The 72,089-nt window shown below is 49.1% G+C and overlaps 2 protein-coding genes across 3 annotated transcripts in view; one reads left to right on the top strand and one right to left on the bottom strand.

Moving 5' to 3' along the window:
* The window catches only part of LOC119977179, a 20,019-nt gene extending 3,374 nt beyond the window's left edge, over positions 1–16,645 (bottom strand). Inside the window, exons 1-2 of one of the 2 annotated variants that reach the window (XM_038817861.1) lie at positions 16,535–16,645; positions 9,164–9,550 (exon numbers count right to left, since the gene is read on the bottom strand). In XM_038817861.1, coding sequence (XP_038673789.1) covers positions 9,164–9,550; positions 16,535–16,589 — 442 coding nt within the window. In that variant the 5' untranslated portion in view covers positions 16,590–16,645. The other variant, XM_038817867.1, reaches the window with a different exon arrangement.
* Positions 16,646–34,337: 17,692 nt separating this feature from the next.
* On the top strand, positions 34,338–59,551 carry pus1 (pseudouridine synthase 1). Its single transcript, XM_038803863.1, has 7 exons — positions 34,338–34,527; positions 34,610–34,659; positions 34,744–34,944; positions 40,005–40,142; positions 43,127–43,229; positions 47,874–48,571; positions 58,702–59,551. Exons 1-7 carry the CDS (start codon positions 34,440–34,442, stop codon positions 58,759–58,761), a joined length of 1,338 nt encoding a protein of 445 aa, XP_038659791.1. The 5' UTR covers positions 34,338–34,439; the 3' UTR covers positions 58,762–59,551.
* The last annotated feature ends 12,538 nt before the right edge of the window (positions 59,552–72,089 follow it).

Raw genomic sequence — 72,089 nt, 5'->3', positions numbered from 1 at the left:
CACCTCTCATCGCCCAACATCTCCATGCCCGCACTCACTTCCAGCTACATCCGCTGAATTCCCGGGGAATGGGAGGTTTTCCAGGGAAGAAGTTTGGATTCGGACAAGGGGCAGGAGAAGTGTGGAGTTCTCTCCCACAAAAAGCTGTAGATGCTGGGGGGCATGGTGGCACAGTGGTTAGCACCGCTGCCTCACAGCTCCAGGGACCCGGGTTCAATTCTGGCCTTGGGTCACTGTCTGTGCAGAGTCTGCACGGTCTCCCCATGTCTGCGTGGGTTTCCTCCGGGTGCTCCGGCTCCCTCCCACAGTCCAAAGACGTGCAGGTTAGGTGGATTGGCCACGATAAATTGCCCCTTTGTGTCCAAAAAGGTTAGGTGGGGTTGCTGGGTTACGGGGATAGGGTAGAGGCGTGGGCGTAAGTAAGGTGCTCTTTACAAGGGCCGGTGCAGACACGAAGGGCCAAATGGCCTCTTTTAGCACTGTAAATTCTATGATTCTGTGATGATTATGTACTGATCCTTGCGGTACCCTGCTACCCACAGCTGTCAATGCGGGTATGACCCGTTTATTCCCGCTCTGTTTTCTGCCTGTTGTCAATCCTCAATCCACATCGTACATATATATTTTTAAATTTAGAGTACCCAATTCATTTTTTTTTTCAATTGAGGGGCAATTTAGTGTGGCCAAATCACCTTCCCTGCACATCTTTTGTGTTGTGGGGGCGAAATCCACGCAGACACGGGGAGAATGTGCAAACTCCACACGGACAGTGACCCAGAGCCGGGATCGAACCTGGGACCTCGGCGCCGTGAGGCAACAGGGCTAACCCACTGCACCACCGTGCTGCCTTCCACATCGTATATAGCCACATATCACATGTGCTTTCCTTTTGCAAATCAATCTTCTGTGGGGGACTTTATCAAAAGCCTTTTGAATATGCAAGTATACTACGTCCACTGACTCCCCTTTATCAATTCAGTTAATAACATATTCAAAAAGCTCCAACAGGTCCGTCAAACATGATTTCCCAATAAATCCATGTTGGCTGTGCCCAATCAGATCATTATTATCCAAGTGTCCATTTATCACATCCTTTATAATAAATTCTCATAATTTCCCTCCTACTGATGTAAAGCCATCAGGTCCGTAGTTCACGATTTTCTCTCTCCCTCCCTTCGTAAATAGTGGGGGACATTGTGAGCAGTTTTGGGCCCTGTATATAAGGATGTGCTGGCCTTGGAAAGGGTCCAGAGGATGATTACAAGAATGATCCCTGGAATGAAAAGCTTGCCGTATGAGGAATGGTTGAGAACTCTGGGTCTGAACTTTTTGGAGTTTAGAAGGATGAGGGGGGATCTTTGTGAAACTTACACAATACTGTGAGGCCTAGATAGAGTGACTGTGGAGAAAATGTTTCCACTTGCAGGAAAAACTAGAACCAGAGGACACAATCTCAGGCTAAAGGGACGATCCTTTAAAACAGAGATGAGGAGGAATTTCTTCAGCCAGAGGGTGGTGAATCTGTGGAACTCTTCGCCGCAGAAGGCTGTGGAGGCCAAATCACTTTAAGACAGAGATAGATAGGTTTTCAATCAATAAGGGGATCAGGGGTTATGGGGAGAAGGCAGGAGAATGGGGATGAGAAAAATATCAGCCATGATTGAATGGCGGAGCAGACTCGATGGGCCGAGTGGCCTAATTTTGCTCCTATGTCTTATGGTCTTATGGACATTTGCTACCTTCCAATTTGTAGGAACCATTCCAAGATCTGTAGAATTTTGGAAGATGGTCACCAATGCATCCACTATCTCCATAGAAACCGCTTTCGTTACACTCTGAGATGTCCACTATCAGATCCCGGGGACTTAGCAACCTTCAGTCCCATTAATTTCTCCAATACAACTTTCTTACTAATACAAATTTCCTTCAATTTCTCAATCTCTCTAGTCCCTTGGATCGCCTAATTCTGGGAGATTTCTTACCTTCCTCAATGAAATTCGCCATTATAAATTCCCCTAACTGGGTGTCTTTCATGCATCCGTGCAGACTCGATGGGCCGAAGGGCCTCTTCTGCACTGTATATTCTGTGATTCTGTAATGGACCCACCTTTGTCTCAGCCAAATGTTTCCTTTTTACAGACCTATAGAAGCTTTTACAGTCTGGTTTTATGTTTTCCGCTAGATTACATTTATATTCTGTTCTCCCTTTCTCAGTTTCTTGGCTTTCCTTTGCTGTATTCTAGAAACCTCCCGGCCGCCATTCTCCCAAAGGGAGACAAAGTGCCGACGCTGGAGTGAAACCCGGAGTGTTTCACTCCGGCGTCGGAGGCCTCTCCTCGCTCCCTATTCTCCCACCCCTCGGGGGCTAGGAGTGGCGGCGCGTCAATCCCGCGCGCCGGGCCTTGACGCTTGCGTCAAAGTGGCGCCGCCTGAATGACGCGGCCGGCGGCGCCTAAATGACGTCACCTGCGCATGCGCGGTTGCCGTCTTCCCCTCCGCTGCCCCGCAAGACATGGAGGATTGATCTTGCGGGGCAGCGGAGGGAAAAGAGTGCGTCTTCAGAGATGCCGGCCCGACGATCGGTGGACACCGTTCGCAGGCCAGACCCCTCCTGAGGGCCCCCCTGGTGCTCGATCCTCCCTCCGCCCCCCCCCTCCTCAGGCCCCACACGCAGCGGTCGCCGATGTTCACGCCGGCAGCGACCAGGTGTGGTTGGCGCCAGCGTGAACCGGTCGTATTAGGCAGGCCGCTCGGCCCATCCGGGTCGGAGAATCGCCGCTCGACTGGAGCGGCGATTCTCCAAGCGGCCTGTTGCAAAACGCGACACGCCGTTTTGGGGGTGGGTGGGAGAATCGCGTGCGAGTGCCAGGGCGGCGTGGCGTGAATCGCACGGCCCTCCAGCGATTCTCCCACCCGGTGTGGGGGTCGGAGAATCGCGCCCCCCAATTTTCACGTTTGCAAAGGTTTTTGCCAATTTAATAGGCCTTTGCCTTTAATCTTATGCAATCCTTAACTCCCTTTGTTGGGCACAGTTGACTAACTTTCCTTTTTTGGTTACTGTGCCTTAAAGGACTGTGTAACAATTCTTCAAAGGCGATGTGTTTGATTTTCCCTGAAATTGGAAAAGGCTGATGTCGGACGGGAAATGCAGCATTGAGCCAACTGGCGGCAATGGCGGCCTTTCACACCATATCGCGGGCTGGTTTAGCACAGTGGGCTAAACAGCTGGCCTGTAATGCAGAACAAGACCAGTAGCGCGGGTTCAATTCCCGTTCCAGCCTCCCCGAACAGGCAGCGGAATATGACGACTCGGGGCTTTTCACAGGATCTTCATTGAAGCCTACTTGTGACAATAAGTGATTATTATTATTATAGTGCGGCACTTTTTGCCAATCAGCCATGGGTTCCACGCCGTATCGCTGGCGGGGTGGCCTCTGATTTGCCCACCCCGCCATCACATCAGCACTGCAATCATCAGGGCGCCAGATTTAAAGGCCCCCCCCCCCCCCCCCCCCCCCCCCGTGCACAACCCGTCCTGTGACCTATACCCGCGCTCAGGAAGACAGCCAGCCAGTGTGGTCCCCACCCCAGCCGGGGAGGCCGTGGCAGCGGTCATGAGTATTAAAGTCTTGCAGAAGAAGAAAGCCATCCAGTGTCGCAAGAGGATGAATGAACGTCTCTATTCTGTATAATATAATCTTTATTTGTGTCACAAGTAGGCTTACATTAACACTGCAATGAAGTTACTGTGAAAATCCCCTAGTCGCCACACTCTGGCTCCTGTTCGGGTACACAGAGGGAGAATTCAGAATGTCCAATTCACCTAACAGCACGTCTTTCGGGACTTGTGGGATGAAACCGGAGCACCCGGAGGAAACCCACGCAGACACTGGGAGAACGGGCACACTCCGCACAGACAGTGACCCAAGCCGGGAATCGAACCTGGGACCCTGGGGCTGTGAAGCCGTAGTGCTAACCACTGTGCTACTGTGCCGCCCTGCCAGGTTAAGTCTCTCTTCTCATCACTCTCTTTTTTTGAAAAATAATTTTTATTGAAATTTTTGCAAAATGTAAACATCACAACTATATTAACAACACAACCGCGGTAACAACCCAAGAACAACACCCCCTCAACTTCAACAGCAACTGCAAACAAAAGAAAAAACAAAAGAACACCCAAACAACAAAAGGGAAAGAAATAACACCCGCCACATCCCACAAACCCATGTACACAGTTCTCCCTCCCACCGAACCAAACCCCCCCCCCCCCGGGTTGCTGCTGCTGCCGGCCTATTTCCCTACCGTTCCGCCAGGAAGTCCAGGAAAGGCTGCCACCGCCTAAAGAACCCTTGTACTGATCCCCTCAGGGCAAATTTCACCCTCTCCAATTTAATGAACCCCGCCATATCATTGATCCAGGCCTCCACGCTTGGGGGCCTCGCATCTTTCCACTGGAGCAAGATCCTCCGCCGGGCTACCAGGGACGCAAAGGCCAGAACACCGGCCTCTTTCGCCTCCTGCACTCCCGGCTCCACTGCAACCCCAAAAATTGCGAGTCCCCAGCCCGGCTTGATCCTGGATCCCACCACCCTCGACACCGTCCTTGCTACCCCCCTCCAAAACTCCCCCAGCGCTGGGCACGCCCAAAACATATGGCCGTGGTTCGCTGGGCTCCCCGAGCACCTAGCACACCTGTCTTCGCGCCCGAAAAACCTACTCATCCTCGTCCCAGTCATGTGGGCCCTATGCAGCAACTTGAACTGTATGAGGCTAAGCATCGCACAGGAAGAGGAGGAATTCACTCTCTCCAGGGCATCCGCCCACGTCCCCTCCTCAATCTCCTCACCAAGCTCCTCTTCCCATTTACCCTTCAGTTCCTCCACCAAGGCCTCGTCTACCTCCTGTATCACCCGGTATATGTCCGAAATCCTCCCTCCTCCAACCCACACCCCCGAGAGCACCCTGTCCCGTACCCCACGTGGAGGCAGCAAGGGGAACCCTTCCAACTGCCGCCTGGCAAACGCCCTAACCTGCATGTACCTAAACATGTTCCCCGGGGGGAGCTCAAACTTCCCCTCTAACTCCCCCAAGCTCGCGAACCTCCCCTGCACAAACAGGTCCCTCAACCTCCTAACCCCTACCCTGTGCCAGCCCAGAGATCCACCATCAATGCTCCCTGGGACAAACCGATGGTTCCCCCGTAACGGGGCCTCCATCGAGCCCCCCACTTCTCCCCTATGCCGTCTCCATTGCCCCCAAATTTGAGGGTAGCCGCCACCACCGGGCTCGTGGTATACCTCGTTGGAGGGAGCGGCAACGGCGCCGTTACCAGCGCCTCCAGGCTCGTGCCCACACAGGACGCCACCTCCATCCTCTTCCATGCTGCCCCTTCCCCGTCCATTACCCACTTACGCACCATCGCTGCGATGGCAGCCCAATAGTACCCACAGAGGTTGGGCAACGCCAGCCCCCCCCTATCCCTGCCCCGTTCCAGGAACACTCTTCGAAACTCGGAGTCCCATGCGCCCACACAAATCCCGTAATACACCTGTTGACCCTCCTAAAAAAGGCCTTCAGGATAAGGATGGGGAAGCACTGGAACAGGAACAAAAACCTCGGGAGCACCGTCATCTTAACGGACTGCACCTTCCCCGCCAGTGACAGCGGTAACATATCCCACCTCTTAAACTCCTCCTCCATCTGCTCCACCAACCTTGTGAGGTTGAGCTTGTGCAGGGCCCCCCCCAGCTCCCAGCCACCTGGACCCCTAGGTACCTGAAGCTCTTCCCTGCCTGCTTCAGTGGGAGCCTACCAATCCCCTCCTCCTGATCCCCCGGATGCACCACAAACAACTCACTCTTGCCCAGGTTCAACTTATACCCCGAGAAACCCCCGAATTCACTAAGAATCCTCATCACCTCTGGCATCCCCCCCCACCGGGTCCGCCACAGACAGCAACAGGTCGTCCGCTCTTCTCATCACTCTCAACACACGCTCATTACGCATCCACAGGGATCTTACTGTCAGCTCAAGGGACACCTCCACTCGCTCTCTGAAAGGGTTACCGTCATACAAGCTTAAAAATCACACAGGCTGCTGCCTGCTCAATTCTCAAAGACAGAAAAGCAGTGATGAGAAACCAGTGGCTTCAGCTGGGACTGTCTACACGTAGCATTGAAGGACCCTGTGAACCCACAGCTCACACACACAGATTCAACTGATCATTATGCAGCTGCAGCCCATGTGTGTCGCCTCGGACAAGGAACAGTTCGGGAATATGTTACACCACTGGTCGTCATACCTTTATCGTACTCATGTGTGGCAGTCATTAGATAAGTAGAGACAAATGCTTGCTTGCCGATATTATAATTAAACATGCATGCCCAGATTATGGTTGGTTAATTATACTCGTATGTTATACATTATGTAATCCTAATTATTAGTTGTGAATGGATAGAGGTAATTCCGACACCAACGTACTCTTTTGATTGGTACATGTTAATTATTTAGAAAATAAGCAAAGGTATAATTGCCCTGTATTTTCTATGATTGTGGAGCTGGTAAGCCACCATTCTTAGCTCCCCTGCCTTGGCTGGAATAAAGTTCTTGAACTGAAATTCTGCTGTAGTCTGGTCAGTTGGCGAGTGAGGAACACTCTAGTCGAATAGGTGTGAAACTCCTGCGACGCACTCCAGCACACAACAAGAGGGCGATATTCCAGACGGGCAGAGAGACGTCAGATCTGAAGGTCTTCATGGACTTTGAGGACAGAGCCACTCAGCTGGCCAGGGAGGACGTTGGCTGCTCCTGCACCGATGATGAGATCGGAGCGAGGATACAGCATTGCACCATCCATCAGACAAGAATGCTAGGAGTCGGGTCTCCTGTTGCCCAGCCGTGCACTGATGACCCCTCCTTTCTTTCACAACCACATCTGGGAAGCAGCCCAGAGAATCCACCAGCCGGATCCTTGTCTCCAGACACGGCGGCACCAGCACAGAGGAGGGATCCACGGACTCCGGTATCGACAGCGTTCACCCACACCCTACACCAGCGCAGAGGCCCACACCTCGGTGGGACCTAGATCCAGAGCAGCTTCAGGGTCACAATCCGGTGAGCACCTCACTCTCTCAGAGCCACCGCGGAGGCAGAGATGTCCCAGATGTGCTGGCTCTCGGAGGATTGTTAGAGGCCAGGGGCGAGATTCTCCGCAAATGCGGAGAATCGTAGAGGCTGCCGTGGGACAGTCCGTGGCCCACGGCAGCCTTCACGCCCACGCATCTGGCGCCCGTTTCACGACGGCAGCGAGCAGGTGTGTTTGCTGCCGTGTTGAAATGGGCGTGAAGGCCCGGCTGCTCGGTCCATCGGCCTCGGAGAATCGCCGCTCGCCGTAAAAAACGGTGAGCGGCGATTCGTGGTGTGGGTCAGGCATGGGGGTGGGGGGGGGGGGGGGGGGGGAATAGCGGGAGGGCATGAAAAATGTTGGGAGGCCCTCCCGCTATTCTCCCACCCGGCGTGGGGGGCGGAGAATCGCGCCCCAGGAGTCCCAGACAAATGCTGGAGCTCCAAAGGTAAATCCAGGAAAATCAGAAAGGGATGTCTGGTACACTCCTCAGATTGAGAGGCTGATGGAAGAGTCTGTCTGAGGTGATTGTGCAGACACTCCAATGCAACAAGGTCAATGCAGCTAGGGTGGCGTTGCTGTGGATACCTTGGTGCACGACGTTTGTCCTGCATTGCTGCAGTACTTGCACTCTATGGTGCAGACACTTGCTGGTATCCATCAGTGTCAATGCCAGAGGGTGGCGCGTTCCTTGACCTCACTCCAGCTGCTCCACTATCTCTAGGGCAAAGCCATGGGGCCCCCTAGGCACCCATAGATTACATAGAATTTTTACATAGAATTTACAGTGCAGAAGGAGGCCATTCAGCCCATCGAGTCTGCACCAGCTCTTGGAAAGAGCACCCTACCCAAGGTCAACACCTCCACCCTATCCCCATAACCCAGTAACCCCACCCAACACTAAGGGCAATTTTGGACACTAAGGGCAATTTATCATGGCCAATTCACCTAACTTGCACATCTTTTGACTGTGGGAGGAAACCGGAGCACCCGGAGGAAACCCACGCACACACGGGGAGGATGTGCAGACTCCGCACAGACAGTGAGCCAAGCCGGAATCGAACCTGGGACCCTGGAGCTGTGTAGCCATTGTGCCATCAACAATGCTACCGTGCGTAGCTACAGGAGTAGCTAGTGCACACCCTGGGGTCAGCACTCAAGTGACTCCGGGAGTGTCACCCATCTGAATCTGCTCTTTCTGTGACTGGGTTATGGGGATAGGGTGGAGGTGTTGACCTTGGGTAGGGTGCTCTTTCCAAGAGCCGGTGCAGACTCGATGGGCCGAATGGCCTCCTTCTGCACTGTAAATTCTATGATAAAGACTGTAAGAAACTTCAGAGAGTCGTGAATACAGCCCAGTCCATCACACGAACCCGCCTCCCATCTATTGACTCCATCTACACCTCCCGCTGCCTGGGGAAAGCGGGCAGCATCATCAAGGATCTCTCCCACCCGGCTTACTCACTCTTCCAACTCCTTCCATCGGGCAGGAGATACAAAAGTCTGAGAACACGCACAAACAGACTCAAAAACAGCTTCTTCCCCACTGTCACCAGACTCCTAAATGACCCTTTTATGGACTGACCTCATTAATACTACACCCTGTCTGCGCTTCATCCGATGCCGGTGTCTGTGTAGTTACATTGCATACCTTGTGTTGCCCTATTATGTATTTTCTTTTATTTTCTTTTATTTCACGTACTGAATGATCTGTTGAGCTGCTTGCAGAAAAATACTTTTCACTGTACCTCGGTACACGTGACAATAAATCAAATCAAAATCCAAATCAGTGTCCCACAGGTTGATTGACATCACAGCCCACCTATTCTGCCCACCTCTGGCAGACATTCCCGCTATGTGCCCCTGCCCTTACCAAACACGTGTCAGTGCCACTGGCTCCAAAGGAGCGTGTGTGTGTGCTGGGGGCTCCGTGCTGGTGACAAAACGGCACTCATCACACCACAAAACGAAGCAAAGGGGTCAAACTTTGTCGTCATTCTCCCTCCCGTGGGTTTACGTGCGGCGGCTCTTGGTTCTTACCTGTACCGTTGGTGACTACGACACTGATCTTTTGTCCATTCATCGTTACCTCACCGTCGGAGTACAACTTCAGCTCGTACTGTCCATCATCCGTGGCGACAATTGATTGGAGCACCAGGGAGCAGTTCCCTTTGGGAATAAGCGATATGAACATTTGTGCACGGCCTTCGTAGGGGTTAGGCTCAGTGATGGGCTCAAGTACAGTCCCCACCACCCGGTAGATGGGTTTGTAGAGATTGTTAGGTCCCGTGATGACTCCCCATTCCAATCGCAGGTTGTTAAATTCAACAGCTTCATCCGTTTTGAACGAACATGGTATGAGAAGCCGGTCTCCTTCTTTAACCTCAAAATTGGTTTGGGGCATCTGGATATCTTCAACCTCTAAAGCTAACGTGAAACAAACTTGTTAGAGATCATTTTTTAATAAGTGTAATTAACAACCTATCATTACTTCATCTAGTTATGATAAACTGGAGATTACTGTGGGTGGTATTAATGGACAGTCATTCACCCAGCGTGAAAGCAAAATAATAATAATATTTATTATTCTCACAAGTAGGCTTACATTAACACTGCAATGAAGTGACTGTGAAAATCCCCTAGTCCCCACAGTCCGGCGCCTGTTCGGGTACACAGAGGGAAAATTCAGAATGTCTAATTCACCTAACAAACACGTCTTTCGGGACTTGTGGGAGGAAACCGGAGCGCCCGGAGGAAACCCACGCAGACACGGAGAGAGCGTGCAGACTCCGCACAGACAGTGACCCAAGCCGGGAATCGAACCCGGGTCCCTGAGGCTGTGAAGCAACAGTGCTAACCACTGTGTTGCCGCGCCGCCCATTAGGGGCTGGTTTAGCTCAGTGGGCTAAACAGCTGGATTGTAATGCAGAACAAGGCCAGCAGCGCGGGTTCGATTCCCGTAGCGGCCTCCCCGAACAGGCGCCAGAAAGTGGCGACTAGGGGCTTTTCACAGTAATTTCATTGAAGCCTACTTGTGACAATAAGCGATTATTATAATTATTATTATTATGGCAGATGCTGGAATCTGAAACAAAAACACGGAAAATGCTGGAAAACCCCAGCAGGTCTGATAGCATCGGTACAGAGAGAAAGAGAGTCGCCGCCTCGAGTCCGTATGCCCCTTCTTCAGAACTAAAGAGAGAGAGAGCGAGAGAAATGATTATAAACTGGGGGTGGATCAGTTTAAGCAGAGTAGAAGGTCAGTGATTGGTGGCAGCTGGGAGAGATTGCAACAAAGATGTGTCGGTCAGGAGACAGAGGAATTGCTAATGGCAGAAAAGGTAAGACCCACCAGCTGAAATCTATTGGCTATATTCCAACTGACACCAATTCCCCAGAATCGTCATTGCCTTACACTGTGTCCTGAAATGTTTGAATTATAAAATTCTCACTCTTGTGTTCAAATCCCTTACTATATGCCACCCCCCCCCCCCCCCCCCCCCCCCCCCTCCCTCTCTGCGTAACCTCCTCCAGGGCCAAAACACTGAGATATCTGCGTTACACCAATTCTAGCCACTTGCACATTGCTCGATTTCATCAGTCCGCCATTGGACGCCATGCCTCCCTCGGCTGAAAATAGCGCCCCCTGCCTGCCTGTGTGCCGGCTCCATCCTGTTCCCGCCTTATTTCTGCGGAGGTAAGATGAGGAGGCACCCGCCCACGTGCAGTAGGGCAGGGATCATTGGTTACTTGCCAATTAAAGGAAGCCAACTGGGATTTTCCTGGCCCAGCAGGGAGCGAGGGCCAGTTTACTGCCTGAAGGTTACCACCCCCATTGGCAGACTGGGGGTCAGCACTCCAGGGAAGCCCAGATGCTCCACCCTTCCTACTGGCTGCTGAATTAGTCGCAAGACCCACCCCCCCTCTCTCCCTGTCGCGAAGTTCAGCTCCCTGAGAGTGGGAGCTGCAAAGGCCATTTTTTAGTTTAAATTGAAATAGATTGCAGGGAGTGCACATCCATTTGGAAGCAGCCTCGCCCTTAGTTACCTGCCATTGCCACTGTTTCTTTTTTAAACTTTCGAGTACCCAATTAATTTTTCCAATTAAAATGCAATTTAGCGTGGCCAATCGACCTAGCCTGCACATCTCTGGGTTGTGGGGGCGAAACCCACACAGACACGGGGAGAATGTGCAAACTCCACACGGACAGCGACCCAGAGCCGGGATCGAACCTGGGACCTCGGTGCCATGAGGCAGCAGTGCTAATCACTGTTCCACCGTGCCGCCCAATTGCCACTGTTATAACCCAGACGAGACTTACGGGGTTGGACAAAAACGTCCCCCATGAGTTTCGGCGGGTACAAGTTCGCCCGCTAAGGAGACACGGTGCCCGAGGACATTCATGATTGAGTTCTATATAAATTTGCCCAGGTATGGAATCGATGTAGCAGACCCGGCTGGGATCTGATGGGGATTGTAAATATGATTGCTTTCCAATAAACACAGTTTTATTTTACCAACTCAATTCGGACTCGTGTGTTGCCTACACAATCCACCTTCTGCTATTTCCAAGTGGGAAGGCCTCTGATTGGCCCTCCAGCATTGAGGGTCCACTTCCTATCAAAGAACAAAGAACAAAGAAAAGTACAGCACAGGAACAGGCCCTTCGGCCCTCCAAGCCTGTGCCGACCATGCTGCCCGTCCAAACTAAAGTTTTCTACACTTCCTGGGTCTGTATCCCTCTATTCCCATCCTATTCATGTTTTTGACTGGATGCCTCTTAAATGTCACTATCGTCCCTGCTTCCACCACCTCCTCCGGCAGCGGGTTCCAGGCACCCACTACCCTCTGTGTAAAAAACTTGCCTCGTACATCTCCTCTAACCTTGCCCCGTGCACCTTAAACCTATGCCCCCCAGTAATTGACCCCTCTACCCTGGGGAAAAACCTCTGACTATCCACTCTGTCTATGCCTCTCATAATTTTGTAGACCTCTATCAGGTCGCCCTTCAACCTCTGTCATTCCAGTGAGAACGAACCGAGTTTATTCAACCGCTCCTCATAGCTAATGCCTTCCATACCAGGCAACATCCTGGTAAATCTCTTCTGCACCCTCTCTAAAGCCTCCACATCCTTCTGGTAGTGTGGTGAACAGAATTGAACACTATACTCCAAGTGTGGCCTAACTAAGGTTCTATACAGCTGCAACATGACCTGCCAATTCTTATATTCAATGACCCGGCCAATGAAGGCAACCATGCCGTATGCCTTCTTGACTACCTTCTCCACCTGTGTTGCCCCTTTCAGTGACCTGTGGACCTGTACACCGAGATCTCTCTGACTGACAATACTCTTGAGGATTCTACCATTCACTGTATATTCCCTACCTGCATTAGACCTTCCAAAATATTTCCCACTTTCTCTGTCTGTTAGCTTTGACAAAGAGTCATCGGACTCTAAACGTTCACTCATTTCTCTCCCTCCAGATGCTGCCAGACCTGCTGAGATTTGGACAGCGTGGATATAAGAAGGATGTACCTGATGGTGGGGGGGGGGGGGTCCAGAACCAGGGGTCACAGGCTGAGGACACGGGGTAGACAATTTGGGACAGAGAGGAGGAGGCATTTCTTCACCCAGAGAGTGGTCGGCCTGTGGAATTCATTACCACAGGAAGTAGTTGAGGCCAGTACATTGTATGTTTTCAAGATATAGCACTTAGGACGAAGGGGATCAAAGGAAATGGGGGAAAGCAGGATTAGGCTATTGAGTTAGATGATCAGCCATGATCGTGATGAATGGCGGAGCAGGCTCGAAGGGCCAAATGGCCTCCTCCTGCTCCTATTTTCTATGTTACTATCAGTCTAGACTCGATCATCAGTAAAGTGATGGAAGGGGTCAACAGTGCAATCAAGTGGCACTTTCTTAGCAATAACCTGTTCACTGACGCCAGGGCCGCTCAGCTCCTGACCTCATTACAACTTTGGTTCAAACATGAAAAAAAGAACTAGATGCCAGAGATGAGGTAAAAGTGACTGGCCGTGACATCGAGGCAGCATTTGACCGAGTAAGGCATCAATGAGCCTGATAAACTGGAATCAATAGGAATCAGGAGGTATCGCTCTGCTGGTTGGCGTAATACCTGGCACAAAGGAAGATGGTTCGGTTATTAGCGGTCAATCATCTCAATTCCATTGCAGAAGTTCCTCAGGGTAACATGCGTGCCACACGTGTGCCAGGCAATGATTATCTCTGACAAGAGATAATCTAACCATCGCCCCTTGACATTCAATGGCTTACCATCGCTGAATCCTCCACAATCACCATCTTGCGGGGGGGGGTTACCATTGAGCAGAAACTGAAATGGACCGAGGTTGCAAGAGCAAATCGGAGGCTAGGAATCCAGAACACCTGAATCCCCAAAGCCTGTCCACCATCTACAAGGCACAAGTCAAGATTGTGAGGAATATTCTCCACTTGCCTGGATGAGTGCAGCTCCAACAACACTCCAGAAACTTGACACCAATCAGGCCAAAGCAGCCCCACTTGATTGGCACCCCACCCACAAACATTCTTCCCCCTCCTCCAGCACAGTAGCAGCCGTGTGTACCATTTTCAAGATGCACTGCAGGAACTCACTAAGGTTACTTAAACAACACCTTCCAAACACACAATTGCTCCCATTTGGAAAGACAAGGCCAGCATACACATGGGAGCCCCATCATCTCGAAAATGATCTCCAAGTCACTCACCATCCTGACTTGGAAACGTATCGGCCGTTCCTTCACTGCCGCTGGGTCAAAGTCCCGGAACTCCCTCCCTGAGAGCACAGTGGGTGTACCTACACCACACGGACTGCTGGGGTTCAAGGAGGTAGCTCACCACACATTCTCAACGGCAATTGGGGGTGGCCGATATACCCTGGCCTGGCCAGAAGCACGCACGTCATTTATGTCTACCTGAGCTGGGGCCTTAGTTTGACAAGACTGCACCTCCAACAATGCTGCACTCCCGCAGTGCTGAAGCAGCAGTATCAGCCTGGACTATATCAACATGACAATGCTGAGGGTGATGTGTCGCAGTTCACTCTGAGGGTCCAGTTTGCTAGGGCAACATTCCCGTTTCACATGCGTGTTGTAGTCTGGACCTACCTAAGCGATGGTCGAGGCTCCAACTTCCTGTCCATCACACGGCTGACCAGCAATCTCTCCCAATCTTACCATAGAACATAGAACATTACAGCGCAGTACAGGCCCTTCGGCCCTCGATGTTCCGCCGAGCTGTGAGGGGTTAGCCCCACTGGCAGGGGTTGGAAGGTTTTGTAGATTATACCCAACATGTTTCGCCGCGGTATGAGCTCTTTGGCATGAAGTCCTGAGGTAGCGGGGGGGGGGGGGGGGGGGGGGGGGTCAAAACTGGAGCTTCTATCTCAGAGAGGCACGGGATGCTACCCACTACCCACTGCACCACAAGACCTCCATGGGTAATGAGGGGGTAGGAATTTATAATAAAAATATGAGCAAAAAGCGTAGCTGAATTAGGTCCTGCCCAATCCAAATTATTCCTCAGTGTCCCTTCAACAAGAACAACTTGCATTCAGATAGCCCTCCGAACATAAATTGCTCCACAGGAGCGTAATCCGACAACATTTAACAATGAGTCAGTAGAACAGCAGAGCAAGAGCTTGGAGAAAGAGGACGGTCTGAAGAAGCGACTTAATCAACCCACGAGGGAGGCTGAGAGGTTTGGGGAGATAGAACATAGAACATAGAACAGTACAGCACAGAACAGGCCCTTCAGCCCTCGATGTTGTGCCGAGCCATGATCACCCTACTCAAACCCACGTATCCACCCTATACCCGTAACCCAACAACCCCCCCCCCCCCTAACCTTACTTTTATTAGGACACTACGGGCAATTAGCATGGCCAATCCTCCTAACCCGCACATCTTTGGACTGTGGGAGGAAACCGGAGCACCCGGAGGAAACCCACGCACACAGGGGGAGGACGTGCAGACTCCACACAGACAGTGACCCAAGCCGGGAATCGAACCTGGGACCCTGGAGCTGTGAAGCATTTATGCTAACCACCATGCTACCGTGCTAACCACCATGCTACCCTGCTGATCATTTCACAGTTTGGTCCAAGGCAGCTAAAGGCACAGCTGCCATTCATTAGATCATAAAAACTAGGAGCAGGGCGGCACGTGGTGCAGTGGTTAGCACTGGGACTACGGCGCCGAGGTCCCAGGTTTGATCCCGGCTCTGGGTCACCGTCCGTGTGCAGTTTGCACATTCTCCCCCTGTTTGCCTGGGTTTCGCCCCCACAACCCAAAGATGTGCAGGGTAGGTGGATTGGCCGCGCTAAATTGGCCCTTAATTGGAAAAAAAAATAATTGGGTTCTCTAAATTTATTTTAAAAACTAGGAGCTGGAGTAGGCCATTCGGCCCCTGGAACCGGTTCCACCATTCAGTAAGATCATGGCTGATCTGATTGTTTACATTGTTTAACCCTACCTTCCTGCCTGATCCCCACAACCCTCGAGTCCCTCGTCGATCGAGAATCGGTCTAACCCGACCTTGAATATATTCAATGACCCAACCACAACTGCTCTCTGGGGAGGGGGATTCCAAACACCCAAAGATCCTCCCAGATAAAGGTCTGAGAGATGAAAATGAGGAATGCACAGGAAGGCCAGAACTGAAGGAAGACAGAGTCAAGGGTTGTAAGGTTGCAGGAGGTTACAGAGATAAGGAGGGAGTGGGGGGGCCCGGGGTGGGGGTGGGGGGGGGGGGGGAGTCAAGGCCACACAGAGATTTGAACAGAATGAGAACTTTCTATTCGAGACATTGTTGAGCTGGGAGCTGATGTGGGTCAACAGCTACAGGGGAGGGATGGATGAATGGGACTTGGTGCGAGTCCAGATTGAGGCAGTAGCATTTTTGAGGAGCTGAAGTTTGCAGAGGGTGGGGGAGGGGGGGTTATAGGCTGACCCGAGAACCAGTGGAAGTGACAAAAGCCTGGACGATGGTTTCAGCTGCAGGTGGGCTGAGGCAGGGGCACAGATGGGCAATAGTAGCCTGTCTTGACGATGCAGAAGTGGACCTGAAGACTCTATTGACTCGCTTCCACCGTACAAAACACTGGGGAAGAGCTGTAATCATTGCTGGCCAATGAGAAGCAGGGGAAATGTCAAACATGCTGCACAAGTTCTATTTTTTCTCGGAGGAGGGGGAAGGGTGAAATGGGAGGTCTCTTACACGCAACAACAAAACAATACACAGCCTCTGAGGGTTGCTTTAATAATTGTGATCCCGTGAGTATCACCTCATCAATGTTGTTGTGTTCTGTTGTCTCAGGATGCTAATAATCATGAACCTCCTCCAAACAGGTTAATCTAGTGGGCTATTGTACCTGAAGCAGCTTGCAGGCAGAGTGTAAAGATCCAGAGTTGAGCATAGAAGTGCATTTTATATTCTGTCTCAGCCGTAAGCCATGTTGGACACTGCTCTGCTGAGCTAGAAGGAGCCGGCCAGCAAGTCGATTTGGACAATGGCCCATTGTGACGGGCCAGCATTTAGAATTTGGAACCCAATGTAACAAAAACAAGGTGACACATCAATGAAATAATTATTAGCAGCGCTGGATCCATTTATTAACCATTCGAGGGGGCATTAGAAGACTACTTGAATATAAACAATGTGCACGGGTACAGGGAAAAAGCAGGGCGAATGGTTCTAAGTCATGATGGAGTGCCGGTGCAGACACAGTGGGCCAAATGGCCTCCTTCTGCACTGTAACGATTCTGTGATTCTGCAATGGGCAGCACGGTAGCGCAGTGATTAGCACTGTTGCTTCACGGCGTCAGGGACCCGGGTTCGATTCCCGGCTCGGTTACTCTCTGTGTGGAGTCTGCATGTTCTCCACGTGTCTGCGTGGGTTTCCTCCGGGTGCTACAGTTTCTTCCCACAAGTTCTGAACGACGTACTTGTCAGGTGAATTGGATATTCCGAATTCTCCCTCAGTGTACCTGAACAGGCGCCGGAATGTGGCGACTAGGGGCTTTTCACAGTAACTTCATTGCAGTGTTAATGTGAGCCTACTTGTGACACTAATAAATATTATTATGATTACTATGCTAATAAAAGCTCACTGCAACAAATAGCCCAGGTATACCTGGACACATGCATATTGTCATGAGAATGTCACTTTAAGAAATGTTTGGCTGCTCATGTTACTGCAGTGATGTCAGAGTGTGGGTGGACCTGAGCTCTGGCTGCGGTGATGTCAGAGTGTGGGTGGAGCTGGGCTCTGGCTCTGCTTTTTAGTTTCACTTTGAGAAAAGCTTGGGTATGTCTATGTTTTGTTTTGTTTTGTTTCAGTGTTGGAGCTGAAGCCAGACAAAGCAGGTGTACTGCTGTTCTCTCTGCCATGAAAAGACTGTGGGCGAGATTCTCCGCAAATGCGGAGAATCGTAAAGGCTGCCGTGGGACAGGCCGTGACCCACGGCAGCCTTCACGCCCACTTCCGGGGCCGATTCTCCCCCCCCGGGCGGGGCTGGGAGCGCAGCCCAGTGCGTCACGGCGGCACGGCCTTGACGACGGTCGTCAAGGCCACACGTCAAGCGTCACGCCGGCTGACGCGGCCGATGACATCAGCCGCGCATGTGCAGGTTGGACAACGCCAACCCGCACATGTGCAGTTGGCGTCTTTTCCCTCAGCTGCCCCGCAAGATGTGGCGGCTTGATCTTGCGGGGCAGCGGAGGGAAAAGAGTGCGTACGTTACGGACGCACGGCCCGTGATCGGTGCCCACCGATCGCGGGCCTATGCCCCCTTGGCACTGCCATGGTACTGCCGTGCCAATCGGCTCCCCAGATGCCCCAAACGGGCATCTGGCACCCGTTTCACAATGGCAGCGAGCAGGCGTGTTTGCTGCCGCGTTGAAACGGGCGTGAAGGCCCGGCCGCTCAGCCCATCGGCCTCGGAGAATCGCCGCTCGCCGTAAAAAACGGCGAGCGGCGATTCGTGGGGGGGGGGGAGAATAGCGGGAGGGCGTGAAAAATGTCGGGAGGCCCTCCCGCTATTCTCCCACCCGACGTGGGGGACGGAGAATCACGCCCTATCTCTTGATCATTTGGTGAATTCAGAATTATTCTCAGTAGTGAATGTAAACCTGATGTGCTTCTGTTAAAAGTTGTTTCTTTTGTCTTCTGGATGTTGTTTTGGAAGTTATTAAGGATTACTTAGTGTTGGATTCTTTGGGGGTTGTATTTGAATTGATGGTTGCTGAGATATTCACTGTATGTTTTAAAAAGGATAACTTGAGTTTGTAGAATAAACATTGTTTTGCTTTAAAAAATACTTTTCCATTTCTGCTGTACCACGCCTGTAGAGTGGGCCGTGTGCTCCCCATAACCACAATCTATTAAAAGTTGTGGATCAGGTGAACTCCATGATACACTTTGGGGTTCTCTAAACCCTGGCCCATAACAATATTTAGCATGCATTCTTGCAATTCATTCAAAAATACTGCCTTAAATTGCAAACTAACAAGCCGGTCCCAGGGATGTAAATTCCGTGTTTTGATACTGCATCGGGTAAGAGTAAAAACCTAATTGGGACAGGTTGAGAAAGTGACGAAAAAGGTCTAAATGATCCTGGACTTTATCAGTAAATGCAGAGAGTACAGAAGCAGGGAAGTTATTACAAAACACTTGCTCAGCCTCAGCAGGATACTGTGCCCAGTACTGGGAACCATAATTTAGGAAGGAAGTGACGGCATTAGAGAGGTTCCAGCAAAGATTTGGAAGAATGGTTCCAGGGACGAGAGACTTTGGTTACCTGGAATATTGGAGAAGCTGGGAGGGGGGGTTCTCCTGGGTGAAGAGAAGATTGACAGAAAATCAAGAGGAGTCTGAATAGAGCGGATAGAAGAAACCGTCTCATTGGATGCAAGGCTGAGAACCAGAGGTCTCGGATTTAAGGTGAATGACAAAGGGACCAGAGATTAATGTTGAGGATTACACAGGATGTACAGCACAGAAACCTGTTCAGGTGTTTATGCTCCTATTTCGCCATCTAAATCTATTGTTGTATCCATCCATTAGATTCTCTCTCTAATGTTTGTCTAGCTTCCTCTCGAATGAATCCAGACCACTCGCTTCAACCAAAACTGCGACAGTGCGATCCAGCACTCGACCTAACAAAGTTTCTTCTGAACTTCCGATTGGGTTTCTTGGAGACTATCTTATACCGATGACCTCGAGTTCTGCTCTTTCCCACATTCTCGCTGTGTCCCGTCTATCACCCTCCACACCTCAGACCATTTCCTTGCAATCACAGAAGGTGCAACTGCTGCCCCTTTACCTCCTCCCTCCTTATTGTTCAAGGCCCCAAATACTTCTTCCAGGTGAAGCAGCATTTCACTTGCACCTCCTTCAATTTGATCCACTATATGAAATGAAAATTGTTTATTGTCACAAGTAGGCTTCAAATGAAGTTAGTGTGAAAAGTCGTAACATTCCGGCGCCTGTTTGGGGAGGCTGGTACGGGAATTGAACCTGCGCTGCTGGCCTGCCTTGGTCTGCTTTCAAAGCCAGCAATTTAGCCCTGTGCTCCCAATACGCCCTCCTCTACATTGAGGAAGCTAAACGCAGACTGGGTGACCGCTTCACAGAACACCTTTGCTCAGTCCACAAACAGGACCCAACCCTCCGCTCACTTGCTACTTGAACTCAGCACCTGGCTCTCATGTCCCTCCTCGGCCTGCTGCAATGTTCCAGTGAATCCCGGCATAAACTGGGGGAGCAGCTTCCCATCTGCCGATTGGGCAGGTTGCAGCCCCCGGGTCTCAACATTGAGTCCAACAACTTCAGACTGTGACCTTTCTCCCCCAACTTGACCTTTTTATTTTATATCCAAACCATTTTTGCCGCAACGCAAACATCTCCTCCCCCACCCGGCCATCTGTCACTTGTTCTTTAGTTTTGTTTTCACTGACCACTGACTTCTATTTTCCCATTAATACATTCAGATATCTGACCTTTATGCCACTGCTATCACCTCCTCCTGTCAGTAAAGCTTCCTCTGCCTCGTGATCTAGAATCATAGAATCCCTACAGTACAGAAAGATTGACTCCCTACTGAAGGCCAGGTCTAAGGTGTTCAAGTCAGGCAGCCTTGACCTATACAAGAAACCCAGATATGACATCCGCAAAGCCACCAGGGTTGCCAAGAGACAATATCAGACTAAGCTAGAGTCACATGCTAACGATACGGACTCTTGTCAGTTGTGGCAAGGCTTAAACAACATAACGGGTTACAAAGCAAAGCTGAGTAGAATCTCCGGCAGCAGCCCACCCCTCCCCGACGAACTCAATGCATTCTATGCTCGGTTCGAGCAGGGAACCATTGTCAGCCTCAGACACACCCATGCCCACCGTCACAGCTTCCGAAGTCAGATTGGCCTTCTTAAAAGTGAACCCTCAGAAAGCGATGGGTCCTAACTGAGTCCCTGGTCGTGCAGTCAGATCCTGCACGGACCAGCTGGAGGATGTGTTCATGGAAAATTTTCATCCTCTCCCTACTCCATTCCGAGGTTCCGAACTTCTTCAAGAAGACCACCAGCATACCAGTGCCAAAGAAAACCAGACAACGTGCCTCAGCGACTACCATAGGTGGCCTTGACATTGATCATTATGAAGTGCTTCAAGAGGTTGGTCATGAAGCATATCAAGGGCAGCACGGTAGCATAGTGGTTAGCACAAATGCTTCACAGCTCCAGGGTCCCAGGTTCGATTCCTGGCTTGGGTCACTGTCTGTGTGGAGTCTGCACATCCTCCCCGTGTGTGCGTGTGTTTCCTCCGGGTGCTCCGGTTTCCTCCCACAGTCCAAAGATGTGCAGGTTAGTTGAATTGGCCATGATAAATTGCCCTTAGGATCCAAATTGCCCTTAGTGTTGGGTGGGGTTACTGGATTATGGGATAGGGTGGAGGTGTTGACCTTGGGTAGGGTGCTCTTTCCAAAAGCCGGTGCAGACTCGATGGGCCGAATGGCCTCCTTCTGCACTGTAAATTCTATGTGAATTCTATGTGAACTCCATACTCCCAGAACGCCTTGATCCACTGTAATTTGCATACCGCTGCAACCGGTCCACAACAGATGCCATTTCCTTAGCTTACACTCATCCCGAGAGCATCTTGACAACAAGGACTCCTATGTCAGACTCCTATTCATTGACTACAGCTCCGCCTTCGACACCATAATCCCAGCAAACTCATATCAAAACTCTAAAACCGAGGACTTGGCTCCTCCCTCTGCACCTGGATCCTCGACTTCCTGACCCATAGATCACAATCAGTAAGGATAAACAACAACGCCTCCTCCACGATAGTCCTCAATACTGGGCCCTGCAAGGATGCGTACTTTGCACTCTACTCTACTCCAGATACATACACGTCTGTGTGGCAAAATTTGGCTCCAACTCCATCTGCAAATTTGCTGATGACACGACCACAATAGGTCAGATCTTGAACAACGATGAGTCAGAATACAGGACGGAGATAGAGAACCTAGTGACATGGAGTAACAGCAACAATCTCTCCCTCAATGTCAGCAAAACTAAAGAGCTGGTCATTAACTTCAGGAGCAAAGTACTGTACACACCCCTGTCAGCATCAACGGGGCCGAGGTGGAGATGGTTAGCAGTTTCATATTCCTAGGGGTGCACACCTCCAACAATCTGTCCTGGTCCATCCACGTCAACGCTACCATCAAGGAAGCACAACAGCGCCTATACTTCCTCAGGAAACTAACGAAATTCGGCATGTTCACATTAACTCTCACCTTTACAGATGCACCATAGAAAGCATCCTATCTGGCTGCATCACAGCCTGGTATGGCAACTGCTCGGCCCAAGAAACTACAGAGAGTCGTGAATGCAGCCCAGTCTATCACGCGAACCCCCTCCTATGCATTGACTCTGTCTACATCTCCCTCTGCATTGGGAAAGCGGGCAGCATAATCAAAGACCCCTCCCACCCGGCTTACTCACTCTTCCAACTTCTTCCATTGGGCAGGAGATACAAAAGTCTGAGAACACGCATAACAGGTTCAAAAACTTCTTCTTCCCCACTGTTACCAGACTCCTAAACGACCCTCTTATGGACTGAACTGATCTCTCCACACATCTTCTCTACTGAGTAGTACTACACTCCGTATGCTTCACCCGCTGCCTGTGCCTATGTATTTACATTGTGTATTTATGTATGTCCTACGCTTTTTTTCATGCATGTAATGATCTGTCTGGACTGCAGAACAATACTTTTCACTGTACCTCGGTACATGTGACAACATACTAATCCAAAACCAAAGAGGCTATTCGGCCCATCGAGTCTGCACCGGTCCTCTGAAAGACCACCCTACCTAGGCCCAATCCCCTGCCCTGTACACATCTTTGTTGCAATCTCTCCAGGTCCCGCCAATCACTGACCTTCTACTCTGCTCCACCCCCTCCTATACAGTTTATAATCAGCACATTTCTCCCTCTCTTTAACTCTGAAGAAGAGTTATAAAGACTCGAAAGGTGAACTCCGTTTCTCCACAGATGCTGCCAGACCTGCTGAGATTTTATTTTTTTGTTTCAGATTTCCAGCATTCAAAGTATTTGCTTTCGTTCCATCCATCAAAATCTGTTATGATTTTTATAACAGAACTCCGCCCAAGATATGATACAGGTTTAGCGTAAATTCCCTGCTTTTCAATGCCATCCCTCTAAAAATAAAGCCCAGTCTTGATTTGCCTTTTTCTGGCCCTGCTTGCCTGTAGGACAACTTTTAGCGATTGATGTATTTGTATTTCAAGATCCCTTTTGAACCTTGCGAATAATAAGTAACTTCCCTGTTCGTCCGATCAAAATGTACTACCTCGTGTTTATCTGTATTGAATTTCATTTGCAAATTAAATTGCCCATTTTGCACGTTTCTCAATGTCCTCCTGTAAGTCAGAATTGACTAACCACAACTCCCCCACCCGATGTCATCGGGTGTCATCATGTCATCGACTAACCACAACTCACCCCCCCCCCTTGTTGGGTTACGGGTTTAGGGTAGATACGTGGGTTTGAGTAGGGTGATCATTGCTCGGCACAACATCGAGGGCCGAAGGGCCTGTTCTGTGCTGTGCTGTTCTATGTTCTATCCCAAATTTAGGAATTGTGTTTTTGATTCTGAAGTCCATATTGTTGATATTCCTGTGAATGTTAATGGTCCTGGCACTAATCCTGTGGAACAACGCTTCCCACCTCCGGCCACTCTGAATAACTACCCTCTACTTCCTGGGCTCTGTCTTGAAAATAGCTAGCGACTCACTCTGCTACTTGTCTCCTGGTTCCATGTTTTCTAACCTTATTTATGAGTCTAATTTGGGCCAATTTATCAAAGGACTTTTGAAAATCCAGATAAATTACATCTACTGTATTACCAGTGTCTACATTCTCTGTTTCCTTCTCCAAGAAATCAATAAGCTTGTTCAAGAAAGTTTTCACCTCTTGAAATCCATGCACGGTTCGATTCCCGTACCAGCCTCCCCGGACAGGTGCCGGAATGTGGCGACTGGGGATTTTCACAGTAACTTAATTGAAGCCTACTCGTGACAATAAGCGATTTTCATTTCATTTCATTTCATTTTCATTATTATTCTCATTTCTAGATATTCTTTTGTTCTCAACTTTAACAAAGGATTCCATTATTTTTCCTCCCAACGCTTATAATTCCCTGGTCTATATTCCCTGCAAACATTCTGTCCCTCTCCCGCAATTTAGGAATTATTTAGCCATCCACTAGTCCTCTGGCACTTTATGTTTTTGTAAGAAATTCTGAAATGTGAGTTGCAATGCCTCACCCATCTCTCCCCTGGATTATTTTAAAATATGCGGATACAGTCCAGCTGGACCAAGGGCAAATCTTCTTCAGGTTTGTTCAGTTTATTCAACACATCCCATTTTTCACATTTTAAATGCAGTTGTCGTATTGTTCTTTTCATCGTTCGATGTCACGTCTGCCCACCTGTTCTAACTCCCCAGTAAATACCAAAGTGAAATAATGATCTCGGATTTTTACCACCTTGTGATGTTCTTTGCTTTCTGAATGAGGATGGCTTTGAAGTGTAGTGTCTCACGAAGAACATCAAACTATGTTTTGAACAAAGCTAATTTATTTACATTAGAAACTAATAGATTCGACTTGCTTGCTAAGATAGAAAATATTTCAGATTGACGAAAACTATGGTTCTAATTACAGAGCTCCCGACAACATGACTATTCTCTACCTCGCCGAACAACCTTCTCCCCGAATCAAGAGTATCACGTGATCTACGGGTATGCGCTTGATCGCCATCTAGTGGTTGGATGTTGTTACAGTAAATTGTTAACCCTTTATTATTCTTACAATATAATAATAATCACTTATTGTCACAAGTAGGCTTCAATGAAGTTACTGTGAAAAGCCCCTAGTCACCACATTCCGGCGCCTGTTCGGGGAGGCCGGTATGGGAATTGAACCCGCGCTGCTGGCCTTGTTCTGCATTACAAGCCAGCTGTTTAGCCCACTGCGCTAAATCAGCCCCATACATATTGTCAGACATCTGTCTGTTGTTATCAGTGCTATTATGCCTTAATGGTCTTATTCTCATCACCGCTTTCCTTTTTATTATTACGCCTGTAAAATATTTTACTCTTTTCTTTCATATTCTGAGTTAATTTAACTTCATAGTTCTTCTTTGCATTCCTAATCATTTTCTTTCTTTCCCTCCTAATCCCATCATATTTTCTCTTATCATGCACTCCCCTGCTATCTCGTAGTTAATTTACGCCTCTTCCCTTCCCCTCTCTTGTTCCTTTATGTCTCTTTATCCATGGAGTCCCATTTCGTTTTTTTGCTTCCTCTTTCCTTTAGTGGAATATATCGTTCTGGGATAAATCTGGAATGTGCTGCCTGAGATGGTGGTGGAGGCAGATTCAATTGTAGCTTTCAAAGGGGAATTGTTTAATTGTCCAAAACGTTTTTTCAGGGCTGAGGGGCAAAGGCCAGGAAGTGAGACTAAATTGGGGAAGAGGCTGGGTGGTTGGGCAGTGTTACTGGACTAATAACCCTGAGGGCTAGGCTAATGGGAGATGGGTCCAAATGTAATCAGTGCAACTGGTGGAATGTGGAATTTAAAAGCAAACTAATCACAGTGATGGTGATTGTTGAACACCCCATCTGGTTCACTCACGTCCTTCAGGGAAGGAAATCTGCCGTCCTTACCCGGTCTGGCCTACATGTGACTTCAGATCCACAGCAATGTGGTTGACTCTTAACTATGGTGAGCTACTCAATTCAAGGGCAATTAGGGATGGGCGGCACCCTGGCACAGCGGTTAGCACTGCTGCCTCACAGCGCCAGAGATCTGCATTTGATTCCCGACTTGGGTCACTGTCTGTGCGGAGTCAGCACGTTCTCCCATGTCTGCGTGGGTTTCCTCCGGGTGCTCCGGTTTCCTCCCACAAAGTCCCGAAAGATGTGCTTGTTAGGTGAACTGGCCGCGCTAAAATTGCCCCTTGGTGTCCAAAAGGGCGGAGTAAGAAGTCTTACAACACCAGCTTAAAGTCCAACAGGTTTGTTTCCAATCACTAGCTTTCGGAGCACTGCTCCTTCCTGGAGTTGGACTTTAACCTGGTGTTGTAAGACATCTTACTGTGCTCACACCAGTCCAACGTCGGCATCTCCACATCCAAAAGGTGCAGTGGTGTTACAGGGGTAGGGTTACGGGGTAGGGTGGAGGTGTACGGGCTAAGTAGGGTGCTCTTTCCAAGGGCCGGTGCAGACACGATGGGCCGAACGGCATCCTTCCTGCCTCTAAATTCTATGAGGAAGACAAACTGTGAATAGTTTTGTGTAGTTTTTGTGCTGGGAAGGAGAGGCGGGGTTGGGGGGGGGAGTTGGGGGGGGGGAGCTGGCAAGGAAAAAATGGGCCGAATGGCCTCGTTTTCTTTGGCTGGGGCGATGCTAGACGGGTAGGAGGGGTTGGTCCTGGGCTTGCTTCCGATTGTTAGTCTGAATGGATACAGTGTGAGTGGATACAGTCTGAGTGGATAGTGTGAGTGGATACAGTCTGTGTGATACAGTGTGAGTGGATACAGTGTGAGTGATACAGTCTGAATGATACAGTGTGGCTGGATACAGTCTGAGTGGATACAGAGTGAGTGAAACAGTCTGAGTGATACAGTGTGAGTGGATACAGTCTGAGTGATAGAGTCTGAATGGATACAGTGTGAGTGATACAGTGTGAGTGGATACAGTGTGAGTGGATACAGTCTGAGTGATACAGTCTGAATGGATACAGTGTGAGTGATACAGTGTGAGTGATACAGTGTGAGTGGTAGTGTGAGTAGATACAGTGTGAGTGGATACAGTCTGAATGGATACAGTGTGAGTGATAGTCTGTGGCTACAGTCTGAGTGATACAGTGTGACTGATAGTGTGAGTGGATACAGTCTGAGTGATACAGTCTGAATGGATACAGTGTGAGTGATACAGTGTGAGTGATACAGTGTGAGTGATACAGTGTGAGTGGATACAGTGTGAGTGGATACAGTCTGAATGGATACAGTGTGAGTGATACAGTCTGAGTGGATACAGTCTGAGTGATACAGTTTGATTGGATACAGTCTGAGTGATACATTGTGAATGATAGAGTCTGAATGGATACAGTCTGAGTGATACAGTGCGAGTGATACAATGTGCGTGGATACAGTGTGAGTGATACAGTGTGAGTGGATACAGTGTGAGTGATACAGTGTGAGTGATACAGTGTGAGTGGATACAGTGTGAGTGATACAGTCTGAATGGATACAGTGTGAGTGATACATTGTGAATGATACAGTCTGAATGGATACAGTCTGAGTGATACAGTGCGAGTGCTACAATGTGCGTAGATACAGTGTGAGTGATACAGTGTGAGTGGATACAGTGTGAGTGGATACAGCGTGAGTGGATACAGCATGAGTGGATACAGTGTGAGTGATACAGTCTGAATGGATACAGTGTGAGTGGATACAGTCTGTGTGGATACAGTCTGTGTGGATACAGTGTGAGTGATACAGTCTGAGTGGTTACAGTTTGAATGGATACAGTCTGAGTGATACAGTCTGAATGGATACAGTGTGAGTGGATACAGTGTGAGTGGATACAGTCTAAGTGGATACAGTGTGAGTGACAGTCTGAGTGACACAGGCTGAGTGGATACAGTGTGAGTGATACAGGCTGAGTGGATACAGTGTGAATGGATACAGTGTGAATGGATACAGTGTGAGTGACAGTCTGAATGGATACAGTGTGAGTGACAGTCTGAATGGATACAGTCTGAGTGGATACAGTCTGAGTGACACAGGCTGAATGGATACAGTCTGAGTGGATACAGTGTGAGTGACACAGGCTGAATGGATACAGTCTGAGTGGATAAAGTGTGAGTGACACAGGCTGAGTGGATACAGTGTGAATGGATACAGTCTGAGTGGATGCAGTGCGAGTGGATACAGTGTGAGTGACACAGTCTGAGTGGATGCAGTGTGAGTGGATACAGGCTGAGTGGATACAGTCTAAGTGGAGACAGGCTGAGTGGATACAGTGTGAATGGATACAGTCTGAATGGATACAGTCTGAGTGACACAGGCTGAATGGATACAGTCTGAGTGGATACAGTGTGAGTGACACAGTCTGAGTGGATGCAGTGTGAGTGGATACAGGCTGAGTGGATACGGTCTGAGTGGAGACAGGCTGAGTGGATACAGTGTGAATGGATACAGTCTGAATGGATACAGTCTGAGTGACACAGGCTGAATGGATACAGTGTGAGTGACACAGTCTGAGTGGATGCAGTGTGAGTGGATACAGGCTGAGTGGATACAGTGTGAATGGATACAGTGTGAGTGATACAGTCTGAATGGATACAGTGTGAGTGGATACAGTGTGAGTGGATACAGTCTAAGTGGATACAGTGTGAGTGACAGTCTGAGTGACACAGGCTGAGTGGATACAGTGTGAGTGATACAGGCTGAGTGGATACAGTGTGAATGGATACAGTGTGAATGGATACAGTGTGAGTGACAGTCTGAATGGATACAGTGTGAGTGACAGTCTGAATGGATACAGTCTGAGTGGATACAGTCTGAGTGACACAGGCTGAATGGATACAGTCTGAGTGGATACAGTGTGAGTGACACAGGCTGAATGGATACAGTCTGAGTGGATAAAGTGTGAGTGACACAGGCTGAGTGGATGCAGTGCGAGTGGATACAGTGTGAGTGACACAGTCTGAGTGGATGCAGTGTGAGTGGATACAGGCTGAGTGGATACAGTCTAAGTGGAGACAGGCTGAGTGGATACAGTGTGAATGGATACAGTCTGAATGGATACAGTCTGAGTGACACAGGCTGAATGGATACAGTCTGAGTGGATACAGTGTGAGTGACACAGTCTGAGTGGATGCAGTGTGAGTGGATACAGGCTGAGTGGATACGGTCTGAGTGGAGACAGGCTGAGTGGATACAGTGTGAATGGATACAGTCTGAATGGATACAGTCTGAGTGACACAGGCTGAATGGATACAGTGTGAGTGACACAGTCTGAGTGGATGCAGTGTGAGTGGATACAGGCTGAGTGGATACAGTGTGAATGGATACAGTCTGAATGGATACAGTCTGAGTGACACAGGCTGAATGGATACAGTGCGAGTGACACAGTCTGAGTAGATACAGTGTGAGTGATACAGTCTGAATGGATACAGTGTGAGTGATACAGTGTGAGTGTCTGAGTGGATACAGTCTGAGTGGAGACAGGCTGAGTGGGTACAGGCTGAATGGATACAGTCTGAGTGGTTACAGTCTGAATGGATACAGTGTGAATGGATACAGTCTGAATGGATACAGTGTGAGTGATACAGTGTGAGTGTCTGAGTGGATACAGTCTGAGTGGAGACAGGCTGAGTGGAGACAGGCTGAGTGGATACAGGCGGAATGGATACAGTGTGAATGGATACAGTCTGAATGGATACAGTCTGAGTGACACAGGCTGAATGGATACAGTGTGAGTGATACAGTGTGAGTGTCTGAGTGGATACAGTCTGAATGGATACAGTCTGAGTGGTTACAGTCTGAATGGATACAGTCTGAGTGACACAGGCTGAATGGATACAGTGCGAGTGACACAGTCTGAGTAGATACAGTGTGAGTGATACAGTCTGAATGGATACAGTGTGAGTGATACAGTGTGAGTGTCTGAGTGGATACAGTCTGAGTGGAGACAGGCTGAGTGGGTACAGGCTGAATGGATACAGTCTGAGTGGTTACAGTCTGAATGGATACAGTGTGAATGGATACAGTCTGAATGGATACAGTGTGAGTGATACAGTGTGAGTGTCTGAGTGGATACAGTCTGAATGGATACAGTCTGAGTGGTTACAGTCTGAATGGATACAGTCTGAGTGACACAGGCTGAATGGATACAGTGTTAGTGGATACAGTGTGAATGGATACAGGCTGAGTGGGTACAGTCTAAGTGGAGACAGTCTGAATGGATACAGTCTGAGTGACACAGGCTGAATGGATACAGTCTGAGTGGATACAGTGTGAATGGATACAGTCTGAATGGATACAGTGTGAGTGGATACAGTCTGAATGGATACAGTCTGAGTAGATACAGTGTGAGTGACACAGGCTGAGTGGATACAGTCTGAGTGGATACAGTGTGAGTGACACAGGCTGAGTGGATACAGTGTGAATGGATACAGTCTGAGTGGATGCAGTGCGAGTGGATACAGTGTGAGTGACACAGTCTGAGTGGATGAAGTGAGAGTGGATACAGGCTGAGTGGATACAGTCTAAGTGGAGACAGGCTGAGTGGATACAGTGTGAATGGATACAGTCTGAATGGATACAGTCTGAGTGACACAGGCTGAATGGATACAGTGTGAGTGGATACAGTGTGAGTGACACAGTCTGAGTGGATGCAGTGTGAGTGGATACAGTCTGAGTGGATACGGTCTGAGTGGAGACAGGCTGAGTGGATACAGTGTGAATGGATACAGTCTGAATGGATACAGTCTGAGTGACACAGGCTGAATGGATACAGTCTGAGTGGATACAGTGTGAGTGACACAGTCTGCGTGGATGCAGTGTGAGTGGATACAGGCTGAGTGGATACAGTCTAAGTGGAGACAGGCTGAGTGGATACAGTGTGAATGGATACAGTCTGAATGGATACAGTCTGAGTGACACAGGCTGAATGGATACAGTCTGAGTGGATACAGTGTGAGTGACACAGTCTGAGTGGATGCAGTGTGAGTGGATACAGGCTGAGTGGATACGGTCTGAGTGGAGACAGGCTGAGTGGATACAGTGTGAATGGATACAGTCTGATTGGATACAGTCTGAGTGACACAGGCTGAATGGATACAGTGTGAGTGACACAGTCTGAGTGGATGCAGTGTGAGTGGATACAGGCTGAGTGGATACGGTCTAAGTGGAGACAGGCTGAGTGGATACAGTGTGAATGGATACAGTCTGAATGGATACAGTCTGAGTGACACAGGCTGAATGGATACAGTGCGAGTGACACAGTCTGAGTAATACAGTCTGAATGGATACAGTGTGAGTGATACAGTGTGAGTGTCTGAGTGGATACAGTCTGAGTGGAGACAGGCTGAGTGGGTACAGGCTGAATGGATACAGTCTGAGTGGTTACAGTCTGAATGGATACAGTGTGAATGGATACAGTCTGAATGGATACAGTGTGAGTGATACAGTGTGAGTGTCTGAGTGGATACAGTCTGAGTGGATACAGTCTGAGTGGAGACAGGCTGAGTGGAGACACACTGAGTGGATACAGGCGGAATGGATACAGTGTGAATGGATACAGTCTGAATGGATACAGTCTGAGTGGATACAGTGTGAGTGACACAGGCTGAGTGACAGTGTGAGTGTCTGAGTGGATACAGTCTGAATGGATACAGTCTGAGTGGATACAGTGTGAGTGACACAGGCTGAGTGGATACAGTCTGAGTGGATACAGTGTGAGTGACACAGGCTTAGTGGATACAGTGTGAATGGATACAGTCTGAGTGGATGCAGTGCGAGTGGATACAGTGTGAGTGACACACTGTGAGTGGATGCAGTGTGAGTGGATACAGGCTGAATGGATACAGTCTAAGTGGAGACAGGCTGAGTGGATACAGTGTGAATGGATAGTCTGAATGGATACAGTCTGAGTGACACAGGCTGAATGGATACAGTCTGAGTGATACAGTGTGAGTGTCTGAGTGGATACAGTCTGAATGGATACAGTCTGAGTGGTTACAGTCTGAATGGATACAGTCTGAGTGACACAGGCTGAATGGATACAGTGTGAGTGGATACAGTGTGAAAGGATACAGGCTGAGTGGATACAGTCTAAGTGGAGACAGTCTGAATGGATACAGTCTAAGTGGAGACAGTCTGAATGGATACAGTCTGAGTGACACAGGCTGAATGGATACACTCTGAGTGGATACAGTGTGAATGGATACAGTCTGAATGGATACAGTGTGAGTGGATACAGTCTGAATGGATACAGTCTGAGTGGATACAGTGTGAGTGACACAGGCTGAGTGGATACAGTCTGAGTGGATACAGTGTGAGTGACACAGGCTGAGTGGATACAGTGTGAATGGATACAGTCTGAGTGGATGCAGTGCGAGTGGATACAGTGTGAGTGACACAGTGTGAGTGGATGCAGTGTGAGTGGATACAGGCTGAATGGATACAGTCTAAGTGGAGACAGGCTGAGTGGATACAGTGTGAATGGATACAGTCTGAATGGATACAGTCTGAGTGACACAGGCTGAATGGATACAGTCTGAGTGATACAGTGTGAGTGTCTGAGTGGATACAGTCTGAATGGATAAAGTCTGAGTGGTTACAGTCTGAATGGATACAGTCTGAGTGACACAGGCTGAATGGATACAGTGTGAGTGGATACAGTGTGAATGGATACAGGCTGAGTGGATACAGTCTAAGTGGAGACAGTCTGAATGGATACAGTCTGAGTGACACAGGCTGAATGGATACAGTCTGAGTGGATACAGTGTGAATGGATACAGTCTGAATGGATACAGTGTGAGTGGATACAGTCTGAATGGATACAGTCTGAGTGGATACAGTGTAAGTGACACAGGCTGAGTGGATACAGTCTGAGTGGATACAGTGTGAGTGACACAGGCTGAGTGGATACAGTGTGAGTGGATACAGTGTGAGTGGTTACAGTCTGAATGGATACAGGCTGAGTGGATACAGTGTGAGTGACACAGGCTGAATGGATACAGTCTGAGTGGATACAGTGTAAGTGACACAGGCTGAGTGGATACAGTCTGAGTGGATACAGTGTGAGTGACACAGGCTGAGTGGATACAGTGTGAGTGGATACAGTGTGAGTGGTTACAGTCTGAATGGATACAGTCTGAGTGGATACAGTGTGTGTGACACAGTCTGAGTGGATACAGTGTGAGTGACACAGTCTGAGTGGATACAGTGTGAGTGACACAGGCTGAGTGGATACAGTGTGAGTGACACAGTCTGAATGGATACAGTCTGAATGGATACAGTCTAAGTGACACAGGCTGAATGGATACAGTGTGAGTGGATACAGTGTGAATGAATACAGGCTGAGTGGATACAGTCTAAGTGGAGACAGTCTGAATGGATACAGTCTGAGTGACACAGGCTGAATGGATACAGTCTGAATGGATACAGTCTAAGTGACACAGGCTGAATGGATACAGTGTGAGTGGATACAGTGTGAATGGATACAGGCTGAGTGGATACAGTCTAAGTGGAGACAGTCTGAATGGATACAGTCTGAGTGACACAGGCTGAATGGATACAGTCTGAGTGGATACAGTCTGAGTGGATACAGTGTGAATGGATACAGTCTGAATGGATACAGTGTGAGTGGATACAGTCTGAATGGATACAGTGTGAATGGATACAGTCTGAATGGATACAGTGTGAGTGGATACAGTCTGAATGGATACAGTCTGAGTGTATACAGTGTGACACAGGCTGAGTGGATACAGTCTGAGTGGATACAGTGTGAGTGACACAGGCTGAATGGATACAGTCTGAGTGGATACAGTGTGAGTGGTTACAGTCTGAATGGATACAGGCTGAGTGGATACAGTGTGTGTGACACAGTCTGAGTGGATACAGTGTGAGTGACACAGGCTGAATGGATACAGTGTGAGTGGTTACAGTCTGAATGGATACAGTCTGAGTGGATACAGTGTGAGTGACACAGTCTGAGTGGATACAGTGTGAGTGACACAGGCTGAATGGATACAGTCTGAATGGATACAGTGTGAGTGACACAGTCTGAGTGGATACAGTGTGAGTGACACAGGCTGAATGGATACAGTCTGAGTGGATACAGTCTGAGTGACACAGGCTGAATGGCTACAGTCTGAGTGGATACAGTCTGAGTGACACAGGCTGAATGGATACAGTGTGAGTGAATACAGTCTGAGTGACACAGTCTGAATGGATACAGTGTGAGTGACACAGTCTGAATGGATACAGTCTGAGTGGATACAGTGTGAGTGACACAGGCTGAATGGATACAGTCTGAGTGGATACAGTGTGAGTGACACAGGCTGAATGGATACAGTCTGAATGGATACAGTCTGAGTGGATACAGTGTGAGTGACACAGGCTGAATGGATACAGTCTGAATGGATACAGTCTGAGTGGATACAGTGTGAGTGACACAGGCTGAATGGATACAGTCTGAATGGATACAGTCTGAGTGACACAGGCTGAATGGATACAGTCGGAGTGACACAGGCTGAATGGATACAGTCTGAATGGTTACAGTCTGAGTGACACAGTCTGAATGGATACAGGCTGAATGGATACAGTCTGAGTGGATACAGTGTGAGTGACACAGTCTGAATGGTTACAGTCTGAGTGACACAGTCTGAGTGGATACAGTCTGAATGGATACAGTCTGAGTGGATACAGTCTGAATGACACAGTCTGAGTGACACAGGCTGAATGGATACAGTCTGAGTGGTTGGATACAGTCTGAGTGGATACAGTCTGAATGACACAGGCTGAGTGGATACAGTCTGAGTGACACAGGCTGAATGGATACAGTCTGAATGGATACAGTGTGAGTGACACAGGCTGAGTGGTTACAGTCTGAATGGATACAGTGTGAGTGACACAGGCTGAATGGATACAGTCTGAGTGGGTCGATGCTGCGCTGGGTGGCCCACAGGTTGGTTACATTGTATCCGGCAGCGGGCAGGAGCGGAGTGAGTTCCGGGACTGGTGCCTCCCTCAGTGAGTACCGGGGCCGGGCTGCATTGCGGCGGGATCGAGGCCTCTCTCCCTCCTCGGTGTAAAGTTTCTCTCTCTCTCTCAGTCAGGCAGCAGCGGCAGCAGCGGCGATACATGGCCAGCACCGCGCTCCAGGCCGGGGTCGGCACCGGGGCTCCGCTCCAGGCCGGGGTCGGCACCGGGGCTCCGCTCCAGCCCGGGGTCGGGGGCCCGGTCCAGGCCGGGGAGGAGGAGGCCGAGCCCAGGCCCAGCCGGCAGCAGCAGCAGGGGGAGGAGAGGAAGCGCAGGCCGGGGCCCGGCCAGAACCAACAGGCGGCCAAGAAGCTGAGGGCGGAGGCGGAGGCCGGGGGCAGGAAGCGCCCCAAAAGGAAAGTGGTTTTGCTGCTGGCCTATTCTGGCAAAGGATACCACGGCATGCAGGCAAGTGGGGGCAGCTGCCCCTGACCGTACCCCCCTGTGCCCCCTCCTCACTGTGCCACTGTGTGCCCCCTGTGCCCCCCTCACCGTGCCACTGTGTGCCCCCCTGTGCCCCCCTCACTGTGCCACTGTGTGCCCCCCTGACCGTGCCCCCCTGACCGTACCCCCCGCTCACCGTACCCCCCTGACCGTGCCCCCCTCACTGTGCCCTGTCTCACCGTGCCACCGTGTGCCCCCTCACCGTGTGCCTCCCCTGTGCCCCCCTCACCGTGTGCCTTCCCTGTACCCCCTCCTCACCGTGTGCCCCCTCTCACCATGTGCCCCCCTCACCATGTGCCTCCCGTGTCCCCCTCACCGCGTGCCCCCCTCACTGTGTGCCCTCCCATCGTGTGATCCCCCTCACTGTGTGCTCCCCCCCACACTGCGTGCCCCTCCACCACCGCGTGCCCCCCTCACCGTGTGATCCCCCTCACCGTATACTCCTCCCCCCCCCACCCACACCGCGTGCCCTCCCATCGTGTGATCCCCCTCACCGTGTACTCCTCCTCACCGTGTACTCCCCCCCCCCCCCCCAACCGTGTGTCCCCCACTGAGGGGGTTTATGTCCATGTGCGTCTTTGCGACTAAGATGTGAGGGAAGTGGGGGCTCATGCACCCAAACCTGTCCTCCAGTGTTGGAACAGATGTCAAGACCGTTGCAGTGTCTGCCCACCACAATGGCTCCAGATACGAGTTCCTGGCGAACTCGCTTCTCTTCTTGGCAGAGAAGGTTGGGAGGGGGATTTAGTGGAGGTGTTCAAAATCACCTGCAGTTTTGTTCAGTTGTGAGAAGAGGTGGTAACTCACAGGACACAGATTTGAGGTGATTGGCAAAATAACCTGAGGGGGTGATGGAAGAGCCATCTTTTTTAAACACCTAAACTGTAAATGCGCTAACGTCCAAGAAAGTGGTCGAAGCTGATTCAACAGTAACTTTCACAAGAGAGTTGGATTAGCTGCCCTTTAGTGTTAGAAAGGTAGGTGGGTTTACTGAGTTATGGGGATAGGGTGGAGGTGTGGGCTTAGCTAGGGTGCTCTTTCCAAGGGCTGGTGCGGACTCGATTGGCCAAATGGCCTCCTTCTGCACTTTAAATTCTATGTAGATTCCGTGGATAAGTGCTTGAGGGGGATATATTTGCAGGTTGTGGGGAAAGAGCAAGGGAGCGCGGTTAATTAGAATCCCTACGGTGTAGAAGGAGGCCATTTGGCCCATCGAGTCGCCACCGACCTCGGCCCACTCCCCCGCCCTATCCCCGTAACCCCACCTAATCGTTGGGCACTAATTGGATCGCTCTTTCGAGGAGCTGGCGCAGGCAGTAAGGGCCAAATGGCCTGCTTGTGAGCTGAATGATTTAGAAGTTAATTAAGTGGTTGTTGAAATAGGACTGTAATATATCTCAGGTGGTGGCCCTTTTAGAAACAGAGGACTGCTGCTCCACTTCGGAAGGTATTCAGAATCAGCCAGGTATTGTGTCACTCCAGCCGTGTGTAAGTCAGCCACACGGCAGTGCAGGTGAGCCAGTCAGTTTTCATGGCTCTGCTTCTGCTGCCGGCCTACAGATTGCTCGAAATGTTGAATTTACTTTTATCATTTTTTTTTTACAAGATTCCATCTTTCAACATCGGCTCGTTCCATTCCTCTACCTTGCCCTGCTTCCAAACAGCGATATTAAAAATACCGGCACAGAAGGAGGCCATTTGCTCCATCCAGTCGATGCGAGACTCTCTGCGGAGCAATCCCGTCACCTCCATTCCCCCACTCTATCTCCGTGGTCCTGACAATTTATTTCCCTCAAAATGCCCGTCCATTTTCCTTTCAAAGTCATTGATCGTTTCCACTTCCGGTACCCTCACAGGCAGAGAGTTCCAGGTCATTACCAATCGCTGCATAAATAATGTCCCTCCTCGTCTTCCACCTGCACTTCCTACTCAAAACTATAAATCTGTGACATCCTTCTCACCCCCCCCCCCCCAATCAAGTCCTTGCACCATTTGCCAAGGGGGCAGTTCGGACCTGTCCTGACCTTGGAGGCCTCTATCAAATTTCCCCTCATCTCTCTTGGCCCTAAGGAGAACAGTCCCAGCTTCTAAGAACAAAGAAAAGTACAGCACAGGAACAGGCCCTTCGGCGCCGACCATGCTGCCCGTCTAAACTAAAATATTCCACACTTCCGGGGTCCGTATCCCTCTATTCCCATTCTATTCATGTATTTGTCAAGATGCCCCTTAAACGTCACTATCGTCCCTGCTTCCACCACCACCTCCGACAGCGAGTTCCAGGCACCCACTACCCTCTGTGTAAAAAAACTTGCCTCGTACATCTCCTCTAAACCTTGCCCCTCGCACCTTAAACCTATGGCCCTTAGTAATTGACCCCTCTACCCTGGGGAAAAGCCTCTGACTATCCACTCTGTCTATGCCCCTCATAATTTTGTAGACCTCTATCAGGTCGCCCCTCAACCTCCATCGTTCCAGTGAGAACAAACCAAGTTTATTCAACCTCTCGTCATAGCTAATGCCCTCCATACCAGGCAACATCCTGGTAAATCTCTTCTGCACCCTCTCTAAAGCCTCCACATCCTTCTGGTAGTGTGGCGACCAGAATTGAACACTATACTGCAAGTGTGGCCTAACTAACGTTCTATACAGCTGCAACATGACTTGCCAATTCTTATACTCAATGCCCCGGCCAATGAAGGCAAGCATGCCGTATGCCTTCTTGACTACCTTCTCCACCGGTGTTACCCCTTTCAGTGACCTGTGGACCTGTACACCAAGATCTCTCTGACTGACAATACTCTTGCGAGTTCTGCCATTCACTGTATATTCCATACCTGTATTAGACCTTCCAAAATGCATTACCTCCCATTTCTCCACAACTTCAACTTGTAGCTTGAAATCTGCCATCCCTGAAACCCTTCTGGTAAATCTGCTCTGCATCCTCGCATACGACTCAAGTGTTCCCCCAAGTGTTGACGTGCTTGACCCACAGATGTCATGAGTGGGATCTCTTTGAAATGCAGAAATCTCTTCGAGGACCTGACAGGCTAGGTGCTGAGATGCTGTTTTCCTCCTCGCTGAAGAACAGTCTCAAAATATCAGTTGGCCATTTAGGATTGAGGAACATAGGATTTACGAGCAGGAACATGCCATTTGGCCCCATGACTGAACTGATTGTAGTCTCAATTACATTTTCCCGTCCACACTCCCTCCCCCTCCCCCCAATAACCCTTAATTGAGAGACAAAAGCTCTCAATATCCGTCCTCAATGGTAGACCTCGTATTTGTAACCTGTGTCTCCTAGTTCTAGTCTCCCTTGCAACAGGAAACCGTCTCCTGGTATCCATCCGCAGGATCTGATGTGTTTCAATGAGACCACCTCTCATTCTAAACTCCAGTGGGCCTTGGCCCATCTACTCCAAGCTTTCTCCATGGGGTAAACCCCTTCATCCCCGGAAAGGAGCAAACAAATCTTCTCCAAGCTGCTTCTAATGATATCCTTTTTCTAAAAGTAGCCCAAAACAATACATGGTAATCCAGACGTGGTCTCACCAAGGCCCTGTACAGCTGCAGTAAAACGTCCCAACTTTTATATCCCATCCCCCTGCCAATAAACGTCAATATTCCATTTGCCCTCCTAATCAGTGGCTGTACCCGCAGACTAACCTCTTGTGAACTTGGAGGGTTGTGAATCCTTGGCGTTCTCTTCCCTAGAATGGTGTGGAGGCTCCAACAAATGAGTACATTATTTTGTTTTTCAATGTAGAGTACCCAATTATTCTTTTTCCAATTAAAGGGGCAGTTTAGCGTGGCCAATCCACCTACCCTACACATCTTTGGGTTGCGGGGGTGAAACCCACGTAGACACGGGGAGAATGTGTAAACTCCACACGGGCAGTGACCCAGGGCCAGGATTCGAACCCAGGTCCTCGGCGCTGTAGTCCCAGTGCTAACCACTGTGCCAACATGCTGCCCCCCCCCCCCCCCCCCCCCCCCCCCCCCCCCAACAAGTACATTCAACTCTGGGATAGATATTGGCAGAACAGGGGGAAGAGTTGATGTGGAAGATTAGCCACCATTGTATTGAATGGGGGAGCAGGTTCAAGAGGGCCGTACAGTCCACCCCCCCCCCCCCCCCCCCCCCCCCACCCCCCCCCCCCGCTCCTCTATCTCACGGAGAAAATGCTGGAAACGCTCCGCAGCTCAGGCAGCATCTGTGGAGAGGGAAGCTAGATTATCATCCCAGGTTGACGAGCTATCAGAATCGAAGATATGAAAAATTTACCACTCGTTCAGCACGTCCGGAGGTGGGGAAAGGGAGGAGGGGAGGACCAAATAAAAGTGAGGGTCTGTGATAGGGTGATAGAATAAATAACAAAAGGGATGGTGATGCGAGGGAATGGGACAAGTGGAAAATCGAAAGTGGGTGTGTAAGCGGCAGTAGCAGCCTCACCACGAGCTGTTGACCAAAATGGGGGACATGCAGGAAAGGGGGCAGCACGGTACCACAAGTGGCTAGCACTGTGGCTTCACAGCGCCATGATCCCAGGTTCGATTCCCCGCTGGGTCACTGTCTGTGCGGAGTCTGCACGTTCTCCACGTGTTTGCGTGGGTTTCCTCCGGGTGCTCCGGTTTCCCCCCACAGTCCAAAGACGTGCAGGTTCGGTGGATTGGCCATGATAAATTACCCTTAGTGACCAAAAAGTTTAGGAGGGGTTATTGGGTTACGGGGATAGGGTGGAAGTGAGGGTTTAAGTGGGTCAGTGCAGACTCGATGGGCCGAATGACCTCCTTCTGCACTGTATGTTCTATGTAATATCGAAGAGTAATTATACTGAGTAGGAATGTGACGTTAGAGTAGGTAGCTCTGTATCACCACTGCAGACTAGGGCCGAATGGCCTCTTTCTGTGGCATTACATTTTTTTTGTTTGCGTGCAGTCAGAGGTATGCGACACGTTAGATCAAATTGCACTCTGTTCTGTGATGTTACCAAATGACTGTTGTCTGGAATTGTCTTAAACAGAGGAATGTTGGATCGTCTCAGTTTAAAACCATTGAGGATGAGTTGGTGAAGGCGCTGGTGACAGCTGAGTGCATTCCCGAGAACCACGGTGATGACATGAGGAAGATGTCCTTTCAGAGATGTGCCAGAACCGACAAGGTACCGTTTGTGACTTCTCGCCACTGTGATGCTGAGGAGCTTTCTGCCACGTGGTCCCGAATCAGCAGAATTGTTACGGCCCAGAAGGAGGCCATTTGGCCCATCGCGATTGCACCGGCTCTCCAACCGAGCACCTTGGCTCCGTACCATTCCCCCCCCCCCCACCTTTTTCCCCGAATCCCGGCATGTCGCCCCGAGATTCTGCAGCCATGAATAGATATTCTGCGCAGACATTCTCGTTTACACTTGATTACATTCGCTCCCCCCCCCCCCCCCTATTGCTTATTGACAATTACGGGCAGTAAATATAAAACTGCTTTTGGGGAACTGCGCACGGATCTGGCCTGTATGAGAGAGCCACTGGCGAAAGTGCAAAAATAATTTACAAGGATGGTACCAGAACTGGGAGATTATAGCTATTGAGTAAACATAACTAGGTTGGGACTCAGAACAAAGAAAAGTACAGCACAGGAACAGGCCCTTCGGCCCTCCAAGCCTGTACCGACCATGCTGTCCGACTAAACTAAAATCTTCTACACTTCCTGGGTCCGTATCCCTCTATTCCCATCCTATTCGTGTATTTGTCAAGATGCCCCTTAAACGTCACTATCGTCCCTGCTTCCACCACCTCCTCCGGCAGCGAGTTCCAGGTCGTCTGTGTAAAAAACTTGCCTCGTACATCTCCTCTAAACCTTGCTCCTCGCACCTTAAACCTGTGCCCCTAGTAATTGACCCCTCTACCCTGGGAAAAAGCCTCTGACTATCCACTCTTGTCTATAACCCTCATAATTTTGTAGACCTCTATCAGGTCGCCCCTCAACCTCCGTCGTTCCATTGAGAACAAACCGAGTTTATTCAAAATCTCCTCATAGCTAATGCCCTCCATACCAGGCAACATCCTGGTAAATCTCTTCTGCACCCTCTCTAAAGCCCCCACATCCTTCTGGTAGTGTGGCGACCAGAATTGAACACTAGACTCCCAAGTGTGGCCTAACTAAGGTTCTATACAGCTGCAACATGACTTGCCAATTCTTATACTTCTTTTCTTTAGAAAAGGGAATACTTGGAGGAGACCTGCCTGAGCCCATAACCTCCTGGCTCCCCAGCAGCGGATTGTGGAGGGGTGGGGGGTGCTCCAAAAATGTCCTGGAGAATCCCTCTCGGCAGTTCCCAAGTAAGGGTTTACCCGGCAACTGTCCAGAAGGGCTAAGGCTCCCTGGACAACTGCGCTGGATTTGTTAACCATCCGACAAAGCGATTTTAAATCGTTCACTTTGGATGATTCAGCCAGTTTTACACTTGTAAAACTCTTAAAAGTTTCAGCAGGAGCAGTGGTTAGCACAGCTGCCTCACGGCGCCGAGGTCCCAGGTTCGATCCCAGCTCTGGGTCACTGTCCGTGTCGAGTTTGCACATTCTCTCTGTGTTTGCATGGATTTCGCCCCCCACAACCCAAAAGATGTGCAGGCTAGATGAGTTGGCCACGCTAAATTGCCCCTTAAACATAGAACATAGAACGATACAGCGCAGTACAGGCCCTTCGGCCCTCGATGTTGCACCGACATGGAAAAAAAACTAAAGGCCATCTAACCTACACTATGCCCTTATCATCCATATGCTTATCCAATAAATTTTTAAATGCCCTCAATGTTGGCGAGTTCACTACTGTTGCAGGTAGGGCATTCCACGGCCTCACCACTCTTTGCGTAAAAAACCCACCTCTGACCTCTGTCCTATATCTATTACCACTCAATTTAAGGCTATGTCCCCTCGTGCTAGCCACCTCCATCCACGGGAGAAGGCTCTCGCTGTCCACCCTATCTAACCCTCTGATCATTTTGTATGCTTATTTTTTTTTGTTTTTTTTCTCTTCCTTAATTGGGAAAAATTAATTGGGCACTCTAAATTTATTTTTTACAAGATGTAAATTAAGGTTACATGTATAGAGATGCGTTAATTGGATAATTGAGCATATTTATAGACCAGGGGTGGGCAAACTACGGCCCGCGGGCCGCTTGCGGCCCGCCAAAGGTCTTTATGCGGCCCACCAAGATCAAGTCATAAAAAAAGTTTTTTTTTTTAAATTTTAAGGTGGGTGGGGGGGGGGGGGCTGTTAGGTTACTGGTATAGGGTGGATACGTTGACTTGAGTAGGGTGATCATTGCTCGGCACAACATGTGTTTCATGTGAAGTTTCTACTTTAAAATATTAATTAATAAACATTAATTGCTTTTTTTTCCTTTAAAAACCTTTTATTTTGGCTATTTTAAATATTAATTATTTTACTTAATATACTATGCGGCCCTTTAAAATTGTGAATTTCTGAATGTGGATCTTGCACGGAAAAGTTTGCCCACCCCTGTTATAGACAGTTCCACGGTTACGCCCAGGTACCCCTGCAGAGGGAGCACCCAACAAAAGATGGTAGAGGCGGGAACCCTCACGCAATTGAAGAAGCATTTAGATGGCCATTTGAAATGCCGCAGCGTACAAGGCTACGGACCAGGTGCTGGCAAATGGGATTAGCACAGATAGCTGCTTAATGGCCTGCATAGACATGATGGGCCATTGGGCCTCTTTCTGTGCTGCTAAACACCGCTCTGTACGTTACCAGAAAGAAATGAGCAACAATTGCCCAGATTGGCTTCCCTTCCCAATCTTCCTTCCCTTTCAGGAAATGGCAGGGTTTGATGATTCCCACATTTGCATCTTGAAAATCCAGGCGTGCTTTTCCCACCTATTCTGCTGGAAGAATTTTTATTTTTTCATGAACTGCAGGAGAAAGATTGGGGGTAATTTCAGCTGACTTTCCAGGTCGGAATTCTATGGGATCAGGTGGAAAATCCTGCTCAATGTTGACTTCAGTTTGATGGAAAACTAGCGTTATGTCTGATCCTGTTAATGACCCCATAGTGGGGGGGGGGGGGGGGGGGGAGAGACAAACTAGCCTTTTACTTAAATACGAGTGGTATCCGCTGTTTTCCAGGGCGTGTCTGCTGCTGGTCAAATTGTCTCGCTGAAACTCTGGCTCATCGATAACCTAGTGGATAGGATCAATGAACACCTTCCAAAAGGCATCAAAATACTAGGTACGGTCACCTGTTAACTTCTATTTATATGACAATGTGATAAGAGGGTCTGTTTAGACAAATGATACACTGGGCCTCAATTGTGAATGTGTAGGTAATTAATGTGGAAAGATGCGAATGGTTCTTTAAAAATAAGGTGGCAGCATGTTAATTGCACAGTATTTGACCCAGCAACAGTGAAGGAAACGGCAGTGGTATATTTCCACGTCAGGATTGGCTTGGCTGACCGGTGTTTCCATGTGTCTGCTGCCCTTGTCCTTCCAGATAGTAGGGGTTGCAGGTTTGGAAGGTGTTGACGAAGGGGCCTTGATGTGTAATGTAAGCCCTGAGGAGCACAAATAAAGTTTATACTCATGCTTTTGTTAATTTGTGGGCATGAAGTCATAGTGGCCCAGAAGGAGGCCATTCATACTATCAAATCCACTCCAGCCCTTTATAGAGCAATCTAGTTGGTCCCTGATATCAAACTGCAGGTGTTAATAGATCTTAGTGCATTGATTTAGGATTCATTCATCAAAATTAGGCAATTGCGCTCTCCAAATCTCAAAATTCATACAAGATAAATCCGCAAATAACAAATCACAGTGCAAATAAAATTGAGATCAACCATGATTGAATGGCAGAGCAGACTAGATGGGCCGAGTGGTCTAATTCTGCTCCTATATCTTATGGTCTTATTTCGTCATTGTGAGCTGGACTGTGACACAGATGGGGCTCCCGGACAGGTTTTATTTAGTTATTGATTCAGAGTACCCAATTCTTTTTTTCCAATTAAGGGGCAATTTAGCGTGGCCAATCCACCTACCCTTGCACATCTTTGGGTTGTGGGGGTGAAACCCACACAAGACTGGGAGAATGTTGCAACTCCACACGGACGGTGACCCGGGGCCAGGATCAATCCTGGGTCCTTGGCGCCGTGAGGCAGGAGTGCTAACCGCTGTTAGTGCGTGTTCTCAGATTTATGTATCTCCTGCCCGATGGAAGAGGTTAGAAGAGAGAATAACCCAGGTGGGCGGGGTCTTTGAGTATGTTGCCCGTTTTCCCCAGGCAGCGGGAGGTGTAGACAGAGTCAATGGATGGGAGGTGAGTTCGCATGATGGGCCCCTGATTCTGAGACTCTGAGCTCTAGTCTAGACTTTGCAGTTGGGAAAACCTGCTATCTGCACCTACCCTGCCAAACCTTTTAAAAGTTTCTAACAATTCGGGTGGATCACCTCTCATTCTTAATCACAATTTTCGGACATCTCTTTCATGCTCTGAATCAACCTGGTGAAATGACAATACAGGACTACTTGTGTGCCACCAGCATAGGCAGCAAGTAATAGTCAGAGCGATTGCACACCAAACCCATCTGATCAAAGCTCTGCAGTCCGTGGTGATGGATAATTAAACAACTCACTGGAGGAGGAGGCTCCACAAATATCCCCATCATCAATGATGGAGGAGCCCAGCACATCTGTGCAAAAGGCAAGGCTGAGGTACTCGCAACAATCTTCAGCCAGAAGTGCTGAGTGGATGATTCATCTCGGTCTCCTCCAGAGGTCCCAGCATCACAGCATCTTCAGCCAATTTGATTCACTCCATGTGATATCAAGAAATGGCTGAAGACACTGGATACTGCAAAGGATATGGGCCCTGACAATATCCCAGCAATAGTACTGAAGACTTGTGCTCCAGAATTTGCTGCTCCCCCTAGCCAAGCTGTTCCAGTACAGCTACAACACTGGCATCTACCCGGCAATGTGGAAAGTTGCCCAATTGTGTCCAGTACACAAGAAACAGGACAAATCCAACCCAGCCAATTACAGCCCTATCAGTCTGCTCTCCATCATCAGCAAAGTGATGGAAGGCGTCATCAACAGGGCTATCAAGCGGCACTTACTCAGCAATAACCTGCTCACGGACGTTCAGTTTGGGTTCTGCCAGGGTCACTCAGCTTCTGATCTCATTACAGCCTTGGTTCAAACATGGACAAAAAAGCTGAATACCAGAGGTGAGGCGAGAGTGACTGCCCTCAGCATCAAGGCAGCATTTGACCGAGTGCGGCATCAAGGAGCCCGAGCTAAACTGGAGTCAATGGGAATCGGGGAAAACTCCACTGGCTGGAGTCATACCCGGCACAGAGGAAGATGGGTGTGGTGGTTGGAGGTCAATCATCTCAGCTCCAGGACATCACTGCAGGAGTTCCTCAGGGTGGTGCCCTAGGCCCAACCATCTTCAGCTGCTTCATCAATGACCTGCCTTCCATCATAAGGTCAGAAGTGGGGATGTAGGGCAGCACGGTGGCGCAGTGGGTTAGCACTGCTGCCTCACGGCGCCGAGGTCCCAGGTTCGATCCCGGCTCTGGGTCACTGTCCGTGTGGAGTTTTCACATTCTCCCTGTGTCTGCGTGGGTTTCACCCCCACAACCCAAAGCTGTGCAGGGTAGGTGGATTGGCCGCACTAAATTGCCCCTAATTGGAAAAAATGAATTGGGCACTCTAAATTTATTTTAAAAAAAAGAAGTGAGGATGTTTGCGGATGACTGCACAATGTTCAACACCATTTGCGACTCCTCAGATAATCTCCAAATGCAGCAATATCTGGACATTATCCAGGCTTGGACTGGCAAGTGGCAAGTTACATTCGTGCCACACAAATGCTAGGCAATGACCACCTACAAGAGAGGATCTAACCATCGCCCCATGACATTCAATGGCATTACCATCGCTGAATCTCCCACAGTCAACATCCTGCGGGTTACCATTGATCAGAAACTAAGCTGGACTGCCCCCCCTCCCCCAAACAATGCCTGTCCACCATCTACAAGGCACAAGTCAAGAGTGTGATGGAATACTCTCCACTTGCCTGGATGAGTGCAGCTCCAACAACACTCAAGAAGCTCGACACCATCCAGGATAAAGCAGCCCCGCTTGATTGCTCCCCCTTCCACAAACGTTCAAACCCTCCGCCACCACTGAACAGTGGCAGCCGTGTGCACCATCTACAAGGTGCACTGCACAAACTCACTCAAGGTTCCTTAGGCAGCACCTTCAAAACCCACGGCCTCTGCCATCTAGGACAGGAGCAGCAGACACCTGGGAACCCCACCACCTGGAGGTTCCCCTCCCAAGTCACTCACCACCCTGACTGGGAATTATATCGGCCGTTCCTTCACTGTTGCTGGGGCAACATCCTGGAACTCCCTCCCTAACAGCACAGTGGGTGTACCTGCAACTCCAGGACTGCAACGGTTCAAGAAGGCAGCTCCCCACCACCGTCTCAAGGGGCAATTAGGGATGGGCAATAAATGCTGGGCCTAACCAGTGATGCCCACATCCCGGAAATTAACTTTTTTCAAAAACCTAGTGAATCTTTATTGCACACCTTGCAAGGCAAATAAATCCTTCCTTGGGTAAGGAAACCAATACTGTATACTGTTCTGCGGTATTCTTACCAAAGCTCAGTACACTTGCTGCAAGACTCCCTCACTCAGATATTCCAACTCCCATTTTTAATTGTCAATGATGTTATTCCTCCAGGGCCAGGATAAGGTGCTACATTATAGCGCCAATGTTTTATTACTTAATATTGGGCAGCACGGTAGCATGGTGGTTAGCATAAATGCTTCACAGCTCCAGGGTCCCAGGTTTGATTCCCGGCTGGGTCACTATCTGTGCGGAGTCTGCACGTCCTCCCCGTGTGTGCGTGGGTTTCCTCCGGGTGCTCCGGTTTCCTCCCACAGTCCAAAGATGTGCGGGTTAGGTGGATTGGCCATGCTAAATTGCCCGTAGTGTCCTAAAAGTAAGGTTGGGGGGGGGGGTGGTTGTTGGGTTACGGGTATAGGGTGGATATGTGGGTTTGAGTAGGGTGATCATTGCTCGGCACAACATCGGGGGCCGAAGGGCCTGTTCTGTGCTGTACTGTTCTATTCTATATGTTAAAGGTTCCCTTGTGAACTATTTTCTACTACTGCAGCTAGACTTTCTTTTCCTTTAATTTTTTCATTTTTCATTCATTCATTTATTTATTTATTTAAAAAAATAAATTTAGTGTACCCAATTATTTTTTCCAATTAAGGGGCAATTTAGTGTGGCCAATCCACCTAACCTGCACATCTTTGGGTTGTGGGGGTGAAACCCATGCAGACACGGGGAGAATGTGCAAACTCCACACGGACAGTGACCCAGGGCCGGGATTCGAACCCGGGTCCTCAGCGCCGTGAGTCTGCAGGGCTAACCCACTGTGCCGCCGTGCTGCCCTCCTTTTCCTTTTATTATGAAAGTGTGATGCAATTAATAAATGTGTTGCTGGCCTTCGGAATACCGCATTAGTGGCTTTCACCAGTTCAGGATGTTGCAAAGTGCTTCATCGGCAAGCAGTCCGTTTTAACTACGCTGGCACAGGAAGGAACTGCATGATGAGTGTGAGCTTCAGCAAGGGAGGGAGTCACAATGGGGAACTGCTGGTCCCCTGCGTCAGGGCCGTCGAGATAAAAGTGCCCGAGGAGCCTATTGGCAATGACGCGAGGAGCTCAGAAATAGGGAGAAGAGTGGGCGGGGGCGGGGAACAAATCCCGTTTCAATACCAAATGTAATGCATGTTCCTCGTAATCCGTTCTCTCCAGATTGGTTTCTCCCGATGATTCATTGCTTTCTTCTTCAGGACTGAAGAGGGTTACCGGGAGATTCAACTCCAAGAATACCTGCGATGCGAGGACATACTTCTACATGCTACCGACCTTTGCCTTTGCGCACAAAGATCATGACAGCCAGGCAAAGGAGTACCGTCTCAGTAGTGAAGCGCTTAGCCATGTCAACAGCTTGCTGGCCAGCTACAAGGGGACTCACAACTTCCACAACTTCACGTCGGGGAAGGCGGCGCGTGACCCCAGTGCCAAGCGATACATCATGGAGATGTACTGCGAAGAACCTTTTGTGAGGCAAGGCATGGAATTTGCTGTCCTGAAGGTCAAGGGGCAGAGCTTCATGATGCATCAGATCAGGAAGATGATTGGACTGGTGATTGCTGTCGTGAGAGGCTACGCTGCGGAATCCATCATGGCCCGCAGCTGGGGTGAGGAGAAGGTGGACGTCCCAAAGGCCCCCGGACTGGGCCTCGTGTTGGACACGGTTCATTTCGAGAAGTACAACAACCGTTTTGGCAACGATGGAGTTCACGAGGCCTTGGAGTGGTGTGATATTGAGGAACAAATTCTGGGATTTAAAGAGGATCATATCTATCCCACCATTGTTAAGACTGAGATTGAGGAGCAGTCTATGGCTAATTGGCTGAATACTTTACCCATTCATGATTTTAGTGCCACAGCTTCGGGAGTCCAGCGAAATGAGAATCACTCAAAGGTAATAACTAATGATAATAATAATCTTTATTGTCACAAGTGGGCTTACATTAACGCTGCAATGAGGTTACTGTGAAAAGCCCCTAGTCACCACATTCCGGCGCCTGTTCGGGTACACGGGGAGAATTCAGAATGTCCAATTCACCTAACAGCACGTCTTTCGGGACTTGTGGGAGGAAACCGGAGCCCCCGGAGGAAACCCACGCACACACTGGGAGGACGCGCAGACTCCGCACAGACAGTGACCCAGCCGGGAATCAAACCTGGGACCCTGGAGCTGTGAAGCAACAGTGCTAACCTACCGTGCTGCCCTATAAAAGGTTTTACAACCGTGAGAAATGAAAAGATACATTTTCATTGGGTCTCTGACAAATTTCTTTCAGCCATTTAGAATATTTTCGCCTTTAGCACTGCTGCCTCACGGCGCCGAGGACTCTGATTCGACCGCGTGCCCGGGTTACTTGTCTGTGTGGAGTTTGCCCATATTCCCTGTGTCTGCGTGTGTTTCACCCCCACAACCCAACATGTGCAGGTGGGTGGATTGGCCACGCTAAATTGCTTCTTGAATAGAAAAAAAAGAATTGGGTACTCTAAAATCTAAAAAATGAAATATTTTCACCTGGGGTTTTCACGATATTGCCCACCTGATTGACAGGTAACACCATAAACTGCACACCAATCCAGTACCAACATGCACAAGTAAAGTATCTGAGTACAGATTCTAAGTGCCAAGATAACTGTTTTGCGATTCTAATAAACCTCATATATTTGCCATTGACAAAAAGTATTAACACTTAAAAATGATCTCTTCTTCCATTATTACCAGTATAGATCTTATTCCCCTCCGTTACAAGCAAAGTCTGTCCGTGTGGGGTTTGCACATTGTCCCCGTGTCTGCATGGGTTTTTCCCCTACAACCCAAAGATGTGCAGGATAGGAGGATTGGCCACGCTAAATTGTACCTTCATTGGGGGAAAAAAACCATTAAAAGTTTTTTTAAAATTACAAGCAAAGTTATATTTGAAATCTGGAGAGGTTGTACGGGCGATGAGGGGTTTCGGTGGAGTAAACGTTCCCTCTGTCAAGTCAATAACTATAGGTCATGGATTCAAAATCATTGGAAAAACGTCTGGAACAAAGAAAATTACAGCACAGGAACAGGCCCTTCGGCCCTCCCAGCCTGCGCCGATCCAGATCCTTTATCTAAACCTGTCTCCTATTTTCCAAGGTCTACTTCCCGCCCATTCATATACCTGTCTAGATGCTTCTTAAATGATGCTATCTTGCCCGCCTCTACCACCTCCGCTGGTAAAGCATTCCAGGCACCTACCACCCTCTGCGTAAAAAACTTTCCACGCACATCTCCCTTAAACTTTTCCCCTCTCACCTTGAAACCGTGACCCCTTGTAACTGACACCCCCACTCTTGGGAAAAGCTTGTTGCTATCCACCCTGTCCATACCTCTCATAATTTTGTAGACCTCAATCAGGTCCCCCCTCAATCTCCGTCTTTCCAACGAAAACAATCCTAATCTACTCAACCTTTCTTCATAGCTAGCACCCTCCACACCAGGCAACATCCTGGTGAACCTCCTCTGCACCCTCTCCAAGGCATCCACATCCTTCTGGTAATGTGGCGACCAGAACTGCACGCAGTATTCCAAATGTGGCCGAACCAAAGTCCTATACAACTGTAACATGACCTGCCAACTCTTGTACTCAATACCCCGTCCGATGAAGGCAAGCATGCTGTATGCCTTCTTGACCACTCTATCAACCTGCGTTGCCACCTTCAGGGTACAATGGACCTGAACTCCCAGATCTCTCTGCACATCAATTTTCCCCAAGACCCTTCCATTGACCATATAGTCCACTCTTGAATTTGATCTTCCAAAATGCATCACCTCGCATTTGCCTGGATTGAACTCCATCTGCCATTTCTCTGCCCAAGTCTCCAATCTATCTATATTTTGTTGTATTCTCTGACAGTCCTCCTCGCTATCTGCAACTCCACCAATCTTAGTATCATCTGCAAACTTGCTAATCAGACCACCTATACCTTCCTCCAGGTCATTTATGTAGATCACAAACATCAGTGGTCCGAGCACGGATCCCTGTGGAACACCACTAGTCACCCTTCTCCATTTTGAGACACTCCCTTCCACCACTACTCTCTGTCTCCTGTTGCCTAGCCAGTTCTTTATCCATCTAGCTAGTACACCCTGAACCCCATACGACTTAACTTTTTCCATCAACTTGCCATGGGAAACCTTATCAAACGCCTTACTAAAGTCCATGTATATGACATCTACAGCCCTTCCCTCATCAATTAACTTTGTCACTTCCTCAAAGAATTCTATTAGGTTTGTAAGACATGACCTTCCCTGCACAAAACCATGCTGCCTATCACTGATAAGTCTATTTTCTTCCAGATGTGAATAGTCCTATCCCTCAGTATCTTCTCCAACAGTTTGCCTACCACTGACGTCAAGCTCACAGGTCTATAATTCCCTGGATTATCCCTGCTACCCTTCTTAAACAAAGGGACAACATTAGCAATTCTCCAGTCCTCCGGGACCTCACCCGTGCTCAAGGATGCTGCAAAGATATCTGTTAAGGCCCCAGCTATTTCGACCCTCGTTTCCCTCAGCAACCTGGGATAGATCCCATCCGGTCCTGGGGACTTGTCCACCCTAATGTCTTTCAGAATACCCAAAACTTCCCCCTTCCGTATGACAACTTGACCGAGAGTATTTAATCATCCATCCCTAGCCTCAACATCCATCTTGTCCCTCTCCTTTGTGAATACCGATGCAAAGTACTCATTAAGAATCTCACCCATTTCCTTTGAGTCCACGCATAAATTCCCTCTTTTGTCTTTAAGTGGGCCAATCCTTTCTCTAGTTACCCTCTTGCTCCTTACATACGAATAAAATGCTTTGGGATTTTCCTTAACCCTGTTAGCCAAAGATATTTCATGACCCCTTTTAGCCCTCTTTATTGCGCGTTTGAGATTCGTCCTACTTTCCCGATATTCCTCCAAAGCTTCATCAGTTTTGAGTTGCCTCGATCCTATGTATGCTTCCTTTTTCATCTTAGCTAGTCTCACAATTTCACCTGTCATCCATGGTTCCCTAATCTTGCCATTTCTATCTTTCATTTTCACAGGAACATGTCTGTCCTGCACTCTAATCAACCTTTCCTTAAAAGACTTCCACATTTCAAATGTGGATTTACCCTTAAACAGCTGCTCCCAATCCACATTCCCTAGCTCCTGCCGAATTTTGTTATTCTCTGCCTTTCCCCAATTTAGTACTCTTCCTTTCGGACCCCTCTTGTCCTTGCCCATGAGTATTCTAAAACTTACGGAATTGTGATCGCTATTCCCAAGGTAATCACCGACTGAAACATCAACCACCTGGCCGGGATCATTCCCCAATACCAGGTCCAGTATGGCCCCTTCCCGAGTTGGACTATTTACATACTGCTCTAAAAAACTCTCCTGGATGCTCCTTACAAACTCTGCTCCATCTACGCCTCCAACACTACACGAATCCCATTCAATGTTGGGGAAGTTAAAATCTCCCATCACAACCACCCTATTGCTCCTACATTTTTCTATAATCTGTCTGCATATTTGTACCTCTGCTTCATGCTCGCTTTTGGGAGGCCTGTAGTAAAGTTCCAACAATGTTACTGCACCCTTCCTATTTCTCAGCTCCACCCATATTGCCTCAGTGCTCGAATCCTCCATCGTGCCCTCCTTAATCACAGCTGTGATATCATCTCTGCCGAGTAATGCAACTCCTCCACCCCTTCTACCTCCCTCCTGAAGGAGGGGTTTCCGCGAATGCTTTCACTCAGAGTTGTCAGGGTTTGGAGCCCCTTATCTGTGAAGTCAATGGCAGCTGATCCCATCAATCCGTTTTAAAAGTGGAGTTGGAAGGTGATGGACGTTTGTAGGCTTATGGAACCACCGGTGTTTATGTTTCCGGCCTAGAATGATCTTTCAATTGAGGAGGAAATAATTAAATTGCCGATCATGGGCGGGAAGTGTTTTTTTAATGAACAAGTGAATGGCCAAATGAAAATTATCCCAGTGAAGGATGGTATGGTTTTTCATTTAATCCTGTTGAAAATTACCCTGTTTTCTGCCAAGCAATCCTTGAACATGTTGGTTCATTGAATTACTTATCAGCTGGGCTGCCAGTTTATTTTGCAGTCCGACAGGAATAAAGGAATTGAATTGATATAGTGTCCTTCATGAAAATGAAAATCGCTTATTGTCACGAGTAGGCTTCAATGAAATTGCTGTGAAAAGCCCCTAGTCGCCACATTCCGGCGCCTGTACGGGGAGGCTGGTACGGGACCTCAGGATGTTCAAAGGCGTCTTGTAGCCAATGAGCCATTCTGGTCCCATCAACAGGACAGTGACGAAGATCAGATCCTTTGTTTTAGGCCATAAGACACAGGAGCAGAATTAGGCCACTTGGCCCATTGAATCTGCTCCGCCATTCAATCATGGCTGATATTTTCTCATCCCCATTCTCCTGCCTTCTCCCCATAACTCCTGATCCCCATATTAATCAAAAACCTATCTATCTCTGTCTTAAAGACACTCTGTGATTAGGCCTCCATAACCTTCTGCGGCAAAGAGTTCCACAGATTCACCACCCTCTGTTTTAAAGGATCGTCCCTTTAGTCTGAGATTGTGTCCTCTGGTTCTAGAGGGATATGGACCCCGGAAGTGTAGAAGATTTATTTTAGATGGGCAGCATGGTCATCGCAGGCTTGGAGGGCAGAAGGGCCTGTTCCTGTGCTGTACTTTTCTTTGTTTGTTCTTTGTTAGTTTCTCCTCCAAGTGGAAACATCCTCTCCATGTCCACTCTATCCAGGCCTCGCAGCATCCTGTAAGTTTCAATAAGATCCCCCAACCCCCTCATCCTTCTGAACTCCGAGTACAGACCCAGAGTCCTCAACCGCTCCTCATACGACAAGCTCTTCATTCCAGGGATCATTCTTGTGAACCTCCTCTGGATCCTTTCCAAGGCCAGCACATCCTTCCTTAGATACGGGGCCCAAAACTGTTTTAGTGATGTTCGTTACCTGATAGCTCCTGTTCTCCCTCCACCTGTTAGATTGTGATGTGCTGACCAATGGCTTTTGTGTGGGTGGTAGTCAGATACACATGGTCACCCCCTTTGTCTCATGTGAGGCGATACAAGTATCATGGCTCCCTGGCTTGAAGCTTGCAATAATTAAACCAATTCATGAATTGTTATCACCCTAAGACCTCTTTTTTTTTTTAGAGAAATACAGCACAGAACAGGCCCTTCGGCCCACGATGTTGCGCCGAACTTTTGTCCTATGTTAATCATAGAATTTTGGACAATTTGTCATGGCCAATCCACCCAACCTGCACATCTTTGGACTGTGGGAGGAAACCGGAGTACCCGGAGGAAACCCACGCAGTCACGGGGAGGATGTGCAGACTCCACACAGACAGTGACCCAAGTCGAAATCGAACTTGGGACCCTGGAGCTGTGAAGCAATTGTGCTATCCACAATGCTACCGTGCTGCCCTTAAGAAGTTAACCTACACTCCATTATTCTACCCTAATCCAAGTACCTATCCAATAGCCGCTTGAAGGTCCCTAACTTTTCCGACTCAACTACTACCACAGGCAGTGCATTCCATGCCCCCACTACTCTCTGGGTAAAGAACCTACCTCTGACATCCCCTCTATATCTTCCACCATTTATCTTAAATTTATGTCCCCTTGTAATGGTGTGTTCCACCCGGGGAAAAAGTCTCTGACTGTCTATCTATTCCCCTGATCATCTTATAAACCTCTATCAAGTCGCCCCTCATCCTTCTCCGTTCTAATGAGAAAAGGCCTAGCACCCTCAACCTTTCCTCGTATGACCTACTCTCCATTCCAGGCAACATCCTGGTAAATCTCCTTTGCACCTTTTCCAAAGCTTCCACATCCTTCCTAAAATGAGGTGACCAGAACTGCACACAGTACTCCAAATGTGGCCTGACCAAGGTTTTGTACAGCTGCATCATCACCTCACGGCTCTTAAATTCAATCCCTCTGCTAATGAACGCTAGCACACCATAGGCCTTCTTCACAGCTCTATCCACTTGAGTGGCAACTTTCAAAGAACTATGAACATAGACCCCAAGATCTCTCTGCTCCTCCACATTGCCAAGAACCCTACCATTAACCCTGTATTCCGCATTCAGATTTGTCCTTCCAAAATGGACAACCTCACACTTGTCAGAGTTAAACTCCATCTGCCACTTCTCAGCCCAGCTCTGCATTCTATCTATGTCTCTTTGAAGCCGACAACAGCCCTCCTCACTATCCACAACTCCACCAATCTTCGTATCATCTGCAAATTTACTGACCCACCCTTCAACTCCCTCATCCAAGTCGTTAATGAAAATCACAAACAGCAGAGGACCCAGAACTGATCCCTGCGGTACGCCACTGATAACTGGGCTCCAGGCTGAATATTTGCCATCCACCACCACTCTCTGTCTTCTATCAGTTAGCCAGTTTGTTATCCAACTGGCCAAATTTCCCACTATCCCATGCCTCCTTACTTTCTGCATAAGCCTACCTTGGGGAACCTTATCAAATGCCTTACTAAAATCCATGTACACTACATCCACTGCTTTACCTTCATCCACATGCTTGGTCACCTCCTCAAAGAATTCAATAAGACTTGTAAGGCAAGACCTACCCCTCACAAATCCGTGCTGACTATCCCTAATCAAGCAATGCCTTTCCAGATGCTCAGAAATCCTATCCCTCAGTACCCTTTCCATTACTTTGCCTACCACCGAAGTAAGACTAACTGGCCTGTAATTCCCAGGGTTATCCCTATTCCCTTTTTTGAACAGGGGCACGACATTCGCCACTCTCCAATCCTCTGGTACCACCCCTGTTGACAGCGAGGACGAAAAGATCATTGCCAACGGCTCTGCAATTTCATTTCTTGCTTCCCATAGAATCCTTGGATATATCCCGTCAGGCCCGGGGGACTTGTCTATCCTCAAGTTTTTCAAAACGCGCAACACATCTTCCTTCCTGACAAGTATCTCCTCAAGCTTATCAGTCTGCTTCACGCTGTCCTCTCCAACAATATGGCCCCTCTCGTTTGTAAATACTGAAGAGAAATACTTGTTCAAGACCTCTCCTATCTCTTCAGACTCAATACACAATCTCCCGCTACTGTCCTTAATCGGACCTACCCTCGCTCTAGTCATTCTCATATTTCTCACATATGTGTAAACGGCCTTGGGGTTTTCCTTGATCCTACCCGCCAAAGATTTTTCATGCCCTCTCTTAGCTCTCCTAATCCCTTTCTTCAGTTCCCTCCTGGCTATCTTGTATCCCTCCAGCGCCCTGTCTGAACCTTGTTTCTTCAGCCTTACATAAGTCTCCTTCTTCCTCTTAACAAGACATTCAACCTCTCTTGTCAACCATGGTTCCCTCACTCGACCATCTCTTCCCTGCCTGACAGGGACATACATATCAAAGACACGCAGTACCTGTTCCTTGAACAAGTTCCACATTTCACTTGTGTCCTTCCCTGACAGCCTATGTTCCCAACTTCTGCACTTCAATTCTTGTCTGACAGCATTGTATTTACCCTTCCCCCAATTATAAACCTTGCCCTGTTGCTCGCACCTATCCCTCTCCATTACTAAAGTGAAAGTCACAGAATTGTGGTCACTACCTCCAAAATGCTCCCCCACTAACAAATCTATCACCTGCCCTGGTTCATTACCAAGTACTAAATCCAATATGGCCTCCCCTCTGGTCGGACAATCTACATACTGTGTTAGAAAAGCTTCCTGGACACACTGCACAAACACTACCCCATCCAAACTATTTGATCTAAAGAGTTTCCACTCAATGTTTGGGAAGTTGAAGTCGCCCATGACTACTACCCTGTGACTTCTGCACCTTTCCAAAATCTGTTTCCCAATCTGTTCCTCCACATCTCTGCTGCTACTGGGGGGCCTATAGAAAACTCCCAAAAAGGTGACTGCTCCTTTCCTATTTCTAACTTCAACCCATATTACCTCAGTAGGCAGATCCCCCTCGAACTGCCTTTCTGCAGCTGTTATACTATCTCTAATTAACAATGCCACCCCCCCACCTCTTTTACCATCCTCCCTAATCTTGTTGAAACATCTATACCCAGGGACCTCCAACAACCATTTCTGCCCCTCTTCTATCCAAGTTTCCGTGATGGCCACCACATCGTAGTCCCAAGTACAGATCCATGCCTTAAGTTCACCCACCTTATTCCTGATGCTTCTTGCATTAAAGTATACACACTTCAACCCATCTCCTTGCCTGCAAGTACTCTCCTTTCTCATTGTTACCTTCCCCACTGCATCACTACGTGCTTTGGCGTCCTGACTATCGTCTACCTTAGTTGCTGGACTACAGATCCGGTTCCCATTCCCCTGCCAAATTAGTTTAAACCCTCCCGAAGAGTACTAGAAAACCTCCCCCCCAGGATATTGGTGCCCCTCTGGTTCAGATGCAACCCGTCCTGCTTGTACAGGTCCCACCTTCCCCAGAATGCGCTCCAATTATCCAAATACCTGAAGCCCTCCCTCCTACACCATTCCTGCAGCCACGTGTTCAACTGCACTCTCTCCCTATTCCTAGCCTCGCTATCACGTGGCACCGGCAACAAACCAGAGATGACAACTCTGTCTGTCCTGGCCTTTAACTTCCAGCCTAACTCCCTAAACTTGTTTATTACCTCCACACCCTTTTTCCTACCTACATCGTTGGTACCAATGTGCACCACGACTTCTGGCTGCTCACCCTCCCCCTTCAGGATCCTGAAGACACGATCAGAGACATCCCTGGCCCTGGCACCCGGGAGGCAACATACCTTTCGGGAGTCTCGCTCGCGACCACAGAATCTCCTATCTATTCCCCTAACCATTGAATCTCCTATTACTATTGCTTTTCTATGCTCCCCCCTTCCCTTCTGATCCCCAGAGCCAGACTCAGTGCCAGAGACCTGGCCGCTGGGGCCTTCCCCCAGTAGGTCATCCCCCCCAACAGCATCCAAAACGGTATACTTGTTTTGAAGGGGAACGGCCACGAGGGATCCCTGCACTGTCTGCCTGTTAGTTTTCTTTCCCCTGACTGTAACCCAGCTACTCTTGTCCAGTACCTTTGGTGTCTCTATGACCCCCTCTGCCTCCCGGATGATCCGAAGTTCATCCAGCTCCAGCTCCAGTACCTTAACACGGTCTCTGAGGAGCTGGAGTTGGGTGCACTTCCCGCAGGTATAGTCAGCGGGGACACCAGTGGTATCCCTCACCACCCACATCCTACAGGAGGAGCATGCAACTGCCCTAGCCTCCATTCCCTCTTACTTTACAGAATTAGCTGCCCCTTGGACCAACTGGACCTCCGCCCTCCGACTCTACTTCCAGTCAGCTGTACTCTAAACTCCTGGCTCCCTTCACGCTCTTTGATAAATATAGGAAATGAAATGTAAGGAGCACCTTACTCCCTCCTCACCTAACTCCCTCAGTCACCAAACTCTCACTGTAGCACTCAAATGCCACAAGCTCAGCACTCCCTCAGTCACCAAACTCTCACTGTAGCACTCAAATGCCACAAGCTCAGCACTCCAGTGCAAACAAAGTCTGCACTGTAACTAGCTCCTATTTATGCTGTGACTCTAGCTTCTGAAAACTGGCCTAATGCAATTAACTAATTAACAAGCTCCAGCTGCAAGTAAGTCCAAGTAGAACCTTGTTTAAAGCTGATTCAAAATTCACCTTCTTATAGACCAAACAGCAACTTTTAAGTTAATTAACTAAATAAAAGAAATACTAGACTTTAAATAAAAATGAACCCTTATACTCCCTCAGTCACCAAACTCTCACTGTAGCACTCAAATGCCACAAGCTCAGCACTCCAGTGCAAAAAAAAAAACGGGAAACTATTCTTGTGCGGGAATAGTTTCTATCTTAAATTCTGAAAAACATAGTCCGATTTTCCTAACTGCCGAGAGTTTGATGTATTTCGGGGACTGACCGAGAAACCGTTTCTCCCCCCTCCCCCTCTGCTTTCAGGAGAGTGCGGATTTGGATGAAGGCAGTGACGGAGGCAGCGACGGAGGCGACTCTGACTGAGCTGCAGGCTTGGGCCGGATGTTCGTGCGTGGCTCCCAAGCCAGCTGGTGGGGAACCCAGGATGAAGAAAACAGGACAACAGTTGGATGTTCCTCCTCTGGGCGTTTGAGCAAGGCTCTTGACTGGACCAGCCTTGAACGTGAGAAGGGGCCCCAAGTTGTTGAGATTTAACCAAAAATTTCAATCAATATTTTTTTCAGAAAAAGACGATTTACTTTGTCGTGTACCTCCTCCCTTCATTATTTTTGTTTTTGTTTTTACTTATTGCTCGGATGGAGGTTTATGGCAGCAATAAGATTGGAGGAGTTTGTTCCCTATTAAATCTGTAACGTTATACTCTGGTGGAGTGTGGGTTTGCAGGATCTGAGACACATGGAACAATGCATCGCGAAAGGTCGTCATTCGGCTTGCTGTGACTGTGTCAGTGCTGAAAGGGCTATTTAATTAATCCCACTCCCCTGGTCATAGCTCTGTGAATTTTTCTCCCAAGTGTTTATCCAATTTCCTATTGGAAATTACTACTGAATCTTTGTTTTGTATGAACATTTCAGCTGACTGGGAACAGCCAAATTAGGGGGCAACTTTCCACCTTTCACTGTTGCTCCCAGAATCATGCCTTACGTTAATGTTACTCCCATGTACTGGTAGAATAATGGATCTGTGAATTACTGCCACAGTACGTTATCACAGCCCAAAGCTTTATTGTATCTGAACATCGTGTCGCTGTGCGGCATTTAAGCTGCTGTGTTTATTTTAAAATAATAAAAGTGAAAGAGGTTTACCCAAGAAACATCCCAAGATTCTTTTTGAAAGTGACATTTTATTATTTTTCTCAGGACGTTTTATTCCATAGTTTTAAACCTGCCTCTTTGTTCAGGAACATTCAGCCCTCGAACCATTGATTAGTCCCTGGTGGATTTAGCAGTCTTCGCTCTGTGTTCCTTGTATATACTCTGTACCCCCAGACGGTTAACAGCTTCAAATTCCGAGGTGTGCACATCACCAACAATCTGTCCTGGTCCACCCACGTCGACGCTGCAACCAAGAAAGCACAACAGCGCCGATACTTCCTCAGGAAACTAAGGAAATTCGGCATGTCCACATTGACTCCTACCAACTTTTACAGATGCACTACAGAAAGCATCTTATCTGGCTGCATCACAGCCTGGTATGGCAACTGCTCGGCCCAAGACCGTAAGAAACGAGTCATGAATACAGCCCAGTCCATCACGCGAACCCGCCTCCCATCATTGACTCTGTCTACACCCGCACCCCCCCCCCCGCTGCCTTTGGGAAAGTGGGCAGCATAATCAAAGACCCCTCCCACCCGAGTTATTCTCTCTTCCAACTTCTTCCATCAGACAGAAGATACAAAAGTCTGAGAACCCGCACTAACAGATTCAAAAACAGCTTCTTCCCCGCTGTTACCAGACTCCTGAATGACCCTCTTATGGACTGAACTGATCTCTCCACACATCTTTACTGAGTAGTACTACACTCTGTATGCTTCACCCAATGCCTGTGTCTATGCGTTTACATTGTGTATTTATGTGACATCTATGTTTTTCATGTATGGAACGATCTGTCTGGACTGTACCGAGAACAATACTTTTCACTGTACCTTGTTACACACGACAATAAGCCAATCCAATCCCACCCAAAATCCTGTAATCCCATGGGAGAGACGGGAAACGAGATTAAAAATCCGGACTGATTTGGGAAGAATAAGACCGGGAAAGGTTTCTCTGACCCATTGAGGCAATCGATCCAGATCGCTTTGCCCCTGATCATTTCTCGCAGTGCACACCCTTTTGTACGAGGGATCTCCGTCCCATCCAGAAACAGGTCTGACTACTGCTTGTAGGGAGTCAGTGAACTGTTGCCCATGTACGACCCGGCAGCCAGTGCCAGAGGTTAAACTGCAGGAAGCTAATGGGTAATACTGCGTTTATATTTGATTTGCCTCAATGTCCTCTGACTCTCCTCTTAACAGCTGAATATAAATCTCTGCCGTTGATAAATTGGCGAACACCATTTCACTCGTCCAATCTTTGGAGTAAATGTGGCTTTGGGCATTGCAAACAGATACAGCAGTGCCCGTCCTGTCCTTGCAGTTAAGTCTTGTACGTCGAGTGCGCCAGACAGGACCAGGTCTTCACACCGAGAGTATCAGCTCCTTTATGTCCTCGGTGAGAAAGGTAAACTATCTGCAGCGTTCGATCAGTGAACCGTGTTGATTCGCCCAATTGGGGCTGGTTTAGCTCACTGGGCTAAATCGCTGCAGGCCAGCAGCACGGTTCGATTCCCGTACCAGCCCCCCCCCCCCCCCCCCCCGAACAGGCGCCGGAATGTGCCGACTAGGGGCTTTTCACAGTAACTTCGTTTGAAGCCTACTCGTGACAATAAGCGATTTTCATTTCAATACACCTTCACGGAGGGGATAGCTGGTCCAGCCAATCAGGGACGTGGAGCAGCCACAGGATCAACCAATAAAATTATCTCTTTTGCCTCCGGGGCAAACATGGAATACAAAATGAAGTGCCGGAGATAGCGGTTTTCTGCATTGCCCTCCCAAAGCTCTGAAAGAGCTATCCAATTAATCCCACTCCTTATGCCCCTTATCCTCGCTCTGCAAACTTTAAAAATCAATTTACAGTACCCAATTCTTTTTTTTGTCCAATTAAGGGACAATTTAGTGTGGCCAATCCACCTACCCTGCACATCTTTGGGTTGTGGGGGCAAAACCCACACAGACACGGGGAGAATGTGCAAACTCCACACGGACAGTGACCCAGAGCCGGGATCGAACCTGGGACCTCGGCACGTGAGGCAGCAATGCCAACCACTGTGCATCCCTATTCTGCAAACTTTTCCTTGCCAAATATTTATGCAAATCCTCCTTGGAAGGTACTAGTGCACGGGAAGTACACTCAATGGGCGGGGTTCTCCCCTACCCGGCGTGACGGGGGGTCCCGGCGTTGGGGAGTGGCGCCAACCACTCCGGGGTCGGGCCTCCCCAAAGGTGGTGGAATTCTCCCCACCTTTGGGGGCCAGCCCTGCGCCGGAGCGGTTGGCACCAGAAGACTGGCGCAAAAAACCGGCACCAGCTGCAGCGGGGCTGGCCGAAAGGCTTTCGCCGTTCGGCGCATGCGCGATGTGGGTTTCTCTTCCGCTTCCGCCATGGCGGAGGCCGTGGCGGCCGCGGAAAGAGAAAGAGTGCACCCAGGGCACTGTCCCAGAGTCTGAGCGGGGGCCCCCGATCGCGGGCCAGGCCACCGTGGGGTCACCACCTGGGGCCCGCTCGCGCCACTGATCCCGCCGTTCCAGAGGTGGTTTAAACCTCGGCGGCGGGAGAGGCCTCCCAGCGGCAGGACTTCGGGTCGGAGAATCACCGCAGGGACCTCGCCACTTCCTGGGTGGCGGAGAATCTCTGCCACGGCGGGCGCCGGATTTTCGGCGGCCCCAGGCAATTCTCCGACCCTGCTGGGGGTTGGAGAATTTCGCCCCAGATCACCATATCTCCTTATATTTAGAATTTGTTTAGAATTTACAGTGCAGAAGGAGGCCATTCAGCCCATTGAATCTGCACCGGCCCTTGGAAAGAACACTCCACTTAAGCCCACACTTCCACCCTATCCCAGTAACCCCACCACCTTTTTTGGACACTAAAGGCAATTTAGCATGGCCAATCCACCTAACCTGCACGTCTTTGGACTGTGGGAAGAAACCGGAGCACCCGGAGGAAACCCACGCAGACACGGGGAGAAAATGCAGAATCCGCACAGTGACCCAAGCCGGGTAGCAAACCTGGGACCCTGGATCTGTGAAGCAACTGTGTTAACCACTGTGCTACCATGAAAACACATTCCCGTCACCCCGCTCTAGTGCTTTTACGAAAATAAAGGAATTATCAACAGAATTCATTTGGTGGGGTGTTTCCAAATGCGCTATGCAGCGAAATGTCTAACTCACAATGTCAAACGCAAATGTAACGTTGGGCAATCGGATGGAATTTCCCATTTAGAAACAGGTTATCGGCCCCTAAAGGTTGATGTCATTGTTTACGTTCCAAACAAGCTTCCTCCCAATCGACCAACTAAACCTGCTGTTCCTTCCTGATCTATTTATCCAGGTTCCTCATGAAGTGTATCTATTCACCTCAACCACTCCACAACCCTTGCCACTCTGGGTAAGGGAGTTCCCTATTGGAGTTAGTCATGGCTATCTTACATTTATGGGCTCCCTAGTTTTGCAGTGGAGATGCTTTTACTTCACCTATTGATAAAACGCTTCCATAAATTCAAAGGAAAACAGATAATGCTGAATAAACTCAGCGGGTCTGGCAGCATCTGTGGAGATGGAAACGTGGTCAATGTCCGTGTGTCTCATCTGCAGTTCATATGGACGCGAAAGGTTGTCCGAAATTTTCCAGCGCTTCCCTCCCAGCAGGATCGTCCCTGACAGCGGAGGTATGGGGTGTGTCAGACCCAATAGACAGCGGCGAGATCAGAAGACCCTGCTGCTGGCCAATGACTGGCTGTCTCCACCACTGGGAAATACGCCACGGGGGGGGGGGGGGGGGAGAGGGCTGGGTCTTAACTTTTTATTTCAGATTTACAGCCTCCGCACTTTTGCTTTTATCTGTAATTTTAGAGACTTTCCCCTTTTCTCCAGAAGTCGTGAGAACTGTGCTTCAAGCAGTTACACAGTAACATAGAAAATAGGAACAGGAGGAGGCCATTCAGCCCTTCAAGCCTGCTCCGCCATTCATTATGATCATGGCTGATCATCCAACTCAGTAAACTGTTCCCGCTTTCTCCCCATATCCTTTGATCCCCTTCGCCCCCCCAAGTGCTATATCGAACTGCTTCTTGAAAACATGAAGGGGCCAGGATTCCCCCTCCACCGGATCCTCTGCTTCGGCGCAACCCACTCAGTGGGAAACCCCATTGGTCAGCTGCCAGGCCGGAGGGTCCGGCTGTCGGTGGGGGCGCGCCACACCAGAAAACGTGTTTGGCGGGACGGAGAATCCCACCCACGAGTAGCCTCTGTGGTAATGAATTCCACAGGCCGACCGCTCTCTGGGTAAAGAAATTTCTCCTCATCTGTCCTAAATGGTCTACCCCGTATCCTCAGGCTGTGACCCCTGCTTCTGGACTCGCCCACCATCGGGAACATCTTTCCTGCATCTACCCTGTCCAGTCCTGTTAGAATTTTATAGGTTTCCATGAGATCCCCCCCCCCCCCTCATTCCTCTGAAACCCAGCGAATACAATCCTAACCGATTCAATCTCCCCTCGTACGTCAGTCCCGCCATCCCTGGAATCAGTCTGGTAAACCTTCGCTGCACCCCCTCGAGAGCAAGAACATCCTTCCTCAGAGAAGGAGACCAAAACTGCGCACAATACTCCAGGTGTGGCCTCACCAAGGCCCTGTACAATTGCAGCAACACATCCCTGCTCCTGTACTTGAATCCTCTCACTATAGCATACCATTTGCTGCTTTATAGGCCTCCTCTTGGGTGTCCTCAAAGAATTGAGTCCCTTCAACCCGGAGGTTCCTCTATGTAGGTACTACCAGACTCAGAAAGGTAGTCCAGGATCAAGCGTTGGCAAGCTTTATTGAAGATTTAATACATCTGCGAGAGGAGCTTTTGCCTATCCTTCACTCAAGGAGCCAGTCAAACATCTCAGCTTACAAGCACCAGTGCAGAGGTTATACACATTTTAGACTCTTTACCACTCCCACTATTCTGTTTCCGTGCCTTTTCCTAACAGGTAATAGAACATAGAACAGTACAGCACAGAACAGGCCCTTCAGCCCTCGATGTGCCGAGCAATGATCACCCTATTTAAACCCACGTAACCCGTATCCCAACAATCCCCCCATTAACCTTACACTACGGGCAATTTAGAATGGCCAATCCACCTAACCCGCACATCTTTGGACTGTGGGAGGAAACCGGAGTACCCGGAGGAAACCCACGCACACACAGGGAGGACGTGCAGACTCCACACAGACAGTGACCCAGCCGGGAATCGAACCTGGGACCCTGGAGCTGTGAAGCATTGATGCTAACCACCATGCTACCGTGAGGCCCCTCACGGTATAAACCGTAATGTTTATTCAATACCCTCAAAAGGTTTGCATGATGAAGTTATTATTCCAAACGTTCGAGGAATCTCCTGTGACCTTTAGAATTGATAACGGCCCACACACCATGCATCTCTGTTAGCCTGAAACTCCCTCTAACCGCAGGGGAGGAATTTATGGCTGTTAACGTGATGGCTGCTAACCCTCTAACCTGCTGCACCAACAGTCTAGATCCATGAAAACAAAGGCATCTGTTTCTCTTATCAGCTGTCCTGCCATGACGCCCAGTCTTTACTGTGGGCCTTGGAAACTGAACTGGGTTATTTTACTTTAAAGACAAAGGATACTGTGGTAACAGCTTATGACTTACATAATATTCTACAGGACTGGTACAGAAAGATTACAATACAAGTTGTACTTAAAGTTATAGAGGACGAGTACACAATGTAAGTGTATGGTAATAGTCACTGTTTAAAATGTGACATTCTAAACCAATCTTGTATATTTAATTAAATCACATTGTTGAATAATGAAGGTCTAAAGAATTGTGCTGTATCAAATGAATCACTTGTTACGAAGTCTATTCTAACACAAGGTTAGAAATAATTACTTCATAACACTTATAAAATAAATCATTGTCTTGTTGATTTGATTTGATTTATTGTCACAGGTACTGAAGTACAGTGAAAAGTATTTTTCTGCGGCCGAGGGAACGTACACAGTACGTACATACTAGACAAAAGAATAATCGACAGAGAACATTGACAAATGGCACATCGACAAACAGTGATTGGTTACAGTGCAGAACAAGGGGCCAAACAAAGCAAATACATGAGCAAGAGCAGCATAGGGCGTCGTGAATAGTGTTCTTCCAGGGAACAGATCAGTCCGAGGAGGAGTCATCGAGGAGTTTTTGATTTGATTTATTATTGTCACATGTATTAGTAAACAGTGAAAAGTATTGTTTCTTGCAAGCTGTACAAGCAATGCATACCGTACACAGGGAAGGAAGGAGAGACTGCAGAATATAATGTTTCAGTAATAGCAAGGTGTAGAGAAAAGATCAACTTAATACGAGGTAGCTCCATTCAAAAGTCTGATGGCAGTAGGGAAGAAGCTGTTCTTGAGTCGGTTGGTACGTGACCTCAAACTTTGGTATCTTTTTCCTGACGGAAGAAGGTGGAAGAGAGTATGTCCGGGGTGCGTGGGGTCCTTAATTATACTGGCTGCCTTTCCAAGGCAACGGAATTGTAGACAGTCTTGTAGCTGTGGGGAAGAAGCTGTTCCTATGGATGTGCGAGTCTTCAGACTTCTGTACCTTCTGCCTGATGGAAGGGTCTGGAAGAAGGCAATGCCTGGGTGGGAGAGGTCTCTGATAATGCTGTCTGCCTTCCTGAGGCAGCGGGAGGTGTAGACAGAATCAATGTGGGGGTGGCAAGCTTGTGTGATGCGTTGGGCTGAGTTCACCACACTCTGCAGTTTCTTGGACCGAGCAGTTGCCATACCCAAGCTGTGATGCAGCCGGATTGGATGCTCTCTATCGCACATCTGTAGAAGTTTGTGAGAGTCCACTGTGCTGGTACCTCTCCAGGGCCTTGATGTGGCGCCTGTACGTAGCCCATATTTCTGAGCCGTATTTAAGAGTTGGGAAGTTGAATGCCTTGTACATGAGGATCTTGGTCAACATGAATGTCACGGTTGTCACAGACTCTTGTCCTCAGGTACCCAAAGGAGGCTGCACATGGTTTTGAATCTCCACATCAATGTCAGCCTTAGAGGAGGGTGGCTCCCCAGGTATGGGATGTGTCCCACATTTGGTAAGATTTCTCCGTTGAGCTTGGGAGAGAGATTGGATCTTGCCCTGGGGCTGGTTGGTAAAGGACTTGAGTCTTCTTGAGGTTGGGGCTGGGACTGTTCTTTGGTATGTTTCCGCAAAGGTGCCGAGCATGGTTTGGAGATTCTCTTCTGAGGGAGTGAAGGTGATGATGTTATCCGCATTCTAAAGTTACGCGAGCGATGTTAGTGTTATTTTCATTTTGGATTTCAACCAGTTGAGGTTAAAAAAAATTCTATCCATCCTGTCGGCCAGTCATTTTCAAAGCCGGGGTCGCGGCCCAGGGGTGGGTCATGGGCGGGTGTCAGGAGGGTGGCGGAACCGTCCATCGCAGTGTTCCCGATCGCAGGGAATTAATGCTCGACGGATACAGCAGCTGGCTTTTAAAGATACCAGCTGCGAGCGGCTTTAAAAATGCGAACGCGCTGCGCATGCTTGCTCGCTCGTCAGTGCACGTGCCCGGAGTCCAAAAAGAAGCACCGGCTTCTCCTGAAGTCAGCGCGCAGACCCACAAGAAGATTTTTTAAAAATTCATTGCCGTCTTCCTGTCTGAAGCGATGGCAGAGAACCGGTCACGCTCTCTGAACACTGACATCACGTGCTCTGGGCGCGATCGCGATTCCTCCATTTTGTCAGCAGCAAACAAGCAACAGGAATGAAAAATTTAAAATGGATCATTTTGTTGTAAGGAAGAGAGAGGGCCAGAGACACAAACAGGTCAGGATCTCACAACTAATCCTGCTGGAGAGAGCGGCACAGGAGAGTCCACAACAGGACGGAGCAGTGCTGGAGAGAGCGGCCCAGGAGAGTCCACAACAGGACAAAGCAGTGCTGGAGAGAGCGGCTCAGGAGAGTCCACAACAGGACAAAGCAGTGCTGGAGAGAGCGGCTCAGGAGAGTCCACAACAGCACAAAGCAGTGGTGGTGTGAGCTGCACAGGAGAGTCCACAACAGCACAAAGCAGTGGTGGAGAGAGCGGCACAGGAGAGTCCACAACAGGACGGAGCAGTGCTGGAGAGAGCTGCTCAGGAGGGTCCACAACAGCACAAAGCAGTGGTGGTGTGAGCTGCACAGGAGAGTCCACAACAGGACGGAGCAGTGGTGGAGAGAGCGACTCAGGAGAGTCCACAACAGGACGGAGCAGTGGTGGTGTGAGATCCAGGACCTCTGATGGACAACCCATACAGAAATGTAACATTGAATGGCAACGCAAGTGAGAGCGTGAGGACCACGTAGGCTCACCTGTCGCATTATAGGTAAGCGAAAATGGTGGGTCATGAAGGTCGGTCGGCGTGGGTTGCAAATGACAGTCGGCGTGGGTCACGAAGGTTGGCCAGTTCGTAAAAATGGTCAAGCTAGGGCTCGAGCGAGGGCCTGCGTGGCATTTTACATCTGTAGCCCACAGGAACATCCAGGAGGTGACGGATGCTCTGTATGTCCGGGTAACAGACTATATCACCTTCCATCTGAATCAGTGCCACCAAGATGCCGGGCTGAAGGATTTGCTGCCGTTGCACTAATGCCCCAAGTCCAGGGGCGATCGATGGCACGCATGTTGCCCTGTGAGCACTGGGGCATCAGAAAGTGCCCTATATTAATAGAAAGGGATTCCACTCCCTGAGTGTTCAGATTGCATGCAACCACCTCAGAATCATGCATTTGTGGGCCCGCTGCCCTGGGGGCGTGCATGTCAGCTACATCCTGGGAGATTCACAGTGTTTTTGAGGACCACAGCTGGATAGCGGGTTGGCTTGTGGGGGACAAGGGAAACCTGCTGAGGCCTTGGCTGTTGACGCTGGTGATGAGGCCGAAGACCGAGGTGGAGACCCCTTATAATGACGGCCATGTTGCCACCCATACTATAATTGAGCGATGCATTGGACTGCTCAATGTGGTGCCGATGTCTGGACGGCTCTGGGAGACCCCTAAGCGTCTTCCGCTTTGTGGTGGTCTGCTGTGCCCTCCACAATCTGACACAGCAGTGGGGCAACATGCTGGAGGAGGAGGACACCCAGGTGCCCTTTCTATTCCCACCTTCCTGCGCCCAGTCCATAGCCCTGATTCTTAGAGCAGTTAAGGTGCAGATCCAGGTACTTTTTAATAGAGTTTAGGGTCTCTGCCTCCACCACCAACCCGGGCAGTGAATTCCAGACTCCCACTACCCTCTGTGTAAAAAAGTTCTTCCTCATGTCCCCTCTACACCTTCTGCCACTTATCTTGAATCTATGTCCCCGGCTCTAGAATTCTCCACCAAGGGAAACAATTTTATCCTGTCCATTCTATTACTTCCCCTCATAATTTTGCACACCTCAATTAAATCACCCCGCAGCCTCCTTTGTTCTGAGGAAAATAACCCCAACCTCTCCAATCTCTTCTCACCGCCACCCTTTTCTAACCCTGGCAACATTCTTGTAAACCTCCTCTGCCCTCTCTCCAGAGCAATAACGTCCTTCCTGTAATGTGGTGACCAGAACCAAACACAATACTCCAGTTGTGGCCTCACCAGTGTTTGATACAATGACGACATTATATCCTTACTTTTATATTCTATACCTGTGCCAATGAAGGAGAGCATTCCATTTGCTTTCTTAACAACCTTGTCTACTTGAACTGCTGCCTTTAGGGACCTGCGAGGACAAAGAGAGCCGCACTCCTGATGGGTTGGGGTGAGGTCTATAGTAGGTGGCATGTTGTGTGGGCACCGTGCCTGGACATAACGGGATTGTGCTGGTGGGCTCTGGGGAAGAAGCACAAAGATGTGATGTGGGAGGGTGTGAGATGTCAGCCAATCGATTGGGGAGGGGGGGGGGGGTGGAACTGATACCAGGAGGACTTACCCTTACAGCTCGGTGGAGGCCGTTTGTCTTCTTCCGATATTGGACGTTGGTCCTCCTGGTCACACTGCCCGCACTGACAGCCGCTGCCACTGCCACCCAGGTGGCATTGCTGACCCTGCCGCTGGTCCTCTGACCCCCTCGGGGGGTACAGGGCGTGCTGTCTCGCATCCACAGCGTCGAGAAGCCTGGCCAGGTCGGCATCGCCAAAGCGAGGAGAGGGTCTGCACGCTGGTGCGCTGACTGGGGGTGAGCGCTGAGGGAGCGTTTAAAAACAGCTCCCTCGCGTTAGCGGCCAAGCGCTGAAGGGTGAGTCTGCCCAATCAGACGGCGAGACAGCCCTGATGGTGAGAATCTCTCCGGGGCTCATTTTTGGCACTAAGTGCCTTTGAATACAGGCTGCGATCTCGCCAACACGGCCGTCAACAACACCCAGCCAAACGCGCACAAAATGACGCTTTGAACTTTTTCCGTGAAATCTCACCTTCTATCCCGGCTCCGTCATGCAAAGACCAACCAACAATTCTAGGGACATAGTACAAACTGTGCAAACCATAGAACATAGAACATTACAGCGCAGTACAGGCCCTTCGGCCCTCGATGTTGCGCCGTCCTGTGAAACCATCTGAAGCCTATCTACACTATTCCCTTATCGTCCATATGTCTATCCAATGACCATTTGAATGCCCTTCGTCATAAGATCTTCCCTCCATACCAGGCAACATCCTTGTAAATCTCCTCTGCACCCTTTCCAATGCTTCCACATCCTTCCTATAATGCGGTGACCAGAACTGCACGCAGTACTCCAAATGCGGCCGCACCAGAGTTTTGTACAGCTGCAGCATGACCTCATGGCTTCGAAACTCAATTCCTCTACCAATAAAAGCTAACACACCGTGCACCTTCTTTCAAGAAAAGATCAAAAAAGAAACGCACACGAGGATGACAAGACGGATTAAAGGGTGAGGTGAGCCGGAGTTTGCGAAAACCTCAGCCGCTCCCGCGCTCATATCACCTGACCCCCTTTCTCTACTTTGAATGACAATTACAAATACTGAGGGGCGATGAACCCAACACTAGACTCCATTGAGGAGACCAGTCGGAAACGTTGAACTAATTAAGGAAAGGTGAGATGCAGCTTTCAGTGGCTTTAAGTGAGGTAAGGCCCAGGAAGCTTCAACAACTTTCAGATCCAGGCCTAACCTTCTCAGGCGCTGCTAAGGGCCGGAGCTCCATGTGAACCTCCTTCCATCCTCTTCATCATCTCGCTCCATCTGTGTCTCCTTCCAATCCTTTCTCCCTCGTGGGTTTATCCAGCTTTCCTTTCAATTGACCTGCTCGATTCGCCTCAACCAATCCTTGCGCTGCATGAACTGATTGTGCCTAATGCAAAGAAAGGTGACTTTTGCCAGTGATTTTCCTTCAATATCAACACAACGATATTTTTACCGTTCTGACTCTCCTGACTAAAAGATGACTAAAGGCACCAGATTTAGGTCTGTACGTTCAGATGAAGTTAGGCTAGTCACTGGAGGCTAACATGAATGAAAATGAAAATCGCTTATTGTCACGAGTAGGCTTCAAATGAAGTTACTGTGAAAAGCCCCTAGACGCCACATTCCGGCGCCTGTTCGGGGAGGCTGTTACATGCAGGTGCAGCGAGCAATTAGGAAAGGCTGATTGTATGTGAACCTTTGTTGCAAAAGGATTTGAGTGCAGAAGGAGCAAAGTCTTGCTTCAATCGTGCAGAATCTTGGTTGGACTGCCCCTGGAGTACTGTGAGTAGTTTTGGTCCCCGTACCTGAAGAAATATATTATAATAATAACGAAAGGGAAAATGCTGGAAAGTCTCAGCAAGTCTGGCAGCATCTGTAGGGAGAGAAAAGAGCTAACGTTTCGAGTCCGATGACTCTTTGTCAAAGCTAGACAAAGTTCTAGCTTTGACAAAGCGTCATCGGACTCGAAACATTAGCTCTTTTCTCTCCCTACAGATGCCGCCAGACCTGCTGAGATTTTCCAGCATTTTCCCTTTCGTTTCAGATTCCAGCATCCGCAGTAATTTACTTTTATTATAATAATAATCTTTATTGTCACAAGTAGGCTTACATTAACACTGCAATGAAGTTACTGTGAAAAGCCCCTAGTCGCCACATTCCGGCGGGTGATCGGATACAGAGAGGGAGAATTCAGAATGTCCAAATTACCTGACAGCACGTCTTTCGGGATTTGTGGCAGGAAACGGGAGCACCCGGAGGGAACCCACGCAGACACGGGGAGAACGTGCAGACTCCGCACAGATAGTGACCCAAGCCGGGAATCGAACCTGGGACCCTGGCCTGTGAAACAGCAGTGCTAACCACTCTAGTACCGTGCCGCCCATTGCTCTGTTGCCGCAGAGAGGAGTGCAGTGAAGATTCACCAGACTTGTTCCGAGGATGGTGGGACTGTACTATGAAAAGAGACGGGAAACTGGGCCTGTATTCTTGAGAGTTTTGAAGGATGAGAGGTTATTTCATCGAAATCTATAAGTATTTAAAGGAATAGACAGGGTCGATGCAGGTAAGATG

The sequence above is a fragment of the Scyliorhinus canicula genome, chromosome 1 (genome assembly GCF_902713615.1).
Source record: "Scyliorhinus canicula chromosome 1, sScyCan1.1, whole genome shotgun sequence".
Classification (NCBI taxonomy): Eukaryota; Metazoa; Chordata; class Chondrichthyes; order Carcharhiniformes; family Scyliorhinidae; genus Scyliorhinus; species Scyliorhinus canicula.
This window is presented reverse-complemented; position numbering and strand designations above follow the sequence as displayed.

What these genes read in the sequence shown, in the direction of transcription:
- pus1 (XM_038803863.1), top strand. Translation starts at nt 34,440, where the DNA reads ATGCTGCGCTGGGTGGCCCACAGGTTGGTTACATTGTATCCGGCAGCG. An exon ending in CGGGACTGGTGCCTCCCTCA is followed by an intron (nt 34,528 to 34,609) that starts GTGAGTACCGGG and finishes TCTCTCTCTCAG; the next exon opens with TCAGGCAGCAGCGGCAGCAG. An exon ending in GAAATGAGAATCACTCAAAG is followed by an intron (nt 48,572 to 58,701) that starts GTAATAACTAAT and finishes CTCTGCTTTCAG; the next exon opens with GAGAGTGCGGATTTGGATGA.